The 60,525-nt window shown below is 37.2% G+C and overlaps 3 protein-coding genes across 7 annotated transcripts; 2 read left to right on the top strand and 1 right to left on the bottom strand.

Annotated features, from left to right (window-relative positions):
* The first annotated feature begins 1,547 nt into the window (after positions 1 to 1,547).
* On the top strand, positions 1,548 to 20,419 carry cracr2ab (calcium release activated channel regulator 2Ab). 4 transcript variants are annotated; one of them, XM_065285078.2, is made up of 18 exons: positions 1,548 to 1,654; positions 2,008 to 2,130; positions 2,528 to 2,852; positions 5,930 to 6,041; positions 6,180 to 6,363; positions 6,453 to 6,599; positions 8,086 to 8,176; positions 9,550 to 9,645; positions 11,574 to 11,761; positions 11,851 to 11,922; positions 12,002 to 12,047; positions 12,147 to 12,238; positions 12,332 to 12,788; positions 15,127 to 15,265; positions 15,928 to 16,009; positions 16,169 to 16,385; positions 16,542 to 16,618; positions 19,206 to 20,419. In XM_065285078.2, exons 3-18 carry the CDS (start codon positions 2,661 to 2,663, stop codon positions 19,288 to 19,290), a joined length of 2,277 nt encoding a protein of 758 aa, XP_065141150.2. In that variant the 5' UTR covers positions 1,548 to 1,654; positions 2,008 to 2,130; positions 2,528 to 2,660; the 3' UTR covers positions 19,291 to 20,419. The 4 variants fall into 4 exon arrangements, with proteins under 4 accessions (XP_065141150.2, XP_073670480.1, XP_065141149.2 ...); XM_073814379.1 differs by having other exon boundaries at positions 2,525 to 2,852; positions 12,332 to 12,698; XM_065285077.2 differs by having other exon boundaries at positions 2,525 to 2,852.
* prmt8b (protein arginine methyltransferase 8b) lies at positions 19,321 to 33,608 on the bottom strand. Its single transcript, XM_065289919.2, has 10 exons — positions 32,959 to 33,608; positions 31,852 to 32,103; positions 30,638 to 30,793; positions 30,339 to 30,402; positions 27,028 to 27,170; positions 26,591 to 26,678; positions 26,099 to 26,214; positions 23,726 to 23,876; positions 20,857 to 20,978; positions 19,321 to 20,740 (listed from the first exon to the last, which is right to left on the bottom strand). Exons 1-10 carry the CDS (start codon positions 33,025 to 33,027, stop codon positions 20,657 to 20,659), a joined length of 1,245 nt encoding a protein of 414 aa, XP_065145991.1. The 5' UTR covers positions 33,028 to 33,608; the 3' UTR covers positions 19,321 to 20,656.
* Positions 33,609 to 38,963: 5,355 nt separating this feature from the next.
* Positions 38,964 to 58,143, top strand: tspan11 (tetraspanin 11). 2 transcript variants are annotated; one of them, XM_065285080.2, is made up of 9 exons: positions 38,964 to 39,109; positions 41,251 to 41,342; positions 44,416 to 44,607; positions 48,153 to 48,227; positions 48,508 to 48,612; positions 48,932 to 49,090; positions 51,018 to 51,104; positions 53,383 to 53,507; positions 56,902 to 58,143. In XM_065285080.2, the coding sequence occupies exons 2-8, from the start codon at positions 41,256 to 41,258 to the stop codon at positions 53,458 to 53,460; spliced, it is 783 nt and encodes a 260-aa protein (XP_065141152.2). In that variant the 5' UTR covers positions 38,964 to 39,109; positions 41,251 to 41,255; the 3' UTR covers positions 53,461 to 53,507; positions 56,902 to 58,143. The 2 variants fall into 2 exon arrangements, with proteins under 2 accessions (XP_065141152.2, XP_065141153.2); XM_065285081.2 differs by lacking the exon at positions 53,383 to 53,507 and having other exon boundaries at positions 38,965 to 39,109.
* The last annotated feature ends 2,382 nt before the right edge of the window (positions 58,144 to 60,525 follow it).

Raw genomic sequence — 60,525 nt, 5'->3', positions numbered from 1 at the left:
CGCATCCTTGGCTTACCACATGAGGGAGCTCTTTAGGATAACAGCATAAACATCATATACATTATATCTATGGATAACAGCACAACTCTTTTCATTTTTCTTTACTTAAATATATTTAAACACAGAGAAATTTAAATTAACTTCATAACAGGAGAGTTAATGCTCAGCTGGTTTGTGCAGTAGTCCAAAACCATACGTTACTCACATTACTCAATATCAATAACAAATCAAATATATGTTAAATTATATTTTTGAATTTAAAAATATATTTTGGTTTTAACATTCACATATTAACATATATTTCAAAATGTGTTTTGATAAAATATAAAATTATAAGTATATTTTTGCAGTTGAAAAATATTTAATTTTCAAACTTTTTTAATTTTGTTAAAACAAAGTTTTTCTTCCATTGCGACATGAATATAAATGCTTTAAAATATATTTATTTTTTTAATTATATTTGAAAATATACAAAAAATGGCAAAACAATATATCGGTGAAAAATACATGTTTGTAAACATATTTAAAAATATATTTATATATGTTATATATGTTATACATTTACTTAATATATGTTAAAAAAACATTTCTATTTAAAATATATTCTTTTAACGAAGGCATGTGCGCCTGTGGATGTAAAGTGCAATGCAGTGTCTATCCAGAAGATGGCAGTACAACAGTTTTACAAACCGGTCACATCCTTAGCCCAAATCTTTCCTTGCAGGTACAATATAGATACATTTGTAATTAATTTCTCTTTACTTAAATATATTTAAACACAGAGACATTTAAATTAACTTCATAACAGCGAGAGTTAATGCTCAGCTGGTTTGTGCAGTAGTCTAAAAGCACACGGTACTCATATTACTCCCATTCGGCAAAAAAGCTCAAAAATATGTTTTAAATATATGTTAAATTATATTTTTGAATTTGAAAATCTATTTAGTTTTAACATTCACATATTAACATATATTACAAAATGTATTTTTAATTTTACAACTCATACTGCAAAAAATGTATGAAGTGTAAGTATAAAATGTATTGATAAAATATAAAATTATAAGTATATTTTTGCAGTTGAAAAATATTTAATTTTCAAACCTGTTATGTTTTTTTATTTTTGTAAAAAACAAAGTTTTTCTTTCATTGCGACATTAATATAAATTCTTTAAAATATATTTATTTTTTAATTATATTTGAAAATGTACAAAAAATGGCCAAAAATATATTGGTGAAAAATACATTTTTGTTAACATATTTCAAAATATATTTCAGTACATATATTTTTTATATATTATAAAGTTTTGTATAATTTGAAATATATTTAAAATTATCTTTAAAAATATATTTTTTGTCGTAATGGCTATGCTAGAAATGTAAAGTCTGACATTAATGACAAAAAAAGGCATTTAAAATAGGGGCACATTTTTATTTGTACTGTAGTAAAGATTCAAGGCCTAAGTAGGCAGCATCTGTCTCCTTGGAAACCGTCATGTGCTGATCATAGCTCCTCCCCCTTTAGTGACGCACGCTCCTCTCTCGAGCGGACTGCATTGAACACACACTGGATTCAATGAATAGTGCAGTATACAAACTTTACTTTAACAACAACACTGGAGGAGCAAAATACTTTTCATTGCTGCTGACAGGTCAGGTAAGAGTTTAAAAAATAGTTTTCAGTATTTCACTTAGTAAAAACGACACTTTTATTTAAGAGACTGTAGATGCTTAAATAGTTTGAATTTCTTAATTTACACTTTCACTGTAATACAAATTAATATAAATTGCACTTAAATTCCTTAAAAAATGAGAATTCAATATTCTCCTGTTCAATAATGGCTCTCTGCATACAAAAATATCAATGCAAAGTTTTATTGATGCAACGTCATGTCAACCATGTATAAGTTCAATTGAACAAAACATTGTGTAGTTGGCTAATGGTTTAAAATAATAATGCTTGAAACCCCCTCCCCGAAGCCTCAACAAGTTTAACTTCTGATCAAACAGGAAATTTCACCACAGAAACCTCTTCCTCTCCCCCCTTGACATTGAGTGGTGTGGTGGGACATCACAGCCGGTCTGGTTAATGATGATGTCAACAGTGATGACTAAGGTTTGGAAGATGTACAGGTACGCTGACTTTGTCTTTCCGATAACTTTTGAGTTACTATTTCACTACATTATAGAGGTCAGTTGGAGTAGTTCATTTAGAGAAGTTTAATAAAAAGGAACTGAATATTAAGTAACTTCAACATGACATGAAAATGTTTTATGAAACTTCCTTTCCATCATCAATATTTTATTTCTAATACATTAAAATTATTTTTAGTGTAGATATTTGAGACAAACAGTTTAAACAAATTCAAACATTAAGTGTTACATACAAAGAAGGTGTGACTAAATGCACAGCATACATACAATATACAGTACATACAGTATGTATACATAAGCAAGGTGCCATTGTTAATGCTGCATTTTTTGCTTCCAGTGATTATTAACATAGCACTTTTTCTGTTTCTTTCAGCAGGTGTCCAATGCAGGAAACCCCAATAAGGAATTATGTCTCTTGAATTATTCTGTGGTATTGCTGTCGGATTAAGTTTTGTATCCCGACTCATTCAGAAGTCACTGTGAGTTGTACGAGGTGAACAGTCAGAATCATGTCAGAGTTTGGACACGTTGGAGCCACACAGGTCATCAGTAGTAACTCAGATGAGGATGAACCTCAGCCGATTAGAAGTGAGGAGAATAATTCGGATCGCGGACACAAAGCTATGATGGACAAGATAGAGGAGTTTTTTAAGATCTGTGACAACGAGGGAAAAGGCTTCATCACACGCACTGATATGAGGGTAAAGGAAGCTCGATTCAGAAATAAGTCTTATAAAATATAAGTCTTATATATATCTATAAAGTCTTTATTAGCATAAATGGTACAAACAACTTTTCAACTCTTTCTTTGTTATTTGTATGCTTAGTTTTTTAAGGTTACAACTAAGATAGGGGGGTCTATCTGAGATTTGTCCCACCCTTAAAATATAATTAAAACCATGCTCTGTATAATAAATAATATAATAATATGTACATACAATAATTTTGCAAGTAGTAGAACAATATAATGGGCCAAAAAAGGGGTTTTACGTTTTTTTTAACATTTTTGAATTTTCACCATTTTGCGCTGGCATGTTTTTACCCACCACCCCATTTCCTCTCACTCACCAGGGCTGCGTTCAGCCCCGACAAAACGTTGCACAACATTTATTAAACTGAAACGGTGATGCATTGAACACCCTGTTGTGATGACGCAAGAGTTGCAACTACGGTAGCTGAGAGGCCATTCTTTGTGTTCTTTTTTAAATGTTTCTGAAGCCTGATGAAATCGTTATAAATGTGTGTTTAATACTGTAAAATACCCTCGATGTTACAGCCACTGACCTTGCCGTCCAGAATTATTCTTATTCTTCTTTTTCTTCTTGTAACGTTACGGTTGCTGCCGTCCTGGCTGAAAGACAACATCCAACTTGAACTCTCTTTACTATCGCGTGGTTTTATACATCTTGCCGCTGATTGGGCGGACATTTCTGACACACCCACCAAACAAAAGAAAACGCTTCTAAAACCTGTTGCATTCCGTTGCACACCGTTTCCAGGAAACATGTCGTTCAACCCGGAAACCGTAGCAAAACGTTGCGCACCGGTGTGAGATTGAACGTGCCCCAGGTTACTCCCTAAACCTGGGGTGGTACTCTGTGTTCAGGCCCATTTCCGAGCTCAGAGCCCTCTCCCCGGACAGCACGCCAAATACGTTTACAAATTTAATCTATCCAATTTATTTGTAAGTGTGAACTCGTGAATATAAGAGGCTGTTTACACTTGGCATTAAAATGCGTTTTCGTCGATCGGATCACAAGTGGACGACGTTAATGCCAGGTGTAAACGGTAAACTACATTCAGAGGTAGTCAAAACCACTTTCGATCGGATCGCTTTGGTGTTGCGGAACGCAATGTGGTTGAATGCGTTCGAACAGCCACATGCGACCGCCTTCTCTCCGCCCATTTATCTAATCTGAGGTATTAAACACTAATTTTACGTCTTTTTTGACTTCTGCCGTGAACATACGGTGAACAGCGCTATTTTTAGCCTTTCATTGATAAAACTACTGCGGGGTGTTCTCCGTAGTTTCGTTTTGAAAGCGTGAAAGTTGCGCGATCCTATTTCATCAATTGCGCTGAAAATTCAGAGAAAGCTCCAACAAATAAACGTACAAAACTCTGTGCAGCATGTATACTTGCTAAACAAGCAGTGGACTCCGACATAATATTAGTTTGCGTCCATATAAACTCATAATTACTCCCGCTCGCGTTTGAATGACAGCAGAGAGACTCGCCCACCGTCTCACAGACCACCCCCTCACAGTATTCAGGACAGATGCGGTCGAAAGTGGACAAAAGAGACGGATTTAAATACCAGGTGTAAACGTAATGTGTCTCTCTCGTCCACTTGTGATCCGATCGATGAAAACACATCTTAAAACCAAGTGTAAACAGCCCCTAAGTTTTGAAAGGAAGGGGTGAGCTGTGGACTGAGGCCCTGTCCCAAATGGCGCACTTAATGTGGACTTTCGGTCTCGTGGCCTTGAATTGCGCATGCTCGCTCAGTCTACGAGTCCGTAGGGTGTCCCATCTGTCATTTTTACACTTCTAAGGGGCTGATCACACCAAAAGCGTTTGTGGCAGTTGTAGGCGCCTTTTTTGAATGATATTCTATGGGCAGGGAGTGTTTGCGCGCTGTTTATGTGTGCCGAGCTTCTTGCGGTTTTTGCCGTCAGCCGCAGCATGCGCTTTTGAAAGAGCGCTGAAAGCGGAGAAGCGCCCGACGTCATTCGCGTCTTTCCATTGTCCAAAAGAAAGAGGGGAGAGGCGGGGCTTACGTTGTGTTAAGGGAAGTTTACAGTTGCTTTGAAGAACCGGACTCCACTCGCTCACTCTCTCCTGCGTGTTTGTGCACCTCTCACCCTCAAACAAGGTCAGAGCAAGCGTCCTCTTTTTAAAGTTTCTGCTAATATGACAGTTAACAGCAAAAGAGAGCTCACGCTTCAATATTTGATTGACAAGACAGGTGACTCGGTGGTTGCTTAGCAATATAATTGCACCTTGCGTTTCCAAGTGTTTAAAGCGCGTTTGGTGTGATTAGCCCCTAAGTGTGCTCATCAGCGCCCCCTTTGCCCCTTGATGCGGTATTTGGTGAAGCCTGCATTGCAGCAGGCTCCGCGTACTTTACCAACCTAGAAGTCCTTGCGAAAGATCAGACGACGGAAGGGAGGAGTTCACACTGACGGACAAATTATCTTTCTATCTCCGGCTTGACGCTCGAGTCTGTCCCAAAATACGACTCCGGTGCAACCACATGGACACGCATCAAGGGTCCCTAAAGTTGGCACTACATGATGTCATCAAAGTGTGGACTCTGAGAAGGACCACAAGTCCGGAGTGTGCCATTTGGGACAGGGCCTGAGTCGTTGGTTGCAATTCACAATCTCACCGATAGATGCCTCTAAAAATCAGTGGACCATTAAGTTAAAATTGCATTGTATTTTGGTGGCTTAATCGTAAACGACGAAAAATTTTAATAAATAGGGCTAAATGGTTTTGAAAAATAATGTTTTGGTAAGTTTAGTCAGTTTTCTCATAAACCAGAGAGTACAAGTACAATTTTAGTGGTATTATTTGTTTCCCCTTCAAAAATTGCTCTTCAGGATTTTTATGTTTAGTGTTTCCTTAACTGTTACTGTAGATGAAATTTACTCCCATTTCTGTTCTTATTAACTACATTTTAAGTATATTTGTGATTAATTACATTTCGATTTCACCCAGCAAAACATCTTATCATCTACATAGTATTAACAAGTCCATATTGTTTCTATTTTAGAGGTTACACACAGAATTGCCGCTAACTGCTGATGAGCTTGAGAACGTCTTTGACTCGCTAGATCTTGACAAAAACGGCTCCCTCAGCGTGGGAGAGTTTTCCTCTGGATTCAGTAAGTTTATAATGTCATATAATATCGTATAGACCTTAAAAGTAAAAAAAAAGTATTTTTTCACTAGTTTTCACATGACATTTATTGGTACAATTTATATCACAATATTTCTAAGGTGTATCTGTATCCGTTCTCCAGGTAGATTTCTTCATAGACGGAGGATCTCTATAACGGAGGATTTATTTCTCACACCGTCTAAAAATGTCCCAGAAGATCTTCATGAGAGCCAATGGGATGAGTGTTTTTCAGAAAATGAAGATGAGGAAGAGAGGCATTTCAGCATGTTGATTGAGAGCTTGGGTGCCAGCAATGTCTTTGAGGAGTCTGTATCAATGTTTTGCTGTTGATCTGAAAATTAATGTTATAAACCAAAATAGTTCAGTAGTTTTTATATTTCTATTTGTATTTCAGCCCGAATGAGGTGCGCAGTCTGTGGACTCAGCTCAGGAAAGATGAACCTCACCTCTTGTCTAACTTTGAAGAGTTTCTGGCCCGTGTCACACATCAAATCAAAGATGCACAACAAGATAGGAAACAGATGGAGAGCGCCCTCAAGAGGTGACGTGTTGGTACATCGTACGTTAATATGAATTTGGAGCATTTGTTGTATGTACTGTAGCAGCATGTTATGTTTCCCTTGTTTAATCCACTATTTTTTCTACTTTCTCACACTTATATTTGTAAATATTTCCAAAGTGATCGATTCCTTTAAGTGGACTTCCATCGCCAGAGCGGCCACGTTGAGCGTTACATTGTCCTCTAATCATAGTAATAGCAGTGCTGAATCTTGTTATATCCAATATCTTTGGTAATCCCTGCTTCCACAGTTTAGCTGGCTTATTGTAATTCTCTACAGAATGCTAATCTATACTTAGCTTAGCTTAGGAGTTAACTTAAAGTTTATGCATAGTTTTAGGTATTAAAGAATACATCGGAGACATAAAATTATTTTTTTTGCAACACTGGACATTAAATAGTATTTTTTCTCGTGATTAATGTTCTCAAAAGTACTATATAATATACCTTTAAAACATGACCCTTATGACCAGTGTTGGGGGTAACGCATAACAAGTAACGCGCATTACGTAATATTACTTTTCTGAAGTAATTAGTAAAGTAACGCAGTACTTTATAAATGTACACATTCATATTTGAGTTACTTTTCAGTTTTAATTCAATTAATTCCATAAAAAAAAAATAATGTACTGAATTAAACTGAACATATTAACGCAACATTACGCAATCTGTACGCCTGAGCGGGAACAGTTTGAGTCAGAAACGGAGATGGCAGGCCAGAGCTTGACATATGCAAGGCCTGAAAGAGATCAAACCTCAGTCAAGTAAGACAAAAAAGACGCAAAAATAACTTAAAAGTAACGTAAGCATTAATTTACATTAAAAAAATAACTAACGCACTTAGTTACTTTTTTGGTGAGTAACTTCATATTGTAATGCATTACTTTTAAAGGTGCAGTGTGTAATTTTTAGAAAGATCTCTTGACAAAAATGCAAAATAATTGACAAAACTATATTATCAGGGGTGTATAAAGACCTTTTATAATGAACCCTTATGTTTTTATTACTTTAGAATGAGACATTTTTATCTACATATCGAGGGTCCCCTATCATGGAAGTCGCCATTTTTTGCCGCCATGTTTCTACAGAAGCCCTTAACGGACAAACTTTTTTACGAAGCTATCTCCGAAGATGACATGTTTGTCTGGTGGCAGCTACCGTAGCTTCTCTATGCACTTTAAATGCGATGGGTGAACAGTTAACTGAGCCATTGGTTGCAATTCTCACCCTCACCACTAAATGCCACTAAAATTTACACACTGCACCTTTAAAAGTAACTTTCCCCAACACTTCTTATGACTGGTTTTGTGGTCCAGTATGTGGTATGATATTACATGAAGGTTTATTTGGGGTATAGTTTTATATTTTCTGTGTATGTTTATGGTCACAATCTTTGATGTAAAGTGCAAATTTTTTCATTTTTTTATACTAATGTCCTGTTGTTGTTGTTGTTGTGGTTCTTGTGCAGAAACGCAGCCACACATGACAGTGAGATCCGTAGATTGTATGAGGAAATGGAACAAGAGATCACTAAAGAAAAAGATCGAGCAATACTGAAGGTAAATGACACTTTTAAACAATTTGCCACTTTGTTCTCCAAGTTCCTTTTTTACAACCTGCAGTGGCATTTTCCAGTCCAGTTGTTTTAAACAAAGATAACAATACAGGTACTTCCTATTTAGGATGCACAAGAAAAGTGATCTGCTTTCTTCTGTAGGACACAAAAGCCAAAATCAGATGACAGGGGCTCAGTCACTATTCAGTTTCATTGCATGTCTGTAAAGTAAATGGTGACAGAGGTCATCAGTCTCTAACATTCTGCTTAAAATTTTGTACAGAACGTTTGCAACAACACAAAAGATGAGTAACTTATTTGGCCGAACTGTCTCTATAGGGGTGTTACGGTATACTTTATTGTCATAGGAAGAAATTTTGCATTTAAAAAACGTCTAATAACCTTCCAAACACAGCCCAAACATCTAGGCTACAGTAGAACAAGGCAAAATTTGGACTGTTAGTAAAAATTAAATAGACGTCTAACCATAGCCCAAAAATAAATGAAATGAAATAAATAAATAAATGAAACCAAACAGCTTGAAATCACTGTTGACTTTGCTTACATGATGAAAGATTAAACATCGCACAAGTTATCTCAAAAACCACATGTAACCAAAAGTTTATTTTAGCTTGAAGTGGGTTACTCATAGCTGGACTATCGGGCCTATAGTTAACCTAGGCATTAACCTAACCTTATCTTGGGCTCAAATATAAAACCACTGCATCACATAAAACAACACAACAACAATACCATTAAAATAGAAATTTGTTCTATTAGTTTTTGTTTAGTAGCTTAATTGTAGAAAGAATGAATGAATTCTTAAAGGGATTGTTCACCCCAAAATGAAAATTTGTCATGTATGTAGAGTAGTTTAACTCTTTCCCCGCCATTGACGAGTTATCTCGTCAATTAAGAGAAAACATTTTCATAAAAAACGTGTTCCTGATAAATTTTTATGCTAATCTGTAATACCGCGATTATCCACTATGGCGCACCTAACCAATTAATGAAAAACTGAAGCCAAAATGTTATTTACTAATTTTAAACTCTGTGTATGTTTTGATAATAGTTTTGAATCTGATCTCTAACAAAATTCCATCACAAAAATGCAATTATTTAAAAAAATATTTTTAAGAAATCTACCCATATTTAAGTTCATAAGCAGAGAAAAAAATATAGATGAAACGTTTTTTCCCATTTGGTTTGTTTGTTTATTTTTTGTTTGAAAGTAGAGGATCTGTTCATCTGGCATTTTAGTGAAACTTTTGTGAATATCACCAAAAATGCTTGCAGGCAACTTTTCAAAAAATGTCTGGCAGTGAATGAGTTAAAGTTTGTTATGATGGACTAGCATCTCAATTCTCTCTCTTCCAGGACTCTGAAAGTCTGCAGATGCGCAGCCATGACCTCCAGCAGCAGCTTCGCAATAAAGAACAAGATCTGGAGCAACTTTTCCAGAAACAGAGGAGGGTAAGTGATCAAAAAGGTATCATTGTGCAAAATTTTATATTAGTTTCTTCATGAAGTTTCAAAAATTAAGAAAACCTTAAAGGGATAGTTCACAGAATGAACTTTTTCGTGAAATACTCACCCCCATGTCGTTCCACATCAGTAGACATTTATCTTTGGAAAACACAATTAAAGAAATTTTTGTGCTTTCTGACCCCCCGATTGACAGCAATGCAACCTTCACGTTCAAAGCCTGAAAGGCAGTGAAGACATTGTTAAAATTTGACAAATTGACGTGAATTGACAGGGTCTGCCACATTGGTAAAGGCATGAGCACCCCATGAACACATACAAGTAAATGGGTAGGTGCAGTGTCTCTGATTAAAGCACATTAATGTATCACAGCAATGGATCAAAGTGCTTTTGACCCAATCTAGGCATTAATTATGTCTATGTGCTTATTGTACGCATACATTCACGACACATGTGAATTCTCTACCAACTAAGCTACAGGAACAAGATGTTAGGTAGACATCAGTAATTCCAAACATCATTGGCCACCACACATACTATTAAGCTAATATCATAGACTGTAAAAAAGTTGAAATATGATGACTGTGAAGTCACCCGTAGGTTTGTGAAGAGCATTTTTGGAAACCAAAGTTAGCAGAGCCTGCCGTCGCCATCTTGGCCAACGAAGCAGGAGCTGAGGTGTCTGATCTGACCACGCCTGCCTAGCTCAATAGTAGTAAGCAATTCACCTGTCACTGAAGTGGCCATTCCCTTTATTATGCAGCCATTTATTATGCTTTAATTGTGCACAAATGAAGTGAATAAATTGTGCTATTCTCGCGTAGTTGGACGCTTGAACATTTTAAGTTAACTTGCTTCATTTGCGCGTGAAATTCACATCATTCGCACAGACTTTAGCTAGCTTGTAGTCTCAATATGTATATACAGTATATACTGCTTAAATTAAGTAAAGACCATTGTCTGACCTCCTCACTCACTTTCTTCCAAGCAAGAACCTTTTTATTCCTGTTTCTATAAAATGATGAAGATGTGTCGTACAGCTCCTGTTGTCCACATACAGCGACGATGATTTTGTCCTCCATTGTTGTTTCGTATTTCTGCTTCTGCTCGTAATTCCGTCACTACTAGAGCAAGCTCCTGACTGGTTAATGTGATTTTTCAACTTGCGCAATTCGCGCAAATTACGCCTTACTGGGGGTTCACACCAGTCGCGAGTTTAACGATTTTCACAAGTAGATTACATACAAAGTCAATGCAAAGATGCGATCAGACGCGTCCTCGTGTGGGGCGATGCGAATGATGTGATATGGGTGGCGCGTTTGTAGCGTAACACTTGCCATTTGCGTCTTCACACAAAATATTCAACTCGAGCGAAAAATTCACATGACATGAAGTTAAATCCTGCGAGTAATCTAGAGTGAGTAACACAATGTCCTGCGTTTGGTGTGTATGTAGCATTACGCCTGTTGAAAGACTAAAACACCCAATTCACGCAAATCGCACCACAGGATGTCTGTCGTGTCTTTGCATTGACTTTACATATAAATCACTCTTGCTTAACGCTTTATATGTCTGGTATGAACGTACCTTGGCTTAATATAATTTAAACGGATGAGTTACAAAAAAATTCACCCCCACACAGTTGTCATGAAGGGCAAAATTAGCTATATGAAAACACTTTTGTACCAGGCTGTAAACATATTATTTCTGCTGTAAAGTAGGCATTTTAATATAGGGGGTCTATGGCATTGACTCCCTTCTGAAGCCTGTCTCTAGTGGCCAGTCGATGAATTGCAGTTTATGTCACTTCCGTGTTGGCTTCACGAGAAGATTCTCCCTTGGTTAATATTTACTGGTAACTGAAGAGAAAATGTGCTTTCGTGTAACTCGCATCTTTGTTTTTTCTTTTATTTCAGTTGGAGCGGCAATGTCTCGAGCTTCACAGCGAGCACCAGGAGAGCCGGCTGGAAAACGTCAAACTAAAATTGACCAATGAGGAGCTGTCTCAGGAGCTCGCGCACACCTGCCAGGAGCTGATTTTGGCTCAGGAGCAGCTGGGGGTTTTGCAGAAACAGGCATCTCGACTACAGAAGGAGAGAGAGATGTCAGTCTATACATGTGGGTCTTGTTGGGTCTCTTGGTTTGGTTTAGACGTAAATGTGTTAAAATGAACAAATGCTTTTCCCTTAACAGGGAGATGTACAGAATTACAGAAGGACTGCAGAGAGAAAAACAAAGTTTGATGAAACAGTTAGATCTACTCAGGTGAGATTTTATAAACAAACAAAAAATATTTAATGTTTCATCATTCTTTATCATCCTCTTATGTCATTTTTACCAACAGAGAAATGAATAAGCATCTTAGAGATGAGCGAGACATTACCTTTCTGGTAAGTTTAACAATGTTTACATACTATATTTATGTTTTCATGCCCTTAACATCATTTTGATTTATGTAAAATGGTTTTGAAATATATTTCTTTATACAGAAACCCAACAATTCAATAAAGAAACCGTCACGGACGCAAAGGCCGAGCTCAACCTCAACAAAATACAAAGAGAGAAAATCATCAGTCAAAAAGTGAGAGATGTTTGCATGCTCATGATAAATATCAGTCAATGTGGTGTAATAAGACGAAAACAGATATTTACTCTTCTCCACCACCGCTTTCAGAGAAGTTGACAAAGAGGAAGTGACTCATCACCCTAACAGGAAGTCCTCCTCTACATTGAACAATCAATGCCCACCCTTTACCACAGGAGATGATGGGAGGGTACCTGGGGACACAGAAAGTGTAAATGTCGGGACCGATGTGGAGGATTCACCCCCGGATGGTTGGCCTCTACGCAGGGTCATTTCCATCGAGGAGGACCACCTGCCCCACCTGCTACAAGGAGACCCCCATCTTCTGCTCCATCAGCTGAGTGAAGAAGAGGAGGAGCAGGGGGGAGAGGATGAAGGTCAGGCCGATCTAAAAATAAGCTCCATGGACCCCTCCAATGGATCCCTGGCTTCTGTTGATTCTCCACCACCAGTGACGGTAAAGAAGCCCTCGAAGAAGAAATGGATCAAGGGAAATATGCCCACTTCAGCCCGAGGTCAACCTGTAGGGAAAGAGACCCTCCAGCAGGTGAATAACTGCTTAACTCTTTCACCGCCAGCGTTTTTAAAAAAAGTTGCCAGCCAGCGCCAGCGTTTTTCATGATTTTCACCAAAGTTTAATGCCTTCCAGAAAATGTTTTTCTTTAAATATATAAACATACAATATACCAAATGAAAGAACAGACCCTCTGCTTTCAAACAAAAAAACCTTTTCATCCTACCTTCAGTAGTTATTTTGCAATCAGCTTTTGAATATGGGTAGGTTTCTGCAAAAACACCACATTTTGAGCAAAAAGCAGAGATAATTCCATTTTTGTGACGGACTTTTCATAGAGATCCCATTCAGAGCGATCTTTAAAACAGACACGGACATGCAGCCGCTTGCCATAGGGCAATACTTCCGGTTTTAAAAAGTTGCGGAAGGGCGCCACCTGGTGGATAATAGCGGTATTGCGGAAAGACGGAAAATCTCGTCATTGGCGGGGAAGCGTTTTCTCTTAATTGACCAGATATCTCGTTAATGGCGGGGGAAGAGTTAAAGGGTCCGTACAGCTGAATACATAATTAACCTTGCTTTTATCCAAACCGACTCACATTCTGATTTACAGTAAGAAAACTGAGAAACGAACCCATAACCTTTGCACTGCTAACACGGTGCTACACCCAGGAACACTTTGGCTGTGTCTGAAAAAGCCCCCTATCATGCACTATTCCCTATATTAGTTCACTAAAATAGTCCACTTGAGTGGGTAAACGAAAGCGAGTGAGTCAATTCGGACAATTCGGAATTACAACAAATGCTTATTTGTTATATTCATAATTAAAACATTCAGGGTTCGAGGCCAAAAACATGAATTTAAAGAGCACCTATTTCATTGCTAAAAACAATGTTATTTTGTGTATTTGGTATAATACAATTTGTTCGGGTAGTTTATGGTTAAAAAACACATTATTTTCCACATACCGCACATTTTTGAAACGCACGGATTGAAAAGCTCTATGTTTCTGATTGGCCAGCTAATCTGTACATTGTCATTGGCCTGAATACCTCTGACGTCAGCCAGAAATGTGACGCTAATTACCATGTTTGAAAAATTGGCTGACAATGCAATGCTAACAGGAGTTAACTTACAGTCTGTGTGTCTGAAGCGGGAGGAATTATGATAATGTCGGTCTTTACTACATCACCAATCCCAGGAAGTAAACTGTTGCCTACAATCCATGTGTTTGTTGTAGTCCAAGAAAAGAGAAATACGTTGAAGACCATAACTCGCATCATTGTTTACTTTGGGGTTTGTACTTTTTGCATTTCGTTAACATGTACTAATACACACTTACACACCAAAGGAAATTTTAAAACATGAATCGGACAATAGGTGCTCTTTAACATAAACAGACCATCCACATTTATATATCAGCTACTATTACAGTGTTCAGGCCCTTATTTCAAATGCAAAGAGGTAAGCCAATCATAACAAAGTTCATTAACATAGAAATACATTAGATGAATGAATGAATACAATAAAATGCAATGCAATACAATACAATTGGTAATTTAAAGCTTAATTTGGACTGTTGTTAAAGCAGAAAACATTTGTTTCCTTCATAACGGTCCTCTTTTTACACATTGGAGTGGTAGTTTCGCATACGTCATGTGTGACCTTTCAACATGCTATGTAATATGTAAGGTCGCGCTGGCTCATCACAAGGCTAGTGCAAGATGAGAAAAAGTGGTTTAAAAGTACATATTTTTTATTTTTGTCAAGAATGACGACCCTTATGGTCTAATGGGGCAAAAAAATCTTAATATTAAGAAAATTGCCTTTAAAGTTGTTCAAATGAAGTTCTTAGCAACACATATAACTAATTATGAAAACATTTTTTATATATTTATGGTAGAAATGTAGAAAATATTTTCACGGAACATGATCTTTATTCTTTACTTAATATCCTGATGCTTTTTGGCTTTAAAAAAAATCAATAATTTTGACCCATACTCTCTAAGAAAAGATGTTTTGTGTTATCCTATTTAACACATTATGTGTTGTTTTAACACATGTGTCATTTCGTGTTAATTTTGAGTTCATATAAATAGAAGGGGCAACACAAGATGTGTTAAAACAACACAAGGTGTGTTGTTCCAAAAATAACACAGAGATGTGTTAAGTTATGGACAACACACTAGATGTGTTGTCCTTAACTAGACACAAGATGTGTTATTTTAACACATTCGTTTTAAGAGTGTACGATGTATAGTTGGCTATTGCTACACATATACCCGTGCAACTTATGACTTATGATTATGTTTTTTGTGGGCCGGGGTCACATTAATTTGAACATGACACTATGTTTATATGTGGCTATAGGGTCATGCAGAAGGTGGATCTGTGGTTCCTCAGCGTCTCTTTAAAGTGATTATGGTGGGAAACTCCAGCGTGGGTAAAACGGCAGTGCTGAGACGTTTCTGTGATGGACACTTTCACTCCGCCACCTCTGCCACTGTGGGTGAGTCATTCATTTCTCTTTAGTTTAGTGTCAGAAGACGTCTTTGTATGTATTTGCATCTAAAAACCCTTGAATGCATTTATTTAGTGACAGTCATTCCGTAAAAAAAGTCATTAAAGATCGTCTAAACCATTGTTTATCAACCAGGGGGCCTCTGCAGATTTAAATCTAATCTATGTCATACTTTTTGGTTTATTCAATTCAACAGATGAATTGCTTATTTTTCTCTTTTATTCTCACGTGCATCTCTCTAAAGCAGAGCACACAACCTTTACCATCTTGAGTCGAACCTTTGCACTTTATTTAAGAGGATTTTCACTGTATTGTTTGTTTGAATGTGTGATAACTAAAGCCCAGTATGCTATAGGATTAAGCCGCATACAGCATCACATGAAAGGGATGTAGAAGTCACACATCCCTGGATTTGAGCTCCAGTACACATTGCACAGCAGATTATGTCAAACTCCATCCCTTCACTTAAAATTCCTTTTAAAACATAAACACAAGCGCAAACCTGAGAATGGTGACTCAACACTCCCCCTTGTGGTCTTAAGACTTTACTACAGTGATGCATTAATCAAAGTGGTTTAAATAGGAAAAAGTGATTGCCAATGCAAAAAAATATGAAGAATAAAACATTTCAACTCTGTTTTGCCGAGCAGGCGTTGACTACAGTGTACGAACATTGAATTTGGGAGACAGTTACGTGGCTCTTCAGTTATGGGACACCGCAGGCCAAGAGAGGTGAGACCCCCTGATCCACATATTTCATTTATATTATAAACTGAACTGTGTTTGAGCATCTTGTATACTTTCTATAAACTCAATCTTGACTTTATCTACCACTTTAAAACCGTAACCATCAAGCGTTTAAATAAAAATGTGCCGTCACACGTCCTGCAGGTACCGCAGCATTACCAAGCAGTTTTTCCGCAAGGCAGATGGGGTGGTGGTCATCTATGACATCACAGCGGTGGGGAGTTTCAAATCTGTGCGCTCCTGGCTGGCAAGCATACAGGAGGCGGTGGGTGACCCCATTCCTGTCATGCTCCTCGGAAACAAATCGGACATGGAAAACGAGAGGGAGGTGCAGACGAAGGACGCAGAGATGCTAGCTCAGGTTTGCATGCACCGTATCTTAAAAAGCGTTTACATCATCATGCACAGACACCCAGTAGCAGAGATGCATGCATGGTGCAAATGTGTTGAATAATATGAAGAGTGAATATTGCATAACATCACAGTCTCTCTTTTTCTTTCTTTCTGTTGATGTTAGGAAATGCATCTGTTGTTCAGTGAGTGCAGTGCATATACTGGAGCTAATGTGCTTGAGGCCATGATACATCTGGCCAGGTAAGAACATTAAAACAAGCTGTTACCAAATGTTGTCACATTGTGTTTAGCTGCCACATGCTACAAATTACATAAAGAGATGTTAAAAAGCGAGCCAGCTAACCAGCTGCAAAGATTTTCACATGTTGTCTGAAATGTTTGCGGTTTCCTTCTTAGGTTCAGAGCTTGATCATCTTATGACTGTCTGTGTTATCTATTTTGTTGATCATGCAAACTATTTATAGTTAACTGTATATGGGGGGAGTTTGACTAATGCATAGTTCTTAGATCTGAGCATAAGATATTGCCAACCACATGTTTTTGTGAAAATCACATTTCAAAATGCGAATTACACAACAGTTCTGGTTCTCAAATCTGATTGGCTGATAGCCGTGAGATATTCCACCAGTATCGTCACGGTAACAGCTTCACCATGTCGCATCGTTTATGTATCATTCCGCCAGGGTAGTTTTCGCCAGGTGTGTCCAAGATGAGTCTGTGGTCAGTGGGGTAAGCGAACACTGACACCTGCTGGTCACTCCTGGAACTCAAAATTTTCTATGCCAATATAGGCGCTATCTTTACTAATCCACTGCAGATTTGAATATTATAAATATATATTCTTGCATAAACTAATCTTAAAACTACATTTTGTGGCCCAGAAACATTGAGAAATGGCTATTACATATATTGAGTTAAAGGTGCAGTGTGTAAATTGTAGTGGCATTTAGTGGCGAGGTTGCAACCAATGGCTCAGTTAACTGCTCACCCATCGCATTTAAAATGCATAGAGAAGCTACGGTAGCCACCAACAGACAAAAATGTCATCTTTGTAGACAGCTTCGTAAAAAAGGTTTGTCCGTTAAGGGCTTCTGTAGAAACATGGCAGAACAAAATGGCGACTTCCATGTTAGGGGACCCTCTGTATGTAGATAAAAACGTCTCATTCTAAGGTAATAAAAACATAACGGTTCATTATAAAAGGTCTTAATACACCCCTGAAAATATAATTTTGTATATTATTTTGCATTTTTGTCAAGAGATACTTCTAAAAATTACACACTGCACATTTAATGCATTCAAAATAAACGGCTGAAAGGGTTACCTGTCATTGTGAGCTTCAAGTATGTTGTAAAAGAAAGTAGTTTCTCACAAAAGATGCTTTTAAAGACACTCCAGCACTGTCTCTGGCCTAATCACAGCCATTATGATATAGAGCTATATCACACTCCTACTCGAGCGATATTGCTTTATAAAATATCAACTGTTTAAACTTGGTGTAGTGATATGAAACTGTAATGCGGTCGACACACCGGAACTACTTCATAGGGGTGTGCGTTTATTGAAAAATAAAGCACATACTTATGTGGCATTCACACCAGACGCGAAAGAGGCGGCAAGCGCGAGTGATTGTCATGTTAAAGGGGCATTTCACCCATAGACACATTAATCTTTATTGAAAGTGCGTCATATTTGTAGTCAAAATGTAAAATACATTTCAAATTTGGTGCCTATTTGACTGAGAAAAGGGGTGTTTGTAGTCTAACCCCCTTAACAAAGATATTGGACTTCCTTCTTTCAATGATGCAAAATGATGATTTTTACATCATTGAAAGAAGGAAGTGCAACACTGAAATCTGTATTTCTCCTGTCTCAGCAACAACTGAGGAAATGATGCATGACCATTCAAAAACATGACTGGGGTTCTAACTATACAAAACATAATGCAAATGGGTGAAGTGTCACTTTAACCTGGAATACACTTCAGGATTTTTGCACCCTTATAAGATCAATAACGCTGTGCGACATGGATTGTTTAAACTTTAACGTCACCAGCATGCGCTAGCGGTAAACAAATACCAGCGCGGAGGTCGTAGCAGCAAACACACTGTGCAGTGATCATGCTGAATTTCTCACACTGTCAGAAAAATATCGTAGGCTATTTTTGGATGCAAGACCGGGAAAACGGCCATCTTAGAACCTCTCTCGCTGTACAACATAGGATCACCAAATAAAGAGCCACGATCACAGAAATCGCAACGATTTTTTAACGATGGCAATTTTTCGTATGGGACAGCCCATAATCGTGCAGTGTATCTCGGGCTTTAAGTTAATGCAAAGACGCGGAGGCACGGCGCGGACCGCGCGAAATGCATGGACGCGCGTTCCGTGTGAATTGAACATTGCCACGGGAAACGTGTAAGTTGAAAAATCTGAAATTTGCAGGATATTCGCGCCGCATTAACCAATCAGAAGCTTGATCTAGGAGTGACGTGATTACAGGGAGTGAGCAGAGTCGCAGAAGCCCCTCCCATGACTTGAATTTCCATGTGAATGTCTTAAATGACTAGAATTTCACGTGCGGCTTTCACACGCAAATGAAGCGAGTAAATTCAAAATGTTCAAGCGTCCAACTATATGCGAATAGCGCGTTTTTGTCGCCTCTACCGCGGCTGGTGTGAATGCACTATTAGAATGTCTATCAACTAATCAGAATGAAGCCTTCAACAGCTCCGTGGTATAACAGCAACTAAATTTACCTTAAATGTAGGTGTATGTTGTTGTTTTTTATATTTCGTTTTATTAATGCTTGTGAATATGTTTGTAGGGTCTTGAAAGAACAGGAGGACAAGGTTTGGGTCAACACCGTCAGTCTGGTGAATCAGCCATTAAAGAGGAAATCCTGCTGCTAGTGACCACAAAAACACTCACACACACACCTCTGGATATCTGATGTGTTCATCTTACTTAAATCAAAAACGTCAAGTGTAAAGAAACGCCCTAAAGTGCATTCAGTATCCATGCTCTTCTGATGTGTGCGTATAAATGTAAAATAAATACTGTAGACTATTAGAACTTTTGCTCCACATTCAAATAGATCTTTGTATAAATATTTATGATAATAATACCCAGCAAGCAATTTTGCGTATAAAAGACGTCTAACAGCTGTCCAAACACAGACGTCTAGACTCAAACATGGCAAAAAATGGGCTGTAAGTAAAATTAAATAGACGTCTAACTATTGATAAATCAAAACATCTCACAAGTTATTTTGGCAAAAACGTTACCAAATTCTACTTTATTTTGGCTACAAGTGGGTTACTTGTAGCTGGATTATAGTTAACCTAGACGGTGAAATGACTGCTATTGCATGCTGGGTAGTCTGTAAGATGAATGTCGAAAATGTATTTAATGAAATTGTATATTTAAATGATCTTGTAATATGTAAAAACACGGTTGATTTGTCCAAACAAGGCATAAAATAAGTTAGGAGCAAATACGACTGTTTGTCATTTTCCATTTATTTGGCATTCCAGTAGTCTCCTACAATCATCCTAAAATTTTCCTAACATCATTACATCAGTAAATATTTGCAGGGTCAGTTCAGACTTTTTCTTCAATTGAACTGCTCTGCTATGTTAAGTGCAAATATTTTGTTTTTTAAGCTGGTTGTTTGTGGCATAAGGTGATCTTTTATCAAGAAGACTTAACCGATGATCGTATTCAAAATCTAAAATCTTAATATTATTAAAGAGTCTGGTATATCCTGCTATTGATAAGAATGATTTAAAATCATTTAGCTGCTCTCTGTGAATCTCAATAAATAAAAACATTGCAGTGGTCACAATATTAACATAAAAGCAATAAATAAGCAAAGCATAAAACAACCAGTAGCTCTTACTGTAAATGTCACCCATGCTTTTTTCAACATCAATAGCCTTTTTTCTATGAGGCGGTTTTGTTTTATATCTTATCTACTGTCAACAGTAATGCTTTTCTACTTATAAAACTCAAATAAACGCAAACTTGGACATTCTCAAAGTCATGATCGGTTACATTCAGAGTGATTTTTTTTCACAGTCTATCCTGCGTGTACGTTTCGTAACGTGACGATGTGATGACGCTATTGCTTTAAGTGCCGGACTCGCACTGATGACATCATCAGAGCCATGTGGTTCGTTCTCACTAATCCAGACAGAGGCAGAGGAGGTAACACAGTCTGGTTCTCTGCTGAATCTCCACAGCTAACGTTGGCCCGACGTGGGATACTCTCGGCCTTTACCGCATTTTGTAGTCGTGAGAGATGGCCGCATCGCAGAGCTGTCCTTTGAAATCGAGCTCGAAGGTGAAATCCAAGTCGCGCTGAAAGAAATCGAATTTTGAGTGTCTCTTTTTAACATTGTTATCCTAATGTTTTTCTAAAAAATGTTGTCTGATGTTTTTCACATTGCACCCTACACGTTTTTTTAGGGTCTTACCTCATTCTTTTCGTTGGGTTTTACAGTAATGCTTCCCAGGATTTCTTCCCCTCTCCTCACGGTTAAGTAATCCTCCAAATAAAATACAGTCTGTTTCCAATGAGTGCTGGGGGCATCGGGGGCTTAAAAAGAATTGGTTCATAAATAATTTAGTATATAATCAGTATACCTCACTTTACATTACCAGTCAACCATTTGGACACGCCTTTTTAAACAATATTAAAGGTGTCTGTTGACCACTTTTCAGCTTTATTTACTTTACTTTCCAATAAAAATTATAATTGCAATGTAAGATTTGTAATAATATGCAGTGTTGGGGGTAACGCATTACAAGTAACATGCATTATGTAATAATATTACTTTTCTGAAGTAACGAGTAAAAAAAACGCATTACTTTATAAATGCACACATTAATGTTTGAGTTACTTTTTTAAAAAAGTAATGCAAGCTACTTTTCAGTTTAATTAATTTGATAAAAAATAATGTACTGAATTAAATTGAACGTAGTCATGTAAATTACGCACTCTTAGGGGTGCGCGCCATAGCGGAAAAAGTTTGAATCAGAAGCGGAGATGGCAGGCCAGAGCTTGGGCCCTATTTTAACGATCTGAAACGCAAGTGCGAAGCGCAACGCGCAAGTGAGTTTGTGGGCGGATCTTGGGCGCTGTTGCTATTTTCCCGGCGTGAGAAATAACTCTTGCGCCGGGCGCAAATCAATAAGGGGTTGGTCTGAAGTAGGTTCATTATTCATAGGTGTGGTTTGGGCGTAACGTCAAATAAACCAATCAGAACGCTAGCCAACATTCCCTTTAAACGCAAGGGCGCAAGTTCCGTGGCGGGTTGCTATTATTATGACGGATTTACCAGGCGCACGCCAGGAGCGGTTCACAGCCGAGGAGACCGACGTCCTTGTACGGGGGAATCCCAAGCTTGCCAGCATAAATCGGGCACGCCGTGTAACGGGAGGTGGATCTGCCTCAGGACCTGACGCCAGCAGAGGACATCGCTGCATCCACCCTCACCGCTGAAAGGGTTTGGGGGCTTTGAAATCAGACCCAAGAAACGCAAGGTCCAACCCCAAAGTAGACTAACAAATCAAGTTCATATACATTAAGGTTTCTTATGAAAACATTTAAATTATTATTTACATAAAATAAACGTAATACAGCCACACAACAAACTTATGAAAATATTTTAATCGTTATTTGCATGAGAATAAATAAAAACTATCACCACAATGCTCACCACTATGATTCCCCTTATCTCGTGTATTAATATTTTTAAGTGTAACAATTTATGATTTGCAAAAATAACTGTTGCATCTGTGTAGATTAGATAAGCAAAGTGTATGCGCGTTGTGCACCCTATACATTATGGTCAAGCATGCGCCCTTAAAATAGCATAATGAACAACGCGCAACGCGCCACTGACTTTAAACTTTTTTTTCTGGTCAGTGGCGCAATTGTTTTTTGAAACTGCAAAATAGCATCAGGGATGGTTTGCGCCGGAACACGCCTCTTTTTTTGCGCTGAACCACCCAGGGAGCGCCGGGGCAAAATACGAATGATACATGCGTCACGGACAAAGTCAATTGCGCTGGGTGCAAGATAGAGCCCCTTGACTTTTTTGTGATGAAATATGCAGTTTCTGAATGCAGAACTTCTCAGTCATAAAAAAACACCTGCAAGGCCTTAAAGAGATCAAGCCTCAGCCAAGTAAGAAAAAGTAACGCAAAAGTAACTTAAAAGTAATGTAAGTATTATTTTCCATAAAAAGTAACTAAGTAACGCAATTAGTTACTTTTTTGGGGAGTAACTTTATATTGTAATGCGTAACTTTCCCCAACACTGACAATGAAATCCAGGCTAAATTTTATAATCTAATGATGAGATTATGGGCATCAAAGTTTGATTTCACTTATTGATTTCAAAATATCAAGGTTATATTTTTACAGAATTATCTTTACATTATGTAGGAAGATTTTATATAGAAACATAAATACCTTTGCTTGGTTTTCACATGCATGGTCACAAATGTATGTTGGGTATAGTCTGCATTCATTCAAAACCAGTTTTAAGCATTTTAAGGTCCAGTGTGTGTTTTTAGTGGCTTCTAGTGGTGAGATTGTGAATTACAATCAACGGCTCAGTCCACAGCTCACCCCTCAATTTCGAAATGCAAAGAGAAGCTACAGCACCTGCCAAACATTTTGTCTTCTGAGACAACAGCCCTGTCCCAAATGGCACACTCCGGACCTCGAAATATGCCGGAAATAGTGAACTACTTTCATCCGTTGTCAGATTGCTCTTTTGCAAGGACTTCTGGGTTGGTAAAGTGTGTGGAGGCTGGATCAAGGGTGCAAAAGGGGCTGATGAGCACACGTAAAAATGACAGATTGGACACCGTACGGACTCATAGACAAAGCGAGCATGCGCAATTTCAGGCCACGAGACTGAAATTCACATGAAGTGTTTCATTTGGGACAGGGCTAGTGTAGGGACGAATTAGGGCTACTGCAGAAACATGGCGGCGGCATTTATGTAAGGGGACCGCGGTGTATGTAGATAAAAGCGGCTCATTCTAAAGTAATAAAAACAATACCGTTTATTATGTAAGGTCTTTATACACCACTGATAATATAGTTATGTCCAACATTGCACCTTTAAGCATAAGCCTTTAGATCAAAAAGATTTTAACCTTGGAGAACCCACTGGTCAAATTTGGCCAATGTTAATTGATGCTAAGAGAAGATTCTTGGGTTCTCCAGGGTTAATATCATAACAGATCAGTCAAAAGTGTCCAAGTTGTTGACTGGTGGTGTATATACAGTATAAGAAATCATAATGTTTCAATAGCATTGAGATTGAACCTGTTGAAAAGCCGGTCTTTTTGTGACACTTGGTGAACTCAATGTTGAAGTAAGTCACAAGGGCGTGAACATAATCGTTCCTCTGAATCTGCAGGCAAAAGGCCGAGGTAAAGGTCAGATCTTCAGTCTTTACTGTGTAGATGTCCACTTCCTAAAAAAGAGAAAAGTCATGATCAAAGTGTGCACACTTTATTCCTTGGCATAGAGATTGCTTGGCATTCTTGGCAGCTTTTTATTAGTCAAATTTACCCATAACACTTCACGCATGAATGCATGTGAGATCATTTTAAGCTTCATTTTGGAATGCTAAACTGGTTTTTGTTAACCTCACAGAGTATAATGTGATTTCCGTCATTTATCCTTAAACCACTACGTATCCGGTTTCAAAGAGTGTATTGTTGGGTTTATATGAGGAATCCATAGTGTTGGTCACGGATATTCACTTCGGTGAACAAAGATCTTTATTATTCTCCGGGCAAACTGCAGATCTGTGCCAGCTTTTTTTCTTTCATTCGCTCAACTCTACATTACATTTAGTGAAGCTAACAATGAGATTAAAAATCGTTCTTCTTTTCAAAGCTTTCTAACCCTCAGGTGACTTTCATTGAAAGCGCAGCTCTTTCTTTCTATCCTTCTTTCTATGTTTGTCTTCCTTTATTTGCCGGTGGCACTTTTGCTCTTTTTCCTTGTCATTCCCCAGAAAGCAATTTTGCGTTTAAAAGATGTGTAATAGCCATCCAACCACAGCCCAGACATCTAGGCTAAAACGAGGCAAAATTTTGGCTGTCAGGAGCCATCTTTCAATCACCATGATTTTAAAGTATCGCATCAAAAGGAGCGATGGAAATGACAAATTTCAGGTAAAAATCCATTTATTTGCAAAAAGTTTTTACGCCAGCTTGAGGTGGTTTTTGACATTTGCGAAAAAGAGTAAATGTGAATGATGGGAGATGGAAATGCATATGATGAATACATTTTGACGTAGCAAACCTTAAACCCACGGGACTGACCATCTAGCTGTTTCCACTGGAGTTGTCTTTACCATATATGGGGCTCGACATTGTCGTAATGCCCTTGCTGCTAGCACCTGCATCAAAATGCTGCATTCCTTCTTCTGTGCACAGCATTCAGTTTGACAATTACGAGCTGCACTCCTAATAATTTAATAACTTGCCCCATCGTGATTACATGCAGTCCTGTCTTAATGTTCTAAGCGTGCCTTGTTTTGTTTACTGTTGGTTATCAAAACCACCATCATTCGTTCGAACAACTTAATGAAAACGCACCTAATTCGCATTTGTTTGCTTTTCTTTTTTTGCGAATTTTGAAAAGATTCACTTTACGTTAGGATGAAAACCCAGATAGTGAAAATTTTATAAACATTTAAAATAATATAAATAGACATTAATAGACGTAAAATAAATAAAACCAAACACCTTGTAATCACTAGCTGCGTTTTCATTAGCCTGCAAATAGCGAAATTGCGAATTGAAAATACGCCCAATGGATTTCACGAAAACGTTTTTACACTTATAGTGAGGTGGTGTCAGCGAATTCAAAAAATAAATATATATCAAAACTTCAATGGAAACCCTTTTTTTTGCATTTACAGGTCACCTGACGTGCGTAAAAGTCACATGATCATTCTTTAAATATGGTGTTGTATGTTTGGTTGCGCGGACCATCCAAGGCGAGGGGGGCATACTTTTGAGAATAAAGCAATTAAATTATATCGTTTACCCTTTTTGTTACATATACAGGGCTAAAAAGTGCCTTATAATATTTCTATAGGCTAATTAAATAATATCGGCATTATATTTTTTTCATTAGGCTATTTTTGTGGCCCCTCAGCACTTGGTGCCCTACGCACAGCGCGTGATGTGCGTGGTGGGAGCGGCGGCGCTCTATCTATCTATCTATCTATCTATCTAATTATATATATATATATATATATATATATATATATATATATATATATATATATATATACTGGATCTCTTTTCTGCTTTGTCACATTTTCAAGAACATGTTGGGTTCCTAAAGTGTAACTAGAAGTCATGATGTGAATGATGCTATAGATGTTAACCCCCAATCCAATGTAATTAGCTCTGGATCAAAGGAACTGCCAAATGTATATTTGTAAGCCACATTCACATATTATTAGCATTATATCCCATGAGGAATCATATATTTTGGCTGATATAATAGAAAGATACATGGTGTCAAGATGAAGACACATATCACGCTGCTATCGTGCGTCTCTTTCCTGAGAATCACTCTGTTATGTAACGCCTACGCTACATGTGTTTCAGATCAGCCTATCACAGTCAGTTTGCGTGATTCAGATCAGATCTTGTGCACACACACGCTTACCTTAATGAGGCAAGAGCTGGTCACGACTTGTTTGGGATCCACTACATCCACCAGCGGCTCCATCATCGCGACGTTACGAATGCACGTCATATCAAAACCGTAGACGTTCTCCCACCCTGCAGGCAATGCAGTTTAAAGACATTATAAAACTTGCATGCCTATAAAAGTGCATTATTAACCAGTTCTCTGCCTAAAATAGACGCATGCCTCCTCGGTGTCTGGCAACATTTGATTACATCCCCTCGCATGAATGTTAGGTGAATCTCACGCTCCCCTTCAAAACAATAAGAGAGAAAGATGGAGAAAAGAGAGCTGCGGGGGAGTAATAAAACCCAAGGAATTTTTGTTTTTAGCAAAATAAAAGCGTGGGATTACACTATGACACTGATCAAGACACAATGCATTGAAAGAAAGAGATAAATGATAAATGTTCATTCAATACAGCACCTGTAGTGAGCTCATGTCAGTAAGAGCGCACAGTTGCATACTCACAGTGGATTTTAAAGTCTTTGTATTGACGGTCTTCAATGGCGACGACATACAGAGTTGCTCTGTCTGGAAACATGAAGCCTCCGGGCTTCTGAAACACGATAGGAAAGAAAATCTATGTATGTAACCTTCGCATATCACATTTCTGTCATATTCGTCACATCATTTTCTCATCTCCATCCCGTTCAGCGCACCACAACAATATCCGTAGGATGAAAAGATGCGTTGGCATTAACACAATAGTTCCATAAAAATCTCTAACACGCCACGTGTCCGCTTCAGTAAAATTTGCATTCAAGAGACGTCAATCAGCAGCCCAAGGCCTAGGCACTCATTCCCATTAGAAACGATCATTTTCAGCACGGACATGTGCTTCACATTTTAATGAGTCAGACATGAACCTTGAAAAACACAAATACGGTCCACCCACAGAAACTCACCAGCCATTTGTCCCTGGCGTAGATGACTGTCTTCAACATAGACTCATAAAAGAGACAGTAACCCATCCACTCTGAAATGATGATGTCCACCTGATCCACCGGCAGCTCCGTCTCTTCCACCTTCCCTTTAATGATGGTAATAACTGCAAGATTGAGGGATAGTGAAACTTATGTTATATAATCATGCACAGGTCACACTTTACCCCAAAATCTATTTGCATTGTAGTAATAAATTATTATTTTTCTGCATGTTCCTTTAGCTCAATAGGCTTTATGCCCAGCTGCACTACTTCCTGAACTTCAGCCAGCTCCTTGTTTTCTGTCTGCCATTATTGGACAAACTGATTAATCCAGGTGTGTTGGATTATTGTTGTTGTGACTACTGAGGTCACGCACACCTGGATTAATCAGTTTGTCCAATAATGGCAGACAGGAAACAAGGAGCTGGCTGAAGTACAGGAAGTAGTGCAGCTGGGCATAAAGCCTATTGGTAGAGCTTGATCTTGAAGGTCATAAGTTTGATTCCCAGTGAACAACATTTTAGATAAATGTTTCTGCCAAAAGCATTAATGTAAATGTAATTTTATAATAGTTGAATGATTTAAATATTAAGGATATCACCCGATCCAATTACCGCAATGCAAATCGTAAATAAAATCTTTATTCCTATTACTGTCATGTAAATTAAATAAGGATACATTACTCAAATTGTGTTTAAAAAGTATTTTACATTATGGTAGTATGAGTTGCTTTTAATTTATCCTGATTGTACCTTAATGTTATCTATTTATTGCTCATTGTGGTATAGTTGATTTTTACTGTAATAGTTCTTACAGTAACAACCGTCTGATAAAAATAACCATGGGAATCACAAACCTAAAGAGAAAACACCAGAATGCATTTGTTAATCTAAATTTGGTGAAAAATTTTGACCCGTGCTGGCAAAATGAGTCTGAATGCGCAAAGTATAATTTTGAGCTACAGGCAAGTATAAATGTCGATTTTGGTTGAAATTGAGATTTTCGTAAAAATAAGTACATTAAAGGAATAGTCTACTCATTTTCAATATTAAAATATGTTATTACCTTAACTAAGAAGAGTGTGCGTGCACACTCTTCTGTGTGCGTGTGCGTGCACGTAAGCGCTGGGGCGCGCTGCGACACTTCGATAGCATTTAGCTTAGCCCCATTCATTCAATGGTACCACTCATAGATAAAAGAGGAACTATATTGTATGGCGGAATAGCACTTTTGGGAGTACTTCGACTCGCCTGAAAAATCCGCTCCCCTTCTCCCTCTCATAATGGGAGAGGGAGGGTGTTACTGCGCCGAATCGAAGTACTCCCAAAAGTGCTGTTCCGCCATACAATATAGTTCCTCTTTTAAATCCACTTAGAAAAGCACTACGTTTTATTTTGTACCACCAAACTTGCTCGTATAACTACTCGTTTTAAATAGGAAAAACGTTGATGTGTTTGGTCACTTCTAACTTTATCTCTGAGTGGTACCATTGAATGAATGGGGCTAAGCTAAATGCTATCGAAGTGTCGCAGGGTCGCTCCAGCGCTTACGTGCACGCACTAAGATGATAGAGGGATGTATCAACTCTTCTTAGTTAAGGTAATAACATATTTTAATATTGAAAATGAGTAGACTATTCCTTTAAGCCCTCATATAGTGATCCCAATGCTCTAAATAGTCATTAAATATCTACATTTATTTGTATGTTTTCCGAGAGTTGTTCCATCCTAAATGTTTAATCTAATACAAAGATGCGTGCATCCACTTGCGTGTCTGACATTTTAGTTTTGGTTTAAAAAAAATGCAGGAATTAAAAAATAAAGTGCAGGACTTGCTTGATGTTAAAAGAGTTATTAAGAGCGACAAGACATGAAAATGATCTTCCTCGCGCTGACTGACAGATGCAAATCGTACGCGTGACTCCGACCCTGATATATACACAAATACACTATTGCAGTTTTAAAAATATCTGTTTTGACAAGAATTCATCCAGATATAATCTGTTATGTATTAAATAAACATTTGATTAACTGTTGGGGAAAGTATCTGATGTGTAAGATTATATTAGATCCTTGCATTACAGTAGATCTTAAAGCTCTGTCTGTCTCAATGTCAATCAAACAATAAAAGAAAGAAAAAAGTTGAACATAATATTTTTCCTATAGATATTTTTTGGGCTAAATCTATTAGTTTGACCAGTTATTTTAAAGTATGGATACGGTGATTTTGTTTTTGAACCCTCAAAAATCTTTTACTCACACATGTAGCTCTGTCATATTTTGTCAGTTTTGTCAAATTATACATCATTTTGAAGGGTTTTTAATAGAGAAATAACTAATTTTTGAAAAAATGTCATTGCGACTTATTTTGCTATGGGTCACAATGTGCTTAACTCATTCCCTGCCAGCCTCTTTTTTAAAGTTGCCCGTGTGATTTCTCACAAAAGTTTCACATAATGCCTTCCAGGAAATTTTTCAAACAAACAAACAAAACATGATAAAAGATTAATCCTTTCTTCATTTGTTTTCTTTTAGTAACTTTTTAAATATGGGTAGGTTTCTTCAAAAATGCCAAATTTTGAGCAAAAAGCTGAAATAATTGCATTTTTGTAAAGGACTTTTGTTAAAGATCTGATTCAGAATGATTATCAAAACATACACAGAGTATAAAATTAATTAAATTTGTTTTTTTTATAAATTGGGTATACTGTATATTGGATAATAGTGGAATTACTCATTACCAAAAAACTTGCCATTGGCAGGGAAATATTTTCTCTTAATTGACGAAATAATTCGTCAATGGCGGGAAAAGAGTTAAATGTCTTAAAGCTAGCATCAAATAGATTAATTTTCTTATGCATACATTTTGTCATTTTGATAACAAATTGTGAGATTCACCTTGCAAGTTCAATGTTTCCAAGCTTTCTTCATTACATTATTTCCTTTCTCTCTCTCTCTTTTTTTTCCTCCCCCTCTCCCATTCTCACCATCAAAGGCATGTTGCCATTTTGCCAATTTCCAATTACTGTGCATGTGTTTTGTGTGACTCCTCTCTTACACAGACTCGGGCTTCTCACTCGCAGTGTAAATGAGGGTTGCTGTGGATGCCCAAACAACAACTTCTGCCATCACACCACAAGCAACAGGAAGTGACTATATTTCCTGTTTCATACGCTAGAATTGCCAACAGGAAAATGTATCACACTTTCCCCAGCTCAGGGTGAACAAACAGGGAGCTTTCAACTTCTCAATGTTGATTTGTGCATTAGATAAAGCAGATTGTACATCTTACCATTGTCCAGGTGATTCGCTTTGATAATTTTCTCAGAATACTCTGATATACTGGAGCATTCGATCTGCAAAATAAAACAATGTTTAGCTTAGACTGCCTTATTCTATATTCTCTACCATGCAATGCATCCTCCATTAATCTCACACATTGACAGGATGTGATGTCACTTAACTCTCTACCTCAGTTTGTGTGCACATACGTGTGCACTATTTGTGTGTACATTTCGTCAATAACAGTGTCTTGTTGTCCTCAACGCTGTTGTATGCAACATGCTTATACTGAGTAATTTGCATCCTCACCCCATAGACATGCTTGGCACCCGCCTTGGCGGCGAACATGGAGAGGATTCCTGTTCCACTGCCCACATCTAACACAATCTTATCCTTAAAGATGTGTTTATTATGATACATGGAGTTTCTGTAGGTTAGTGTCCTGATCTCATCCTTTAGCATCTCCTGTTGGGGGCATACAAAATAATGTTACTGTACATGTCAGGGTCCTACAACTGATTGGATAATGAGAGAAATAAATTGGTATTGTGCAATAACAGTGATAGACAAATGTGGGGTTTATTTATGCATTTGGTTTTATCAGCACGTGTGTTCCCAGGTTCGAACCCCTCAACCTTTTGCGCTGCTAACCCAGTTGTGCATTTGTTTAAGGTTTAAATTAAGATATTTGAATCAATTTGACCGCACTGGTGAATGTGAGGTCCCTTCAGATTTGAAGTTCTAAGAATAGGCGTACTATTCATTCTGTCCCTTCATTTCCTCCCATATCCAGACCTATTCGGTTGGACCGTGCTATGGAGGACAATATATAGGACACAATGCAGAGTCTTTTTATAGAGACAGGTCTTCATTTAGCCTGCTGGGATTAACTGATACACATCTTTCCAACCACCCGCTCGCTCTTATTCGCTCTTCCTTACTCTCTTTCTTCATCTTCCCCTTGACCCTTTTCATCTGTGTTATCAAGAACCGTCCTATTATCTGCAGACTGATCCAATTTGACCCTCCTGTCTCCAAATGTGAGAGGAGCACAAGGTTCTTCTCTGAGTTCACTGAGGTATGAAGATGACTGGTTTCAGTGACACATTAAAGTTAGTTTTTATGGTTGGCCACATATGATAAAAGAACGTGGTACTCAATTGGTAGAGCATTGCATGAGGGCAGTGGGTTTGATTCTCAGGGAACACACATGCTGATAACATGTATAAATACTTAAATACACTAAGTGCTTAAATGCACTGTAGGTTGCTTTGGATAAATGCATAAATGTATATGTAGTATATTTTGAACTTAAATTACATGCATTTATTTATGCATTCAGCAGATGCTTTTATCCAAAGTGGCTTACAGTGCATTACAAACACAATGCTCTATCACTGACATATACAGGAGCACTATATTCAAGCAACTTTTCCAATACCCAGTTTACAGTTTAAACAGCAAACCATCTCAGCAACCTTGGGTGTTGCACTATTGTACCTTGAATTTGGACTCACAGTTACCTCATGAATCCCAAAGTGGGCGTAGGAGTCGAAGTAGTAGTCTCGTGAAGTCATCTCCTCTGGGTTGAGCAACTTGGCCATCTTGCCTCGGCCCGGACAGGCTGAGAGCGCGGAGACATGCGGCGTGTGTGGAGGGTGAGGAACATGGTGAACGGAGGTCACCGGCTTTGGTAGTGAAGACGGTTGAAGGGATTGAGATGAGGGTACGCTGGAAATGCGTTGCTTTTGCTGCTGTTGCTTATGTTGGCGGTGCTGGTGAAGACAGGAAAGCAAAAAGCGAACGCTTAACAAATTATAGAAACAATTTAATGGTATTTACTGGTAATGCTTGGCTTCTTATATCTGGTGGATGGGACACCATTAAATCCTATACTGGAAAAAGACCCAAACACACTACATAAATACATTGTGTAATGATTTTAATGGTTAACAGCTGATGGTTCATAATAGTATTTATTATGGAAACCATCTTCAGCAGGGTACAAACTAAGACACAGAGTCCAACACAACTCGATAATTAATAAGATTTAGTGCATACTGCAGAATATTTAGTGAAAGACCATCTACAGATTAAATGCTCAGGTATGCAAAGGTGAATAACCAAATCGGGGGCGCACAAAATACTGCAGCACCACGGACAGCGATCACGCGATTATTCATAAACCACATTAAAACAAAAGGTTATTTAGCAAACACGTGCCTTACTTTGTAGTATCCAGTAACTATATTGCAGTTTTCTCACATTACATTTTTTTAAAACATTTATCGCGTCCTTGCCTCGATTGTCTGGATAAGATTGAGTGATCTGAGCAAATGCACTTTGCGCATTTACAATATCTTAATATGAATATATGTTGTTGGTTTGGTGGAGGATTTATTCGTTTAGGACCTTGCTTGTTTTGCATTGCTAAGGTATTTGCATGCTTTAGTCTGCATACAGTCGGACACAGATTTCTCTGACCTCCAAACCAGCATTTCATTAAAACAGCAAATGCACGCGTGGATCAAATTAATCAAGGGCGATTTTAATGCGATTATATGATTATTGTTACGTGTCTGGACTTGTATTGATGTTATTCTGTATGATTTATGAAATCTTTCACTTACCTCCGAGCTCTCCGCCTCCGCCATCTTTCTCCGCAGCAGCAGGCACCGCGATGAGTGCCTCAGTCCCATACGAGCCCACGGGATTAACTCGATAAACGCAAAACTGTGTCAGTGCTCTCGCTGAATGTCCTGCAGAACTTTTAGCATATATTTAATAGGCTAAGCAGTATTCGTTTTGCACACTAAAGACTCATTTCTTGATGTGCAATGCTTTGCGTAATAAACAATAAATTGCTAAATAAAACGAATAGGGAACTGTCATAAGGACGTCTTAAATATTCCCCTAAAATCATGCTTTAGATTCATACGGAAAGAAAACCGTTCGTCCATCGCGCAAAAGTTATGGACAGGTCCTAAAAAGCGCCACTTGGGGACCAGTTGAGCCACGATGCGCCCGCATCCACGCGTTACCTTGAGCCGGACAGATAAGAAAGCATCTTTAATTTCCCGCTTCTCTATTGTCCGGCTTAAAAAAAGTTTCTATTCACTATTCTTAGTCCTTAACATTTCAAAGAAATGCATTGTCCACCTGCGTCTGTGTGGTCAGTCAAGTTGCGTTTGGTTAACGCGTAAAGTTGCGCTTCTCCTGGAGTTAAGAGAGACTGGGCTTGCATGTGGACCCAAATGCAGCGAGTGCAGAACTGGTTCATATCAGACCGACAGTACACTAAATCAGTGCCTCCCACACAAGTATGGCACCTCCACCTTCGCAACAATCCCAAAATAAAGGACTCAAGGCTATCTGTATTTTAAATCGTTGCCTTTGTCTTTCTCAAGCTTTTCAAAAAATGTTTATTCAAGTTTGTAATTAATATGACTCAGACTCAAACACAAGAATCTGCCCCTGCAAGTTTTTTTAACATACAGTAAATGATTTGTATGTGTTCTTTTTTCTACAATAAAACAATGAGGTAGGCTATACTATATTATTTACTAGTAAGCGGTAGCAGAAATACTATAGTGTTGAACCTAAGTACAGTAAATATTCAAGTATACTACATTATTTATTGTAGTTTATCATAGTATAATAGTAATGTTCCTGTAGCAGCGCAAAAGGCCATAGGTTTCCCAGGGAACCCCCCATATACAACTTGAATGCGCTGTCGAGCCGCTTTGGATAAAAGCATCTGCAAAATGCATTAATGAAATGTAATGTAAATGTGATATTATAGTCAATACTAAAGTATAGTATAGTATTCACAACAATTTATCAATTATCTGTAGGTAATACCATGGTACGGTATGCTATACTGACTCTGAAGTATAATTATTACTAGAATATACTACAGTATACCACGGTAAATGTTTCATTTATTTGAGCCGAATAACATAGAAGCAGCATTACCATGTTGGCTGTGCAAATCTAAGCTCACTGCGAGTTTACACGTGTCTGTATATACGGAGGAAAGTGTGGAAATTTAGATTTGGAGTGGAGCTGCCCCCTTATTGTTTTTACATACCACCCACTTAACTGCTTGTGTAATCCCTGAAGCTATAATGTGGGAGGCAGCCCTGGCCAAAGGATCTCTCTTTCTCTCTCTCTCCTCTCTCTCAACACATCAACACACATACACACTTAATTAGTTCAAGATGGAAATCAATATGCTCTCCATCCAAATATTTTATAACTTGTGTGTGGGAAGAATCACCAATATGAATCATATCATCTTATATTAAAAATATTAACCCAATAAACCCAATAGCTAAAATTCAGTCAGTGCTGATTTGAGAGCTCCCACTCAGTTATGGAGCCCATGGTGTGATCCGCTAGATCTGAATAAAGGTAGACTGTATCTACTTCCAGCACATGGACTGCACATGTAAAGGACTGATGCCCACGCATGTTGAGTAACACCACACAATTGTGCACAGCATTGCAACATTGTGCACACTGTCAATCGCAGCAAACCACACACACATACGGTACTTAAAAACATCCACACAAAACTCATTATTCGAATTCAAGAAATTTCTTTATTAAGCAAGTATCCTTGAATCTCATATATTTCATTCTCTATAACAGCAATTAAGAATCTTTCTTGCACAAGTATTAAAAAAACTATCCGCTGACTAGATTTTCTGTTTTCATCTTCTTCTGTATGTGTGTTGAAAGAGTTCAGAAACGGCAGGGATGGCCTTGCGCTTGTTGCTAGCTTGTTAAATGAAAGCCTTTAAGACTTTATAGAGAAAACTGAAACTCAGTGTGTGTTCCCTTAATCTAAAAGTTTATTTTGTCCTTCTTTTAACCATCTGCTGGACTGTGCACATGGATCCATTCTCATTCACTGCCACAACGTGCAATTTTTAAAGACAAATAGAAAGCATTGAACCAACAGAGGAGTGGCAGAGAAACGAACACAACTGAGCTCCAATCACAATGAGTGAAATTCAAAAGGACAAACATCAGTTCAATAGGCTGAAATCCTCTTGAGAGTTCTTAGTCATCTCATGCATTGTTCTTGTCATCCTTTCTTCGTGTTGTTTGCATGTTAATTGTCTCTGAAATCACGCCCTGTGCCAGTTTTCTGGTTGATTCGGGACAGGTTCGATTTTCATAATGAAACTTTGGCACTTGGCCGACCATTGTCTATCTGCACAGGTGTTTCATCAGGGAAAACTGATAGATGACGCCGCACTCCAATCTCCATTAAATATAATGAGCTTTTGTTTGTGTTTGTCCTGTGAAAATATTGCAACCTCCATTAGAGCGCCATAATACAGATTGGCGATAACATTTCTCACTTTAAGTGGCTTCATTGCTCTTCCTTGCAGTTTCACACATGATGGATGCTGTTTTCCTTTCTAATGCTGTAAATGTTTTGTCACAAGCAGGTGACTGCGGCTCATATCTGCTCCATGGCCGTGTGCAGTCTCCAAATGGGTTTTGGTTTTATTAGGTTACCGGATTCGAGTTTTGAAAGAGAAAAAAGCACACAGAGAACATTTGGTGTGTGAAGAGCAGATAGCATCTTGTGGAGAGAAAGAAAACCAAGACTGAGATTTCAACTCAAAGATTTTCAATTCACTGAATGCTTTTGTACAGTATTTTAAATGTTGAGGTCTCTGTCTCACCATTTCTCAAAATTAGGAGGAATTGATTTGTGCATGTACTTGAATATATAAAAAAACCTCTTAATGATAAACGCATATAATCACTGACTAGAATATTGCTCGGATCGGTTTATTACAATTTCTGTCAAAACTTCTTGGTGAAATGTTTTTATTATAAATGCAATTTTGTTATCTAATGTGATGACATTCAAACAAGCATTTAAATACTGTATAATACCTAAAAAAATACTGTAGTATACTTTGGTATTTATTATAGTGAATTGTAGCATACTTACTGTAGTAATACTACATTTTGTTAATGAATACACTCTTTCTTTTGTATTAACTAGTGTATTGATAAACTTTTAAAAACACTCAAGTGAATTTAGTTTACTAAATTATACTACAGAAGTTGTCATGTGGGTTCTTTGGGAGACTTTGAATAGTTAAAACCCATATGAAAGAATACTGTAGTATACCTTAGTACTTACAATAGGAAACTGTAGTTAAATTTAGTGTACTATATTATGGTAAATAATATATACTTTGTTAAAGTATACTGCAGTATTTTTACCATAGTAGTTTTACCTAGTAAATTTATAATATTTAGCCCAGAAAATAATGTAGTTTGCTTTAATATTTACCAAATTAAGGTTCAAATTTAAACCACTATAGTATCCAGGAATTATAGTACACTGTTATCCCAGATATTGTCTTTACTTAAACAATGAAGTAAACATCACTTAAATGTTCTTGTTTTGGACTAATCTAAAAAAATTGTTTATTAAACTTCATTAAACTAAAACATTCTAGTAAAACAAACTTAAAATGATCGGTACACACATTTTGGGTTATTTTTAACCCATAATGGGAACACACCGCTGGGTTAAAAATACTCAATGATGGGTTGTTGTTATGCAACCATGGGTTATAAATTATAACCCATGGTTGCATAACAACAACCCATCATTATATAACTTATAATAATCCAGAAGTTGGGTTTAAACAACGCAGCATTTGGTCAGTTTTAACCCAGTGGTGTGTTCTGTCCAATATTTACCCAACATTGCTTAAAAATAATAACCCAGCCAATTTAGAGTGCATGTTGTGAGGAATACCCATAATCCTTTGTGCCTGAATATTTGGATTATGTATGCTTTTTTACAAAATAAGAACTGATTAATACTTAAATATTTGTTAATAAAATGTCACAGAGGTTTAGGCTCTTATATTATTAATGTTGTTTTGTTGTAAATTATCATTTTGTGAAGCCATCGTTCAGGTGCTCAGTGTTTATTTATATGAACCCTGTTCAGCACATTTTATTGTATTTCTCTCCACAGTACCGACAATTCATGTCAAAAACACAGTTTTGTATGTGTGTCTGTGGAGAATCAAGTTTATTTAATGACTCATAAATTTGTTGTTATAATACCATTTGTAACACCATAAGTAATCTAAAGTAATTAAAAATAGAAAATCTTTGAACTAAATTAAATAATTAAGTTACTGAACTAGAAATATTAAGTTAAATGTACTATTTTTTGTTCAACTTAATAGTTATTTTATAAAACATATCCTCAAAAAAATTCATAATGTGAACTAATGCTTTTTTGTAAGACTATGCAAACTTGATTTGTCTGCTACACCCACTAACGGTTCTATGTTAATACAACTTTACCTGTTTAGCTTCATCCTGTGTAAAAAATAAAATGATTTAGTGCAACGTGTTTCTAGTAAAGTCAACTAATTCAGGTCAAGAGTGAAATGAAAGTATACTATAATATGGTAGTAATTACTACACTTCGTTAATGCATATTATTCTGTAGTATTAATTATAGTGAGTTGATTAAATGTAGCATAAACCGTGCTTTAGTAAAGTTCTAAACCACTAGCTTATAGAATTTTACTAGTACTATAGTAAATCCTAAAATGTACGACTTTTTCATTTGGGAAGTTCTTTAAAAGACTATTTTTGCTGCTGATATCTACATATAAAAAGTATGATATCATTTTTACTAAACTGTAGTAAAATGTAGCATACTGTATGATTACTACACTTTGTTAATGGCTACTAGCCTTTAGAATTCTGTAGCCTACTATTAAGTTACCTTATCAACTGATACACTTTAAATTAAGGTGACCAGATTTTTAAATATGGGGACATGTACCAGTTCAAATACAATTGAAATCTTATTTGTTATTATCAATAAATTTGCAAATAATCCATTTTTTTATGTTTTCGTCTTTTTATTGTTGTGGGTTTAAGGACAAGGATCACCGTATACAGTAATATTTACTATGGTAAGGTTCAAAAACCTGACATATATACTACAATATTGTTTTTCTGTGGTTACTTTAAGATATTTTTAATTGCTTCTTTAGGGGACTATTTCAATTCTTGAAACCTACTTTTAAAAAAACTGTAGTATACTTCACTATTTGGCAACAGTTTGTATGAAGTTAAATGAACATTTAACATTAACAAATCTATATCTTTACATGATAAAAGTAAAATAACAGCCTAATGCAAAGTGTTGATAGAAAATAACATACATTTAAATGTACAGTAAGTTACTGGCAAACAGCTGCATAACTACGGCAATTTTTTACAGTGTTGTAATTTCTACTGATTTTTTTTACAGTGTGTAATAACATACTTTTAAATCTACAGTAATAACTGGTAAACAACTAAAAGTAATACTGAAATTTCTAGAGACATTTTTAAAAGTGTATGGTAAGGTATAAAAACATTATAGTTACCATGAATTTTACTACAGTTTACAGTATTAAATACTGAAGTATACTACAGTATTTTTCATGTGGAGGCCCAATTTATCAGACAACACAGTCCACACCATGAGAGAATTGATTTTTAAAGGGCAAATTACTTAAAAGCACCAATAACATACGATAGCCCTGAACAGGCTTTGAAATGAATAGCTCTGTGTGTATTTAATCTCCTGAAATGAAAGGGGCGGGCTGTTCCTACATTTCCTCCTCTGACCCTCCGCTACCCCTGCCAACTGGACACGCGTGGGAAACACGCAACAAGCCTCGCTGAGGAAACAACACCATTATTTTCTCGCTTGATTCAAAGGTAAGGAAGCTTGCATGTTTATAAACATTTATCCAAGCGTGCATTATACATATGATGACTTTGGCGACTGTCCTAAACACCATACGGCACGAGAGCAGGTGGTTTTAGCAAAAACCAGTATGAAATCACAGCACGCAGTTTTTGTCTACGTAACGTAGATTGCGTTTATTCACGAGGAAGTGTCGATTAAAGTAACAGAAAGATTTGCATTGCGTTTTGAGAAAACCAGGCCAAAGTCCAGGATATAAGAAAATCAGATTTATTGAAAACGCGATGTTTTGAGACATCCAGTCAGATACGACTGCGTTTATGAGGACGTGATTTTTTAAATATTTACATTTTCTGACGTATAACTGCTGACGATGTTGAGTAAATATAAATAAAAAGCATCTTTGCTTTTTAATCGATTATAGTAACAGAGCGAAAGTGGGGAAAAGCGGCTAGTTTTTAATGCACCAAAGATGTGGTTGTGTAACTTTTAAAGTTACTTTTAGGGCTGCACGATATCGAATAGAACCGCGGTATGAAAAACGACGCGATAAACGATGCAACACGACAGTTATTTACGTTTTTAAATAAATTTGATCTTAATAAAATATTTTTAAAGACTAAAAATTATATAACAAACATGTTTCTTTCACACCATCTTCTCCGTCAGAAAACGGAAAACCCCAGCTAAAAACAGCAAAGGCTGGTAGCTGGTTTTAGTTGGTTTTAGTTGGTTTAAGGTGGAAGTAGCGTGTTTAAGCTGGTCCTCCCAGCCTGGCAAAGCTTGTCAGCTAAGTCCAGCTAGACCAGCTTAAAAAGTGACCAAAACACAGCTAGACCAACTTAAAAATCGACCAAAACACAGCTAGACCACCTTGCCACACCAGCAATACCAGCTAAAAACAGATTGATTTGGCAACAAATATGTTTGTTGTTGTTTTGATTTTAAATATTTGATCTCAAACATTTGGTCTAGATTTTTTCAATATTTAAAAATATATATGTCTTACTGAAAATAAAACCACCCGTACGAAAAAAACCATTGCTGTGTTGTAAAACCATGGTAACCACAAAATAACCATGGTTTTCAAAAACCATAGTTAGACCATGGTTAGTGTAGTAAAACCATGGTTTTGCTGATAGTAATCAATGCATCAAAAAACCATGGTTACTACACTTTTACCACAATAAAACCATGGTTAATTTTCGTAAGGGCAGCATAAGCTGATGAGCTGGTTTTAGCTAGTCAGCTTGGTTTAAGCTTGTTTAGCTGGTGTAGCAAGCTGGTCTAGCTGGAAGACCAGCTGACCCACCAGCTTGACCAACTTTGCCAGGCTAGGAGGACTAGCTTTAACCAGCTACCAGCGTATGCTGGTCTTAGCTGGATTTTTCAGTAGAATAGGTATTTAAATACTTGTAGTGAACCATAACAATACAATTGGGTCTCAAAACCACCATTGGTCTCTTGATAGTTTCTATGTCAGGCAATAATAGATGCAAATGCAATACATTTAAAATCCTAAATACAGTTTCAAAACTAAAATACATGTGTCTGCATTGAAGTCCATCACAAACATTAAAGATCTGTATTATTTACTGCTCAGTGTAGGTATAGATTATAGTCTAGATAAAGCACTTCAAGTGATTGCAGCGAGGGCTTTCTCCATACATTTACAGCACACAAATCAATACATCCCCCAGTCAACTTGATGGGTCCAACTAGACACTGAAAATCTACGCTATAAAATGATCTTTTTATAAAACAGTCTAATTTTGTGTTTTGTAATGTAACGTGTCAGTCATCTTTCTAATGTGTCTATGTGTTAGTTGGAGTGTGTGTAGTATTGTGTGTTTGACTTGATTTTCAAGTCAAACACCCCCATTTTAATGGCCGTGCATGGCTGCTGTTTTGACATGCGACGCCTCCACAGCGCGCTAGGCCTTGTGACAGCTCATGTTGGTTGTCTGCAGCATAAACCCATGGGCCACAGCTTTTAATTAACACGCCAGAGTAAAAAACAGCGCTTGAATGCCATCTTTCCACGAGCCTGTTTGCGCCCCTGCCCACTTCTTTCTGTACAACTCTGATATGAAAAACCACCATTTTAGGAGAACTAACTTTTAAGTGTATGTGATTTCATCTTATCTTACAGGAGAGATGGGCAAAATATATAAGGATGAACAAGGCGACTGGATAACAGTCTGTCTAAAATACCTCCTCTTTGTTTTCAACTTCCTGTTCTGGGTGAGTTCCACAAACCTTCCAAATAACAATCCCGTGAATAACTTTTGTCATTTTAGTGCATGCATGCATTAAAGGTCAAAATGAAATGAACTTTATTTACTTCATTAATATTATGCTCTTCATCTTATTATGCAAAGTTTATCACTCCACAAAGTAAAAGAAAGTTTCTCTGTGTAATCTTTAAACCTTATAAACCTTCTGGGTTTGTGTCTGTTTTGTAAACATAACTTAAACCAGTCTAAGCGAGTTCAGGTCATTAACTAAATGATCTACTCGTATCAGTTCTTAAGTTAGGGGTTCATGAATATGGGTGGAAAATGATTTAAGCTTGAGAAAAATAAGAAAGTGTGTATGTGAGCGAGAAAGAGATGTTGATTCATCCATAATTTAGATGTGAATCTTGCTCCATCATCTGCATTTATGGGTTTGGCAGGCACAACTATCCAAAGAGAATTAGCAGTGCATTTTATCACTTCATGCATTTTTTTGTGAATCAAACCAAGATGCTGGTATTTCTAGCTACATACGTCACTAGTTAAGCTATAAAAACATCTCCTTTATCTCCATACCCGTTTGTTTTTATCTTCTCACCCACCCGATCAACAAGTACAAGACCCTCAAGGGTTAAAAATGTGAGTATTGATAAATGTATAGAGATAACCAAATCATATTCTAGTATGATGTGACACTGATTCTGATCTTTGTGAAGTCTATGGCGCTGTGATTTAATATCCGACAGATGGGATTTCATTCATTTTACACCCAAGCAGATCTAGAAGATGAGTCAAGAACCGCACCTTCAACCAGTATGCAGAATTCTGTTTATTTCTCTGCTCCTTTACAGCCTCTGAAATATATTGAGTTTACACTTAGGGATTTACTGAATGCCGTACTTTTAGTGAAACACGATTTGTGCCTCTAAACAGGACTGTAACTTCAGTCATCTATTGTTTGTGTGTGGTATGTAAGTAGCGGGGGACAGAGTGGGTTCACAAGACCCTTGGGGTGTTGTTGTTTGAGTTTGGCAGTAAAGAACAAGGAAGAAAATTAGTGTGCCAACGGAAAAGTCCTTGTTGGAATTTCCTCAGCTTCTGAATTGGATTGGTAAAAAAACATGAGTGTCTGTTTGACCCTTTACGAGTAGACGTCACAGATAGTTACGTCACTGCAAGCTGCGCGCGCAATGTGGTTGCAGAAAAACAGTGGAAATTAATTACACACAAGTGAAACGAGCAAGATATCTCACTAGAAAATGTCTTGTTGTGCTGTTGAGTGTCAAAAATAGGAATACCAAAAAAAGATGGCCTTCATTTTTATAGAATACTGTCGTTGAAGACACCATTTGTAGATAATCATAGGTGTTTATGGTTGCAATAAGCCCTTAAACGGACAGACTGGAGTGATGAAATCATCTGGAAATCTATTAATAATTAGAATAGAAAATAATTAGAGAAGATGTCCGGTGTTCTGTCGAAGTCTGATCCCTTTATGTATTTCTTATAGCGTTTTTATCACGTTATGTTTATAATTTATTTAGAATAAATGTTTTTATACTGAAAAAGCAATAAAATCCCATTTATAGAATATTTTATAATTTTTTCGTTTTCTATTTTTTCTTTTATCTTATATCTTAGCTTATGTCTTCTTTCTGTTTGTTCTTAAATTATTATGTTTACATACATAATAAATATATAAATAAAGCACACACACACACACACACACACACACACACACACACACACACACACACACACACACACACACACACACACACACACACACATGATGTAAAGTGTTAGTAATATATAAACAGGCCTATGCATTTTAATTTGTATGTAAACATAATAGTTTTATAATTGTTTTAGAGCAAACATGTAGGCTACGAATAAAAGGAAGAAATAATAAAAAAACAGGAAAATTATGAAATATTTAATAAATGATATCATATAGACTACATAGTATTGCTCTTATATGAACTTTAGCAATTCACACTGTAAAAATAATTGATTTACCAATAAAGAACAATACATATACATTACATTCATGCATATCAGTAGCCAAGCCATTTAAACTTTTTATTTATCTAAAAAATAAATGTAACGTGATTAAAATGCTATAAGAATCATTACACTTAAGGGAAACATAACAATCAACAGCGGATCCATAGCAATTGCAGTTTAAAGCTAAAACACTTCACACTACAGATCTGTCACTTTCTGCAACCAGTTTGACTCCACCCACAAAAATGAGTTGTGATGACGCTTTTTTAAGGATAAGCAAGTGACATTTGAAACACTTGGTGCTCTAGATAAATAATAAAAAATAATGTCAAAAACTATTTTAACGCTTTCCCCGCCAATGACGGCTATCTGATGAGTTTTTACGGTAATCTGTAATTCTGCTACTATCCACTAGATGGCAAATTTATAAAAACTGAAGCAAACACTAAATTTTCAACATTTAAAACCCTGTGTATATTTTAATGATCATTTTAAAACTGATCTCTAACAAAATTTCTTTACAAAAATACAATTATTTCAGCTTGTTGAATTTGGTACTTTTGAAGAAACCTACCCATATTTAAGAGGTTATAAAAAGAAAACAAATGAAGATGGGATGAATTTTTTTCCTGTTTTGTTTGTTTGTTTGTTTGAAAGCAAAGGGTCTGTTCTTTCATTTGATATATTTGTATGTTTATATATTTTTAGAAGAACATTTTCCTGGAAGGCATTTTGTAAAACTTTTTTTAAAGGCTGGTGGAGTGAGTTAATGACTTACAATACATTATGTAAAAAGAAGTGCTACACAGTGCCAAAGAAGACAGCCTGACCTCATGGGAATTTGTGCGTATTTTACGACTTGGCTAATTCTTATGAATTTATACAAAGTGCAAAAAAAAAAACATACTATTATCATAGACAAACAATAGGGAAATTCTTTACGAGTGATAAAACTGCTCATTCACAAGAAAACATGTCAGTAGCACTTTTTTTTGCACCTGAGCTCATCATATGCTCTCTCTCTCTCTCTCTCTCTCTCTCTCTCTCTCTCTCTCTCTCTCTCTCTCTCTCAGATGGGCGGTGGGGTGGTGATGGGTGTCGGAATCTGGACACTGGTTGATAAAGGAGAGTACCTGAGTCTTCTGGCCTCCAGCACATTCGCTGTGTCCGCCTACATCCTGATCCTGGCTGGAGGGTTGGTGATGGTCACTGGCTTTCTGGGCTGCTGCGCTGTCATACGAGAACAGAGGAGCTGTCTTACCACGGTGAGTGGATACTTTAAGAGGGTGTGATTTTATAAGGCCCATATTATGCAAAATCCACTTTTACAAGGTGTTAAGACATAAATGTGTGTTGGGAGGGTGTGAACAGAATCACCCTACAATGAAAAAAATCCACCCACTCCTTTTTTCAACCCCCATTAAACCAAAGCAGATGTCTCATTAGACATGCTGTTTATGTGATGTCACACTAACAAAGCCCCGCCTACAGCTTACTGGTTTTTATTTTACCCAAAAGCTTTTCTAAATGTGTTTGTTAGCACGTTGTAGCACTAATTCCAGTAAAGATACTATTGTCTTAAACTGTATTAGCTGAAAGCACTAGCTCATTTGCATTTAAAGGTACACATGAAAATAGCACTTTATGGCTCCCGCCCAAATATGGTCATTTTGGACATGCTATAACAAATTATCTGTGGGTTATTTTGAGTTGAAACTTCACAGAGGCACAACTGAGACTAATATTTGATCTTTTCAAAATGGGCATAATATTTGCCCTTTAATAAAGCCTGTGTAATAAAGTTTCATCGTCAGTCCACTGGTTAAAAGATAAAGCACGTTTCAACCTTCCAACTTTATTTTGGTCAAATTTGTGTATGTAGCCTGTCTGCCTATCTTTCTGTCTTTCTGTCTTTCTGTCTATCTGAAGTCCAGGTGTTAAATCAAGATGGGTGCAGTACAGATTGTATGACAGCCCTGACAAATAAGCATACATCTGCTTTCTCTCTATTTCCTTTGAAGAGAGGACCTTGTGTGCGTGTGTTTGTTAGAAAGAGACAAGAAAGGTTGTGACTGCCACTGCAGCAGTGCTATTTTTAGCCCTCCCTCACACAGATGTATGTTTCGGTCGAGGAACGAATTAATAATGAGGATGCACTCGCAAGTGTGTTATTTACTAGAGGTGATCTCAATGCATTCAATGAGTAAGCATCTATTGTTTTTGATAAAAGGGATAAAAGACGTATGCTTGAACAACTACACACACATAACAGCTGTCGTAAGGTTAACAGCTGTTCAATGGGTTGCAGTGTTTACCTAACCTTGAATGGGTTCAATTAATTCACTTAAGATGTGTCAGCACTCACGTCTGTGTTTATATAAATGACATTGCACTTCCTGCGTTTTGTTTTGACCTCTAGAGGATAAGCGCTGTGTGTAGGGATATTTTTGCACATACAAATTATGTATGTACGCTTGTTTGTCTCCTCTGATATTATTAATGTCACATACCTTGGGTACTTTAATAGATAGTGTCTGTTTTGTGTTTCTGTTGTTTTTTTTTATTTTATCTTGGTATATTTGGGTATATTTTGATGTTTTGCTGTGCACATATTGCTCTTAATACTAAATATAACATTTTTACACAGAAATCGATAGCCGATTATTCAGAGTAATATTTTCCGATACGATTATTCAGAGTAATATCATCTGATACTGATAGACAATTATTCAGAGTAATATCTTCCGATAGCGAAGGCAATTATTCAGAGTAATATCTTCCAATACCGATAGCAGATTATTCAGAGTAATATCTTCCGATAGCGAAGGCAATTATTCAGAGTAATATCTTCCAATACTGATAGCCGATTATTCAGAGTAATATCTTCCAATACTGATAGCCGATTATTCAGAGTAATATCTTCCAATACTGATAGCAGATTATTCAGAGTAATATCTTCCGGTACCGATAGCAGATTATTCAGAGTAATATCTTCCGGTACCAATAGCAGATTATTCAGAGTAATATCTTCCGGTACCGATAGCGGATTATTCAGAGTAATATCTTCCAATACTGATAGCCGATTATTCAGAGTAATATCTTCCAATACTGATAGCAGATTATTCAGAGTAATATCTTCCAATACTGATAGCAGATTATTCAGAGTAATATCTTCCGATACCGATAGCAGATTATTCAGAGTAATATCTTCCGATACCGATAGCAGATTATTCAGAGTAATATCTTCCGGTACCGATAGCAGATTATTCAGAGTAATATCTTCCGGTACCGATAGCCGATTATTCAGAGTAATATCTTACGGTACCGATAGCAGATTATTCCAAGTAATATCTTCCGGTACCGATAACGGATTATTTAGAGTAATATCTTCCGATACCGATAGCAGATTATTCAGAGTAATATCTTCCGGTACCGATAGAGGATTATTCCGAGTAATATCTTCCGGTACCAATAGCAGATTATTCAGAGTAATATCTTCCGGTACCGATAGCGGATTATTCCGAGTAATATCTTCCGGTACCGATAGCGGATTATTCCGAGTAATATCTTCCGATAGCAATTATTCATAGTGATATATTCCGGTATTGATAGGCGATTATTCAAAGTAATATCTTCCGATACTGATAGTTTTGTGGTTATATCAACTTGCATTAACTAAATTCTAAAGATTAAAATTTCTGAATGTTATTCATTCAGATCATTAATATTAAACATTAAACTAGTGATGTTTATTTACATTTTTTATACATAGAGCTCAAATTCATTGCATTTTTCTGTTCTCTTTTGATTGAGAGGTCATATCGGACATGACTATTTTTAAACTATCAGCCGATAGTGAGAAAAATTGCTTCTATGATTTATCGATGCATCTCTACTAATTACTTATTATTATCTAATGCTGTTAATTTGTTCAGTTTTCATGGAAATTATGCATTGTGGAAACAACTATTGAATGATTGTCATCGTTGGCTAAAACACATGCACAGGTTGCTTTACTTCCCGGACGAGCGCATAACCGATTGCCAACTGCTTACACATGGCAACTTTATTTATATAGCATAATTAAAACAACACAGGTTAACCAATGTGCTTTATATATATATATATATATATATATATATATATATATATATATAAGTAAATAAAAAAGCACATTTATGTGAATCGTTCCACTGTCCCATGGAAACCAAACTCAGGGTTTTTTATTCGGAACCTGGTGCGTTTTCACCCTTGGTTTGGTTCGTTTATGCACGTGAACACAGCATTTGGATCCGCAAAACGAATTTTGGAGTGGTCTAGAGCAATCTCAGACCATCTCGTACAGGTAGTCTTGGGTTCGGTACCCTGAAACTCTCCAAGATCCATATATTAGTGTACACATGACCAAAAAACCCCATTTCCATAGGCAGATTACTAATATCAATTCTCTGTCTCTCTCTCTCTATTATATTGTGTCTGCAGTAAATTGTGACAGCCTATTCAGCTTTGTCATTTGTTTATGTTCCTCCAAGGAACAAAACTGTCAGTGTCTTTTATTTTCATCTCTCAGGCGTCTTCACCTTTATCATCTCTGTGCAAGAGATATATTCGGTTTCCCGTAATCCCTGACAGTGCAAACCTTGTTAAGATTTGAACCAATTTAAGTGATTCATGATGGTTTAGAAAACATTTGAATCTAGGAATGTATTTCTCATAGATAAATATGATATCATTATTTTACCATATACGGACATACCTATAAGGTGTCTTATAATGTTTTATAACATAATGTCTGTTTTTTTTCCAACAGTACTTCTCATGTCTGCTTCTGATCTTCCTTATTGAGCTGGTGGCTGGTGTCCTGGCTTATGTATATTACCAGAAGGTGGGTGATGCACACAGACACACTTTTATAAAAAGTAACTATGTTGAATGTATACATTTCATTATTCATTACATGCATTTTTGGATTGGAACCCATGGCCTTGGTGTTGCAAGCGCTATGCACTCACAGTTGAGCTGAGGAACACAAGCAAACTTAATGAAGATTTGTTATATGATGGATTGAGTTGTAGTACAGATGAGGCATTTGATGTACGATATACAGCTTTCAATTTTTCTTTTTGATGGTTTCTGTCTTTTTCTTCTTCATTTCTTTATCACAGCTGAGTGAAGAGCTGAAGCAGCATCTTAGCAAAACGATGACCCAGAACTACGCTCAGCCCGGCAAAGAGAGCATCACTCAATCCGTGGACAGACTACAGCAAGATGTGAGAAGCTCAGATCCCTTTTCATTTTCATTTCTTCCACTTTTGCATTTGTAAAACATTATTTGGTTGGGGTATCATAATACAGTGATAGTATTTATACGGTTATCAAATACTTTCGCTTTAAATTCATTTAATCCCATCTTTAGGCAATTCAGAAATACTGTTGTGTTGACAGAATGCATTCAAAGCCACATAGATTTCTTCCTTAAGTGCACAAGAGACGCATAAGATGAACGACGGCGCACGTACATCAGATTTTAATTGTTGGGCTGCAGTTTTCTCCTTCATCAGCTGTATCTCCTTCATCTTCACCATGTAGTTCAAATGCTGCGGGAGCAACAACTCTTCTGATTGGACGCACAGCGTGTACATCATGTCTGTGCAGGCCCAGTCTAGGTTGGTTCCTGACAGCTGCTGCAAGACCATAACCCCTCAGTGTGGAAAGAGGGACCACCCGTCCAACATCTACAAAGTGGAGGTGTGTCTGTCCCTGATTACCTCGCATTAATCTCAACGCATGAATAATGCCACATCAAGTCACTGTTTCATTTGCGTGACAAACACACTAACCTTAATGGGCATTTTACACGATACACGGCAAGCGATAAAATCGCCGCGTGCCTACAGCTTTTCTCGAGTAGTGGAAACGTTTTGTGCAGCATTTAGAGTTGTGTCCATGAAGGGGTACATTTTAGGTGCCAGCTTTACCACTGTAATGCTACGTACACACCAAATGCAGGGCATCGCGTTACTCGCTCTAGATTACTCGCAGGATTTAACTTTGTATCATGCTAATTTTTCGCTAGAGTTGAATATTTTCAACTTGGGCGAAGACGCGTTTGAGACAAATAGCGTGTGTTTTCGCGGCAAACACGCCACCCATATTGCGTCATTCGCATCGCCCCACGCGAAGACGCGTCTAAAGACCGACTTATAGTCGTGCGTAAGTTATATGCCGTAGGCTATCCGTAGCCTGTGCGTAGCTCTGTGTAGCCTGACGTGCACCTTGCAAAAATTTTAACAGCGCGTCAGTTCTACGCGGACTGCAAGTGCTGTGATTGGTCCACCAGAACTCCTCCCGTCAGGTGAAAAAACGGCATCATAGATATTTCCGTTTGCCACGGTGAAAACAAAGAGTGGCCAAGTTGAGGAGGGATTTAACTCAAACTGTAACAAAAAAAAGTCTCTGTTTATCTACTTCCATCATTGTTGGTCTTCTTATATCATACACAACAAGTTGCTGTTTGTTCTCCGTTTGTGGGTTAACTTGCTAAGCTTCTTCTTCTTTGACGGTCGCGCTGCTACTGTGGTTACACTCGTGGATACTGCCTACCAGTGGTCTGCGCGTGCGTTTGCACGTCGACGCGGACGGCGACTCAAAAGTATAAATGAAAACCAACGCGGAACCTAGACCGTCGCGGCTACGCCGTAGGACCTACGCACAACTATAACGAGCCCTTTATTGCGTCTTTGCATTGACTTTGTATGTAATCTACTCGCACAAATCGTTGAACTCGCATCTGGTGTGAACCCACAGTAACCGCCACCATTTTGCCGCTTTCCGCACGTCTCCTATTCAAGGTTTCCCGCAGAAAATTTGTTAGTTAAGGTGGTAGGGTTGTGTAGGTGGGCGGGCAGGGGGCGTGGCAATCAAAGGGTTTGATTTGTGTGTATACGCGGTGTACGCGTCATGATGAAAATATTTGATTTAAAACACTCAAATAAAACTCAATTTTGAAGAAACTATGACAGAAAATGAACACATACTAGATTATTAATTAAGTAAATGTTTTATCAACAGGCTAGTTATCCTCCAGACAGTAACGGACCATGTCTTTCTCTCATTTCAGCCATGTGGTGTTTGGTGGAATTTTTTTTTGGACAGCCTAGTTAAGGTGGTAGGGTATCCCAGCTTAGGTGGGCCGCCCGAACTGAAAAGTGCTGCGGGAAACCCTGCTATTGATAATAAACTAGACACTCGCGGCTGCCGCGTACCGTGTGAATCGCCCATAATACACCAAAGGGACTATTGGAATATATGAGGTCACTGTTAGAGGTTTGAGCAAAGCTGTTGTGTGCTTGGATGTTTCCTCATTGTCTGTGGGAAATCATATCGTGTTTAATGTGTCCCTTGGTAGCGTTTGGACTAAAGAGGAAACCACAGCTGTGAGTGAGGCAGGTGCAACTGGTAACATATATGGGCTTGTGAAGTATGATACTGGTTTTACCGGCCTCTCGAGAGCCATTAACATATTACATACATGCTATGTTGTGGCAGTATCTCATAAATTACATAACAATAAAAAATCACTATCACCAAGAGAGCTGGAAAATGCACAATGGAAAATAACTACATGTACATGGTATTTAAAAAAAATTGGTTTTAATGCGACAGTCTTTTTCAGGGTGGGTGTATCACTAAACTGGAGCAGTTTCTGGCTGATCATTTGCTCATCATTGGAGCTGTGGGGATAGGTGTGGCCTGTTTGCAGGTAAGCCCCTTCCTCTCCTAGAGCCCCTCCTCCTCCTCAGGTGGACTGCATTTATATAGACATAGTTCAACCAAAAATGAAACGGAAAGCGCTTTTCTTTGTACGGAGATATTTCTCCTAATGCACAACTCGAAAACAACGTTTTTATGATGGTTTTCGCAGTAATATCTCACAAATACAATATTCAATTCAATTTTATTTATATAGCGCTTTGGTAATTGTTTCAAAGCAGCTTTACATCAATAAAAGCAGGGGAAAACAGAAAAATCGACAGACAACATAAGTAGCAAAATACAGCGGCTCCACTGCAAAAAATGATTAAAAAAATGATTAGTACTTTTGTCTTGTTTTCTGTGAAAATATCTAAAAATTCGTGAATTACGATGCTTTTTCTTGATGAGCAAAATGACCCAACAAAATAAGTCTAGTTTTTAGACCAAAAATATCAAATTTAAGTGATTTTGTGCATAAAACAAGCAAAAGAAATCTGCCAATGGGGTAAGCAAAAAAATCTTTAACATTTTTCTTAAACACTAACTTCAAGAAAAAATTAAAGAAAAATTTTCTTACCCCATTGGCAGTTTGTTTTATGCACAAAATCACTTAAATTTGATATTTTTGGTCTAAAAACTAGACTTATTTTCTAGGGTCATTTTGCTTATCAAGAAAAAGCATCTTAATTTAAGAATTTTTAGATACTTTTACTGAAAACAAGCCAAAAATACTAAGAACTTTTTTATTGAAAATAATTTTTGCAGTGTATGAATAAACTTTACAAGCGAGCGTATTAATAATGTAATGTATAGAAGATGGTGCTAACTTAAGCCAATGTTGGCTGACTGCCCGGGGTTGGAAACCCCTCTAGGAGAAAAACCTCCCGATTTTTTAAGCCTAGGAGGGAAAAAAGTCCTAGGAGGGAAAAAAAACCTTGGGAGATTCCGATTTTTTAAGCCTAGGACTAAGATTTTTTTCCCTCCTAGGACTTTTATCCCTCCTAGACTTAAAAAATTGGGAATCTCCCAAGGGTTTTTTCCCTCCTAGGACTTTTTTCCCTCCTAGGCTTAAAAAATCGGGAATCTCCCAAGGGTTTTTTTTCCCTCCTAGGACTTTTTTCCCTCCTACGCTTAAAAAATCGGGAGGTTTTTCTCCTAGAGGGGTTATATATATATTGACTGTATATATATTTATATGGGATTTGAATGGATAAGGAATAATGGGCCTATTCGTTTTGAATTACAGAATAAATGTATGCCTTGATGTTTGTGCATTGAGCAAAGCTCATAAAAAATGAACAGCGGATCACGGAGGTCTATCTGATTTAGTTCAATAACATGAAAGCCCTACAAAAATAGCTGATGCGATGACCTGCAGGCAATCGTTTAATGGACTCTGTTTTGCATTCAACCGGTAATGCACACAACAGGCACATTGGATAGAAATAGGTGGAGACAGCACGCAGGTCTGAGGAATAAAGATGAGAGCGAACAAGATAAAGAGCTTTTAGCCGATCTCACCGTGGGGTGCAGAGGTTTATCGATCTGTTTCCTTTGAATAAACTTTGTGTATAAACAACACCGAAATGTGACCTTTAAATTGATCATTTCTCTGAGCTGGAACTGATACTTTAAAATGGCTTTATCATTTATAGATATTATTTCTCCCAGAGGTTTACTTTCTCATGTTGCCAAATCTTCCATTAAAAACAGCAAAGAATAATTCAGTGAGGGCTTGGTTTTAAAAAAAAATGTGCACAGAAAAAACCCTGAACTTTAGTTGAAGGAGTTCAAACCGAATGAGCACACTCAAAAGCAGACGATGAACACAATGTTCGTCCTGAAACAATGTTCCCAACATCAAGGTCTCTGGATGCTGGTCATGTGATTGTTTCACCCTGGAAACATGAAGCTCTGGAGTGATTATGTGACTAAAAATAGGTCCTGTGTTGACTTACTATAATGATTTTACAGTAAAAAGCCTCAAAGTGGCCTGAAACAGCTCTCCAGAGGCAGCGCTAATGAAATTTATCCTCTTCAATGATCTTTCATCATGACTCTCATTATCTACAGGGTTCATAAATAACAAAACATTTCCTTATCTCTGTACATTCTGTCTCTTATTATTTGTTCATTTGTTTTGTATGTCTGTGCTTCTCTTTTTCTCAGATTGAAAATGTTTACTAATATTTTGTTTTCAGGGATTGGTCTCAAATGACAGTATGTTTCCTTGTTTATTTCTGCTTGTGTCCGTGTGTTGTTTGTGTGTGTGCGTGTGTGTGTAGCTAGTGGGTGCAGTTGTGACTGCCTGCTTTATTTATCTGCTTTATAAAGAAGACGAAGACGACTACTCTGACGTTTGATTGGCTAATGCCAATTTTTGACTCCCGAACAGCTATCTGAGGACCAGGTTGGCTGTTAGCGCTTGTACTCGTGTCTGTGGACGTGTGTGCATGCTGTTGTGCAATGAATAATCATATCATGTCCACTTTTGCTTGAATGCTTTTTGACTGTTCACATAAATGCTGAACACTGCATGGCACAAGGAAACCAATTCACTGCTCACAGCTAATACCATTACTATCAGAGTATATATATATATATATATTAATAGGCTATGTGTTTTAAGACCAAAATCAATTTTGTAATAGGATACGACATATAACGCTTATCATCAGTCATTCAGTAATTAGTACGTCTTATCTTAGGGGCTGTTTACACAACGATTTCAATTGTAAACGTTAACGGTTTATGCAGTTTAGCTTTGTGCTTACAAGACAACGCCATTTTGGGATCCTGAAAACGCAAACTTTTGAAGACTCATGACAAAGTGCAAGTTTTTGTTGTCATCTTCGTGTAAACTGCGTAACCGTGAATCTTTGGTAACAATGACATCGTGTGCATGTGTTAAGTCAGTCTATGCATGTGCAAGTATCAAGATGTGCTGCTCAAGAGTTTATTTACATTTCTCCAACAAAGTTGGCATTTTATAGTATACTTGTAGTAATAAACTTGATTGTTTGTATTTTGTCACTCTGTAGGCGAATGCGTATGAGCAGTCGTGATCGTCTCAAAACCGTAAGCCGCGGGTCATGTTGGGGCGGGTAAAGAAATTGTCACTTTATTTGCGAGGCATTTTGGGGCAAGTCATTAAAAAGAAAAAAAAAACATGTATGTTGCGTGTAATTCCTATAACCTATATAAATATTTGCGAATATATTTTTTCAGGTTCTTTGATATGTTTAACTCTTTCCCCGCCATTGACGAGATATCTCGTCAATTAAGAGAAAACGCTTCCCCGCCAATGACGAGTCTTTCCGTCTTTCCGCAATACCGCTATTATCCACCAGGTGGCGCCCTTCCGCAACTTTTTCAACCCGGAAGTATTGCCCTATCGCAAGCGGCTGCATGTCCGTGTCTGTTTTAAAGATCGCTCTGAATGGGATCTCTATGAAAAGTCCATCACAAAAATGGAATTATCTCTGCTTTTTGCTCAAAATGTGGTGTTTTTGCAGAAACCTACCAATATTCAAAAGCTGATTGCAAAAGAACCACTGAAGGTAGGATGAAACGTTTTTTTTTGTTTGTTTGAAAGCAGAGGGTCTGTTCTTTCATTTGGTATATTGTATGTTTATATATTTAAAGAAGAACATTTTCTGGAAGGCATTAAACTTGAAAATCATGAAAAACGCTGGCGCTGGCTGGCAACTTTTTTTAAAAACGCTGGCGGTGAAAGAGTTAAAATACGTAGGCAACGTAACTTGATGTCCCCAAACCTTTGGCCTCATGAAAGTGCCAAGTAGCTCACAATGCCAGCCACAAAAACAAAACAAACGGAGAAAATAAAAGTGAAGATGAAAGATGAGGTGCGGGAGAAATTAAGATTGGGAATTTTTGAATAGAATACAAACGCTGCTTTGTAAATGTTAAAAATGTTTATTATTATCCTATCTAGTTATTACTATGATCATGCTGGTTTCTATGGTTCATAAGCGTATGTTGTTTAATGGTTGCGGGGCAGGTTGTAAAAATAGATACGGTGGGCCAAATATAAAAAAAATGAGGTTAGAAAATGGTTTAGAAAAAACCCAATCCGGGCATCACTAGTGCAGTGCACAGGCTTGTAGTGTTACTTTACAAGGTAACATCGCCATCTGCTGGCCTGCAACACGTAATACAGCAGATTTAATCATCTTTGCGGATCCATGTAAATGATGTTGTGTGTACGTGTGAATGTTTTTATAAACGCAAAGGAAGAACTTTTTAGTTTTTAAAACATAGCCTTAGAAACAGATCATCTTTTACCTGATATAACTTTTTACCTGCAGTCTACTGTTGTATCTTTCCTTTTAGATTCAGACTGTTTGGTGTCAAAGGTACCAAATCTGCTAAAATTTAAACGCCTAAAAATCGCCTCTCTAGCTTTTATTTTCCTCTATGGAAGCAAACATTTGGGGCTTTACAACAGCTAAGAGGTGCATTATAATATTTTACCCCAGAAAAACCCGTTCAAAAAGTTTTTGAATAGGTAACCTCACATTACCAAATCCTGATCTTCATGGTTTTATAAACACATTGCAATATGAACTTAATTATTTTAATGCATTGCTCAGTCATCTGAGTAGTTTGATTTGTGGTTTGGGTTTTGAAGGGCGGTCTGTTTCGGTAACACTCGCCCATATAAATATTGAACCCTAAGAAACAACCACACAGTGACATTATAACTCTCATCATGTGTGTAAACCTCATAAGCCAAACATCTTGATGTTCATCACGCTGCTAAATACAGATTAACCTATTAAAATATTTATGGTTTTTCCCATAAATGTCCATGTGTTATTATTAGGCGAAGGAAATACTTGTGCTGTGGTTTATTTATGTGTCTGTGGGTGGGATGAGACGCCATGATTTTTGTGGAAATGATCGCCCACTGAGTGCAGAGAGTTGGTTTCGGAAAGATATGGATTCAAACCATTTTAGATGTTTATAAAAGAAATACCCTTTATACTTTATTTTAAGTTTACTTTTTGCATGATCTGTAAGAAGTATCCTATTTTTGGCACAAACTTTACATACAAACAAATGCATCGCAGTCTCCTACAACTTCTTCAAAGTGCATTTAAAAGTGAAATGCTCTTTTAAAACACATCAATCTGCAAATATATGTTTATACTTACATTTATCTTTTATTATGGGAGATGTTATTAGTCTTACTTTTGGTAACGTTGGTGACAGGAAGTGGGCGTGTCCAGCTATGCATCTTGAGAAAAGTTAAACTTTATGAAAACGATGAATGACTTTCAGGAGCGACTACTCTTGTTTATAGTTGTTACTAAAAAAAAACTGAATTAGAAACGCCTACTAACATTGAAAGAGACAGGAGACAAAATTGGCATTGTGCATGCAGCATCCCACCTCGGTTTCCATAGTAACCATACATTGCTTACCTCATCCCTTAAGCCTTCCATAAAGAGAGTTTCAACAACTACCCAAAGCTTTATTTGTGCTTTTGAAGGATATTTAGGGCTCAAAATACTGAAATTGTTGGAGCTCTTTTTATGCAATGTGTTGCTTGTCAAACCCTGCCTGAAGCCCAATAATGCATCTCATTACTTTACATCAATTATGTAATCGGTATCGGATGAAGAGATACTCGGCTAAACACATTGAAACTCGGCCAGCTCTTCTAGTCCTACACAATTTACTGACCAGGCTCCATCATTTTAATGATCCTTTGGTCGCATATTTACATGTATTTTTAATTTGTCTCTATATGTGTGTGTGTGTGTCTGTGTGTGTTGCAGATATGTGGGATGGTGTTCACCTGTTGCCTACACAGGCGAATCAAACTGGACCCATACTGACCGATCAGCACTTACAGTGTTTACGCCTTTACCAACACTACAAACACAGCCTTACTACTGTGCTTTAATGCATGACCGAACACAAAGCTTTATCAAACCTAACATACAGTATGCTACTTTTTATTATTCCCAAAGGGATTGCGGAACAAGCTTGGTGTGCGCGTGCGTGCTTGGAAAATAAAATTTCACTATGGCCTTCTTATAAAGTTACCTCCTGTAGTTAATTAGATATTAAGGAGGCTTTTAGAAAAAAAACATGTATTTTTAAATGCAGTTATTTTTTATACAGTGTAAAGTATAATATATATTCACTTAATGTTTTTGTTTATTTTTTATAACCATTATGTGCTTTAATTTGATTATATTAAAATATGTTTAATGTGCTGCTATCTCAGACAGGCATGTGATGTGAACCTGCTTATGGGCACAAAAAAATACACTGGACAAAATGCTTTGGAATGCAAATCATCGTATTTTTTAACAGGTACATAAATGAGTAGCATGACATTTGTAGAAAACTATATATACTACAAAGGTCACTTATAAGCTTCACAATTTAATCTCACATCTGACATTGATCTAATAAAATTGGCCATTGCCATGAGAAAATAATTACAATAATTTACCGTAGTAACTTTCTTTAGCGGTATTTAGCTCTCATGATAGATGTGTTAATACTGCATAATCTTACTTTATATTTGCATTCATGTCAGTCAGAAAGGCCAATATCCCATCTTTTAGCATTGATAGGAATAAAACTTCTGGCTTTTTAAGGCTGAATTTTCTCTTAGACATCAGACCGGCATGAATAAATGCAGTTTAACACTTACAGATATAATTATTTTAATGGGCACATCACGTAATGTTTGGTTGTCTGAGCACCATTGCATTGCTGTAAATCATAGCAACAATGAAAACGTCAGTCCTATTGAATTTTAATGCCATTTGAGGACAAATGCTCTGCTACCAATTTCCAGAATGTTTATAAAACATTTTTGTGCATATAAACTCAGCAAAACTGGAAGAACTTTAAATATGCATTTTCCATGAATTGTTGTATAACTGCATTGTATGCTGATTTTTATTTGAATTCTGTTACATATAGACTGAATGTGTATGTTTGTTATAATGTTACATTATTATTTGCTCTGATAACAAGACTTAATAAAAGCCTTGCTTTAGGATTGTTGCATTATTTTAAAAGCTGTTGCATTATTTAGATTAATGTCTAATAAACTTAAAATGTGATGTGACGTTAGCTTGTTCATTGAATGTAATAAAACACTTTAGCCAGTAGATGGAGACAAACACAAACCGATAACCTTACCTGTTGGACAAGAACTTGTATCTGTTTTGTAAAACCATGTGTGCTTACATCCTCATGTGTTTTCTCTTTAACAAAAGAAAAAAGACAAGAAAACATTTACAGCCGTTCATATCCTGATAATAACTTTCATATCCGGATAATATCCCAATCCAGATTGTCTTTGCATTTGGCCACATAAATTTGTCTCTGTTTTCTATCTCTGTCAGATAGAAATTGGATCCGTATTGCTTTTTCCCACATTACAGGCAAATCTGTGGGAGTTAATTTCCTGGTGTCCTTTTGCGATGATGGAAGGTGCAGCACAAACGTGCTTTTATATAGATTTGTGTACATTAGGATTGAAATATGAGTTCTAAATTATAATAATGTTGTGTTAGGGTTCATAATCTTGTGATGACGTGGCAGAAGTGTATAATGACAATGTCCTGTCACTTATCATGTGTATCATTTTTTTTTTTTATGATAATTTATCTTAATGTGGAATGATGAGTGATGCAGTCATTCATTAAGGTCTGAGCAATCTGTTTGCAATTCATCTATGATTGAATACATTGTCAGTGCATTTATCCTTGCCATTTTGTTTCACAGACAGCTATCTTGAATTGCAAAAAAAAAAAAAAAATTGCCTGTTGTAAATGATGCCAAACTTCACCCTCCCTGTGTTGTTAATGTCACTGCATGCATGACCCGAAGTCCCGAGCCAAACATCTGAATGAGCTTTTCTAAGCCCACCCTACCCCTGCTGAACATCAACAACAAGTAATAGTGAATAAAAGACAGCTGGTGATACATGATGCTCTTGACACACATCCTGTACTTGCATCTTCACTTATCCATCTGTCTGTCTGTCTATCTGTCTTCTCTATCTGTCTGTCTATCTATCCATGTATGTCTGTCTGTCTTCTCTATATGTCTACTTTATCTGTCTGTCTATTATATATCTCTGTCTACTCTGTCTGTTTGTCCATCCGTCTGTCTGTCTGTCTACTCTGTCTGTCTGTCTGTCTCTCTCTCTCTGTCTACTCTATACCTGTCTGTCTCTCTGTCCACTCCCTCTGTCTATCTTTTTGTCTACTCTATCTGTCTGTCTCTCTGTCTAACTATCTGTCTGCCTGTTTCCTCTATCTGTCTGTCTGTCTGTCTGTCTGTCTACTATATGTGTCTACCTGTTTGTCTACTCTGTCTGTCTGTCTACTCTGTCTGTCTGTCTGTCTACTCTGTCTGTCTGTCTACTCTATCTGTCTGTCTGTCTGTCTGTTTCCTCTATCTGTCTGTCTGTCTGTCTGTCTGTCTATCAGTCTGTCTACTATATCTGTCTGTCTACTCTGTCTATCTATCAGTCTGTCTGTCTGTCTGTCTGTCTGTCTGTCTACCCTGTCTGTCTGTCTACCTGTCTACTCTGTCTGTCTGTCTGTCTACTATATTTGTCTATTCTATCTGTCTGTCTGTTACCCCTATCTATCTGTCTGTCTACTCTGTCTGTTTATCTACTCAGTCTGTCTGTCTGTCTGTCTACTATATCTGTCTATTCTATCTGTCTGTCTGTTACCCCTATCTATCTGTCTGTCTACTCTGTCTGTCTGTCTATCTACTCTGTCTATTCTATCTGTCTGTCTGTTACCCCTATCTATCTGTCTGTCTACTCTGTATGTCTGTCTATCTACTCTGTCTATCTACTCTGTCTACTACATCTGTCTGTCTGTCTACTCTATCTGTCTATCTACTCAGTCTGTCTTGTCTGTCTGTCTGTCTGTCTACTATATCTGTCTATTCTATCTGTCTGTCTGTTTACTCTATCTTTCTGTCTACTCTGTCTGTCTACTATATCTGTCTGTCTGTCTACTATATCTGTCTGTCTGTCTACTCTGTCTGTCAGTCTACTCTATCTGTCTGTTTGTTTCCCTAATCTATCTGTCTGTCTACTCTGTCTGTCTGTCTGTTTTCCCTATCTATCTGTCTGTCTACTCTATTGGTATATCTGTCTGTCTACTCTATCTGTCTGTCTGTTTACTCTATCTGTCTGTCTACTCTATTGGTATATCTGTCTGTCTACTCTATCTGTCTGTCTGTTTACTCTATCTGTCTGTCTACTATAACTGTCTGTCTGTCTACTCTATCTGTCTGTCTACTCTGTCTACTATATCTGTCTACTCTATCTGTCTGTCTGTTTACCTTATCTATCTGTCTGTCTACTCTGTCTGTCTGTCTACTCTATCTGTCTGTCTGTTTCCATTATC

The sequence above is a fragment of the Paramisgurnus dabryanus genome, chromosome 1 (genome assembly GCF_030506205.2).
Source record: "Paramisgurnus dabryanus chromosome 1, PD_genome_1.1, whole genome shotgun sequence".
Taxonomy (NCBI): domain Eukaryota; kingdom Metazoa; phylum Chordata; class Actinopteri; order Cypriniformes; family Cobitidae; genus Paramisgurnus; species Paramisgurnus dabryanus.
The sequence above is the reverse complement of the archived record's forward strand: the minus strand, read 5'-3'. Positions and strand labels throughout refer to the sequence as shown.

Excerpts from the sequence above, each read along its gene's own strand:
- cracr2ab (XM_065285078.2), top strand. The coding sequence starts at position 2,661 with ATGTCAGAGTTTGGACACGTTGGAGCCACACAGGTCATCAGTAGTAAC. Across the intron at positions 11,762-11,850 it reads CTACAGAAGGAGAGAGAGAT|GGAGATGTACAGAATTACAG; the intron begins GTCAGTCTATAC and ends TTCCCTTAACAG. Across the intron at positions 12,789-15,126 it reads GGAAAGAGACCCTCCAGCAG|GGTCATGCAGAAGGTGGATC; the intron begins GTGAATAACTGC and ends ATGTGGCTATAG.
- prmt8b (XM_065289919.2), bottom strand. The coding sequence starts at position 33,027 with ATGGGACTGAGGCACTCATCGCGGTGCCTGCTGCTGCGGAGAAAGATG. Across the intron at positions 32,104-32,958 it reads CGGAGGCGGAGAGCTCGGAG|CACCGCCAACATAAGCAACA; the intron begins GTAAGTGAAAGA and ends TGTCTTCACCAG. Across the intron at positions 26,679-27,027 it reads ACGCCAGGGACAAATGGCTG|AAGCCCGGAGGCTTCATGTT; the intron begins GTGAGTTTCTGT and ends ATCGTGTTTCAG.
- tspan11 (XM_065285080.2), top strand. The coding sequence starts at position 41,256 with ATGGGCAAAATATATAAGGATGAACAAGGCGACTGGATAACAGTCTGT. Across the intron at positions 44,608-48,152 it reads AGAGGAGCTGTCTTACCACG|TACTTCTCATGTCTGCTTCT; the intron begins GTGAGTGGATAC and ends TTTTTCCAACAG. Across the intron at positions 48,228-48,507 it reads CTTATGTATATTACCAGAAG|CTGAGTGAAGAGCTGAAGCA; the intron begins GTGGGTGATGCA and ends TCTTTATCACAG.